The 71,656-nt window shown below is 43.3% G+C and overlaps 2 protein-coding genes and 1 pseudogene across 6 annotated transcripts; 2 read left to right on the plus strand and 1 right to left on the minus strand.

Moving 5' to 3' along the window:
• Positions 1 to 219: 219 nt before the first annotated feature.
• On the minus strand, positions 220 to 28,673 carry NSDHL (NAD(P) dependent steroid dehydrogenase-like). Of its 4 annotated transcripts, none has more exons than XM_005700494.3 (9): positions 28,501 to 28,673; positions 24,031 to 24,066; positions 21,532 to 21,596; positions 17,782 to 17,940; positions 9,664 to 9,810; positions 5,236 to 5,364; positions 3,611 to 3,753; positions 2,309 to 2,411; positions 220 to 1,535 (listed from the first exon to the last, which is right to left on the minus strand). In XM_005700494.3, the coding sequence occupies exons 3-9, from the start codon at positions 21,571 to 21,573 to the stop codon at positions 1,203 to 1,205; spliced, it is 1,056 nt and encodes a 351-aa protein (XP_005700551.2). In that variant the 5' UTR covers positions 21,574 to 21,596; positions 24,031 to 24,066; positions 28,501 to 28,673; the 3' UTR covers positions 220 to 1,202. The 4 variants fall into 4 exon arrangements, with proteins under 4 accessions (XP_005700551.2, XP_017900199.1, XP_005700550.2 ...); XM_018044710.1 differs by having other exon boundaries at positions 21,532 to 21,616; XM_005700493.3 differs by lacking the exon at positions 24,031 to 24,066.
• On the plus strand, positions 5,806 to 7,709 carry LOC102175562 (annotated as a pseudogene).
• Positions 28,674 to 28,780: 107 nt separating the features above from the next.
• On the plus strand, positions 28,781 to 33,117 carry CETN2 (centrin 2). 2 transcript variants are annotated; one of them, XM_005700491.3, is made up of 5 exons: positions 28,781 to 28,902; positions 29,946 to 30,104; positions 30,365 to 30,493; positions 31,946 to 32,083; positions 32,502 to 33,117. In XM_005700491.3, exons 1-5 carry the CDS (start codon positions 28,804 to 28,806, stop codon positions 32,589 to 32,591), a joined length of 615 nt encoding a protein of 204 aa, XP_005700548.2. In that variant the 5' UTR covers positions 28,781 to 28,803; the 3' UTR covers positions 32,592 to 33,117. The 2 variants fall into 2 exon arrangements, with proteins under 2 accessions (XP_005700548.2, XP_013831766.1); XM_013976312.2 differs by having other exon boundaries at positions 28,902 to 29,021; positions 32,502 to 32,965.
• Positions 33,118 to 71,656: the final 38,539 nt, after the last annotated feature.

A 71,656-nucleotide genomic window follows, 5' to 3' on the forward strand; every position in this document is an offset into this window, starting at 1 on the left:
CCTACACGGTCTTGGCTGGACGCCATGTATCCCTCCTCAGAACTTACACCACCTGGTTTTATTTCCTGCCTTGTATTACAGGGCCTTCTGAATGTATCTTAACTCCTCTATTCTAAGTGCCTTAGGCCAAAGATCTGTCTTATTTCTGTCTGTGTTCCCTCACCCAAGCAGTTCAGTTTCCCCCTAGGTTTGGATGAAGTTTGTATCACACACTGCACGGCATGTACAATACCTTCAGTTTATTCCAATCTCCCCAAGTGCCTCCCCACCCTTGGACAGAGGTAGAGGGAAAAACAAAACAAAACAAAACAGATGTCTTTAAGATTACATTTCAATGAGTCTAAGAAGAAACCGGGTTCTGTAAGAACAACAGAAAATAAAGAACGCTGATTATGTGCTGATTTTTGGGAACTGTCCTAAAGGGTTCTGTGAGCATGAGCTGTGAGGAAATAGCCCTTTCTGTATCATCTCCAAGCAGATAAAGGAGAGGCTCTTCTCTCTGACCTTTCCCATGGCTTCCTGTCCACCTGCCCTGTGTCCCACCTTGCCATTAAAAGGATAAGAAGGTTCTGTGGATGATAAGAAAGGTGTACACAAAAGAATGCTTTATGAAAAATAACGCAAGCAGGCACAGCAGCTGTACCTGAGAGAGAACTCGGGAGCATGCAAGGAGGTGAACAACCAGCAGTCTTTCCCCCATGGGGATTGGGGGTTTATAGTTGTTCTAGCTTTCTAAGCTTTTTCTCTCAACTCTGTGTCTCTTTGAAATGTACATTTGATGCCTCACATAACTTCTGCTTTTCTCTAGGGTATTTGTCATCTGTGGCTCCTTGAACAGTCTGCATGGAAATAAATCTAGGACCCCCTCCTCAATCAGCAAATGGCTGTTTCTTCCCTACAGCTTCTTTGGTTATGCACAGGGGACACTGGAATGATTAAGGAACCCAGGGGCGGAGAGAACACAAAACACTTCGAATAGGAAGCTGCTGCCCTGTTTTAAGAAATCGATATCCGGTCCCACGAAGATGTGTCTGCTAATTTAACTGTCCTCTTGGTCATGGAAGGCTGGATGTGCTGTCATCAAACTGGCTGGGGGAGACCTAAGCTAAGAAGAAAATCACTGGAAGGAGGTTAGTTTATTGGTCTCTGGGGAGAGAGTTATCAGCTAGGGAATGCATCGAAGGGCCAGGGCTGGGGGCACCTCACATGACCTTGCGCAGGTGATGAAAGCTCCGCACGGTCTTGTCCACAGCATCATCCATGGTGACCAGCGGCCGGTAGCCCATGAGTTTTTTGGCTTTCTCGCAGCTGTAGTAGTGGAACGTGCCAGCCAGTGCGACCCGCATGGGTGTGAAAGTGGGCTGAAGCTGGATGACAGGACTGATCACCATCACCAGGAGGGACACAAGGAGGGCTAGATAGTAGGCCAGCCAGTAGGGGATGTGGTACGTGGGGGCCTCGTAATTGAGGCCTGTCAGGATTCGGGACAGGAAAGTCCAGAAGGGGATGGGCTCGTCGTTGGTAATGTGAAAAGCCTGCAGAGAGAACAGAAATTAGGAACTGCTTCCCAGCAGTGTGGGTAGCGGGCCATGCTTGGAGCTCAGCTGCAGCCTGCTGGCTCAGCCAAGACCAATATTTTGAGAAGCCAGAGGCCGCTCCCTGCCTGCCCACCCCAGTTCCTTCGCAGGGAAGCTTAAAAGTAAGGTGGAGATTAAGCCCACACAGACTGCAGCATTTCTCATGGTCCTCAGGTCTGCATGGTCCTCAATGTCAGCCAGTGAGTGACAGGCCTTTTGGGTTTGCAGCTACAGGCAACTTTCCGGCGTAGTGGGGAAGGTAATGAAAGTTTAGCTGTGGGCTAGGATTTCAAGTGAAGCTTAGACTGTACTTGGGAAGGTACGCTGGTTGTTTTAATAACTGTGTTAATCATGGTAAAGGATCTTATCTTCAGATGCTATGAATGGGTCATATGACCTATCTCAAATGTGCTCTCTCCTCCCGCCATGTTGAGAGTTCTGAGTCAGAAAAGGGCCGAAACCCAGGAGAGAAAAATGAGACCCCAATGGGGAGGGGATTCCAAAAGTGGGAGTGAGAAACAAGGAAGGGGGACCAAGGAGTGTGCTCTCCCATCTCTGTGCAAGAGCTGACCATCCCTTGTCAGAGGGCTTGACCATGGCCCAGTGGGATCCTAAGGTAGGTCTGCCAGGAAGCAGGGTCAAAGAAGCAGTGTGCCAGCAGACGGCATCACAGGGACACACAGGAGCAGGAAGGCCAGCCACTGTTGAGCAGGTGGAAGCAGGTGAATTACCTTCCCACCCAAGGCGGTGTCCCGGGAGAGGTGCTCTGCAGCCAGGATGTGTCCGTGGACCACGTTCTCCACAAAGGTAAAGTCTACCAAGTTCTTCCCGTTCCTGCAGGTGCACAAGGAATGAGTCCCCTGTGCCTGGAGCACTCAGCTGCACACCTGGCAGAGCCCCTAGGTGTGGACTCAGGGCTGCGACCCACCTTAGCAATGCCAGCCCAGGTACACCTGGGCATCCATGAAGATGTGCTGGAGGCCAGGGCTCCTGGGCCTTCAGGGCCAGAGGGATATTTAGGGGCCAACCCATGAATCTGAAAGCCCCTAGCCCTGCCTGCCCCATCCTGGCATGGCCTATGCTAGTGGTGTCTTCTCTGGGCTCCAGTTTGGACAGCAGCTCTCAACTCCCTCCAGGGCACTGTGGGCTAATGCATTGCTCTGGCCTCAAGATTTCTCTACTAACTCTTTCTAGTCCTGTGGCAGGGTGGCTGAGCGAGAGGCAGGGAGGCAAGGTGGCAAAACAGAGGAATAAGGGGGGAAAGAAAGGAAGAAAAGAGAATGACGGAAGGATGGATGGATGGATGAATAGAAGGAAGGAGGGAAGGAAAGATGTACTTGGGACACAAACCACTCTCATCACCTGCAGAGGCCCAGAGGAGGAATGTTAACACCTCCTCTTGCCTTCCTAGATGCAAGGAAAGTGGAGGGCCTAGCCCTTGACCCTGGGACAATTGTTTCCCCTCTGAGCCAGTTTCCTGAATTTCCCAATACGGACACAAATATTTTTCCAGCCTGCCTGAGAGGGTTCATGGGGCAGAAATCCATGTCTCCCTGGAACCTGTGACTACCTTATCTGGAGATGAGGTCTTTGAATATATAATTAGTTAAGACAAGGTTGTGCTAGAGTAGGGTGGGCCTTAAACCTAATGACTGGTGTCCTTATAAGAGGAGGGATCTTTTGGGAAAGACATGCAGAGAAAAGCATGTCATGTGAAGATGGAGGCTGAGATTGAAGTGACATGTCTATGAGCCAAGGGTTGCTGGCAGCCATGTGAGGCTGGGAGCAAGGCCTGGAACAGACCCCCTCAGAGCCTCCACAGGGAGCCAACCCCACCAACATCTGGATTTTGGAGTCCTGGCCTCCAGCACAGGAAGTGAATCCATTTTTGTTATTCTCCATCTCATTTCCTGTGGCAGCCACAGGAAACGGACAACAGGCAGAAGACAAGGCCACAGGAGAAAAGGGCCGATGGTGACTGACCCTCGTTTCAGGGGCCGGTGGGCATGGAGGGCGGCATGGGGCCAACTTACCCAATCACGAACTTCATCTTGCCTTTCTTGGCTGCCTCGATGAGAATGGGGACCAACTGGGGGTCCCTTGGGCCAAAAATGCCATGAGGGCGGATGGCTGTGGTCAGGAAATTCTTCTCGGGATCATGGGCACCCAGGACTACCTGCAAGAGAGCAAAGGGAGTCTGTGGGTTGCAGACACTGAAGAATTCTAGACTATTTCTCTGTCCCTTTCTCTACCCCAACACCCACATCTGAAGACACAGGACAGAGAGCTGTGTCAAAGCCAGTAAGATCCAATAGAAAGGATTGGCCTTAAAGTAGAGAAACAGAGTTTGTCTCAAAAGGAACAAAAGTTCCCAAAGATCTGTTAGGTTGTTGCTAAAAATGGAGATCGTGATGAAATGAGATGGCTCATGTCAACTCATTCTACCGCCTCACTGAGGGTTTCTACTCTATGGTGGCAAAATCCTTGCTCATGTTTCGGTCCGAGCAAGTTCAAATTACTTGCCGACTGTTCACAATGATCGGAGTTACCCAAAGGGGTCTCACTTGTGTTGACTCGTTGGGTACTCTGCTGGAAATAAGGTAAGCCTCTAAATGCCTCTGGGAGGCTCTCTGTGCTCCAAGGAGCAAGGGGACAGACCCAGGACTGGAGCTTGCAAATGGCAAGGCCTCCACCTCTACACTGAAAGGCCCTTGGGTTTCCCAGCAGATGAGCTCTTCTGGGATGTTCCAAACTGGAGTAATAGTAAACAGATGGGGCGGGGGGTGGGGGGGCTGCAGCTGGTGCTCAGACCATGCAGGGAAACTCAGGCCAATTCAGTGTTAAGCTTTGCTTCCATATGTACTGGCTATGAAAGGAAACCTCAGTGGGTGTGGTCCACTACCAACACCTGGGAGAGTCACTCACAGCTGCCCAGCTAAGGTAAGCTGCCCGTGGCTGATGACACCCACGGTCCACAGTGTAGGGTGGTCACCTGGTAAAATTCTCCTGGATGTTAGTCCTGGAGCTGGTGAATGTCAAGAGTCCCCGTTATGTGGCCCAGACCACTGCTAAAATCAGGAGCTCCCTAGTGAAGCTGACTTGCCAAGTGGAAAACCACTTTCTCTTAAAATAAAGCAAGATCCTTCCATTGTTTGCTTTTTTTTTAAAGACGAGGGGGTGCAAGAGTACTAGGAAGGTGTATTCAAATGAAAACACACTTGAGTGTTTGGCTGAATTTTGCCTGCCACTTTGGATTATCGTAAAGTCTGATTTCTGGAGCAGAGGTTAAGTGCAGGCTCTAGAGCTGCATGGCCTCAGGAAGCTTCTGAATCTCTGTGTATCAGCTGTCCTCAACTGTCTTCTGTAACCTGGTGAAGATCACAGTACCTGCCTTAAGAGGTCATCATGAAGCTTAAATGAAGCAATTCCCCGTAAAACACACAGAGTAGCGTCTGGCCACATTAGCATATTCTGTTACTGTTTTTTCTGTTATCATCTTTAGAACTGAATTTCATCCACAAATTTTATTTCACAAGTTATGTAGTTAGGCTTCAGAATATTAACATTCTATGTTTATAAACATTTTTCTTAAGAATCTAAATCCTGCAGATGTTCATGGAACTCTTGTCACTGACTCAACCAATTGTCAGGTACGTACTCTCTCTTGTAAGATCTTTGTCTCTGTGTAGTAGTCAATGGGTTTCATGGCATAAGGGCGGTCTTCAGTTCCATTCTTGATGTCAACACCCTCAAAGGTGACACTGGCACTGCTGGTTAAAATGAGTTTCTAGTAGAGGAGAAAATTAGATGTAAAAAAATGAGTCAGGAATGATCACTATATAAACACCATGAAGGTCATGTAGGAAAGGAAATCAAACGGCACATATTCACTTTCTTTACTATGATGCCTTCCCTTTTCAGGCCTTCTTAAAACAATGCAAAGATCACTATCTTTTGCAGGTATGAGGATTTGAGACACATTATGGTATGACATTCTAAAACAGTAGATTTTACATTTTCCCTCATCTTATCACAACTGAGGGACAGAAGACACTTCTGCTCCCAACTTTGGCACATCAGTATACATGCACAGGCATGGTGAAATGCTGTTTGACAGGAAGGTGCTTTACTTATGAGGGTCCCCAGCTTTCAGCTATCTGGTTAAGGGCAGGCCATCCTAAATTGAACAACATTAGTACAAATCACATCTCTATTACTTTTATTCAACATGGTCCTGCAAGTCCTAGCCAGCATGGTAGGATAAGGCAAACAACAAACTATTAAATATACTGATTTGAAAAGAAGAAACAAAACTATCACTATTTGCAAGTGTTGGAAATGTCTATATACAAAACACTACAAACATACAGAAAATGTTAGACTTCAGCAAATTGCAGAGTACAAAATTGATACACAAAAATTAACTGTGTTTCTATGCAGTAGCAGTGGAAAATGAAAGATATTTCAATCACCAGAAGTGAGGTATATGGAATAAATTTAACAGAAGATGTACAGAACCTTTATGAAGTAAAGTCAAAGGTCTACTGAAAGGCATTAAAGAGAGAGAGAAATACATAGCAAGACTCCATATTGGAAAAGATGTCCATTCTTTCCCAAATTAGTTTTAGGTTTGATGCAATTACACTAACATTTCCAATAGGCTTTATCAAGAACTTGACAAGCTGGTTCTAAAATGTGTATGAATGAGCAAAGGGCTAGGAATAGTCAAGCAGAACAGAGTTGGGGAGTGACTTGTCCTACACTAGATACTGAGGTTCATCCTAGGGCAGGGCACAGGGGCCTGGGCACAGACAGGGCCACGAGGCACGAGAGCCGGGAACAGGCCCGCAGAGGCAAGCTGGATAGGGCTCTAACCATCAGGGAAGGAACGATGGTACAGTACATGCTGCTGAGCACCCAAACATCCTCTGCTTGCCTCAGAACATATACAGACAGAAATTTGTAGTGGATTAGAGATGTAAATGTGGGAAGTAAAACTTTAAGCCTTTGAGAAGAAAAGCAGTCAATGATCATTTCATCTCTGTTGAGAGGGATTCCCTAAATACCACCTAAAACCCCCACTTCCTACACGGCTACCCACCGAGCTATCCTGCCACTTCAGTGACTATACCAGACTGTACTGTATTTCAAGACAAAGAAATCTCAAAAACATAATGCTGCGGCAAGAACAAGTGCTTTATGAAAGAAGGCAAAAAAGGAATCAAGAAGAAAGTGGTTGACCCATTTTCTAAAAAAGACTGGTGTGACGTGAAAACATCAGCTATGTTCAATATAAGGAATATTGCGAAAACACTGGTCACAATGACTCAAGGAACCAAATCGCATCTGATGGCCTCAAAGGTCATGTTTTTGAAGTGAGTCTTGCTGATCTGCAGAATGACAAAGTAGCGTTTAAAAAATTCAAGCTAATTACTGAGGATGTTAAGGGCAAAAACTGCCTAATTTCCATGCTATGGATCTTACTTGTGACAAAACGTGCTCCATGGTCAAAAAATGGCAGACCATGACTGAAGCTCACGTTGATGTCAAGACTACTGATGGTTACTTGCTTCGTCTGTTTAGTGTGGGTTGTACTAAAAAATGCAACAATCAGATTCAGAAGACCTCTTAAGCCCAGCACCAGCAGGGTGCTTACCTTAGCTGGGCAGCTGTGAGTGACTCTCCCAGGTGTTGGTAGAGGACTGCACCCACTGAGGTTTCCTTTCATAGCCAGTACATATGGAAGCAAAGCTTAACACTGAATTGGCCTGAGTTTCCCTGCATGGCCTGAGCACTAGCTGCCCCCCATCTGTTTGCTATTACTCCATCTGGAAGAAAATGATAGAAATCATGACCTGAGAGGTGCAAGCAAATGACCTGAAAGAGGTGGTCAATAAGTTGATTCCAGATAGCATTGGAAAAGACATAGAAATGGCTTGCCAATCTATTTATCCACTCCATGATGTCTTTGTTAGAAAAGTAAAAATGCTGAAGAAGCCCAAATTTGAATTGGGAAAACTCATGGAGATACATGGTAAAGGTAGTAGTTCTGGAAAAGCTACTGGGGACAAGACAGGTGCTGAAGTTGAATAAGCTGATGGATACGAGCCACCAGTTCAAGAATCTGTTTAAAATGCAGATTTTTAATGGTGACATATAAAAGATCTAATTTGTGGTAAAAACAACAACAACATAATGTTGAGGGGGAGAAAAAGCAAGTTGCAGGAAGATATATTCAGTATATTATTTTTACCAAGTTTTAGAATTTCTGTTTTGGCTGTGCCACATAGCATGCAGAAGGACAGCAACGACATTGAGGATGGGTAAGGGCGGGACTGCAGCATCACTAGTAATACTGTCACCTCAATGTTGTGATGAGTGTATGGGCGCTATGTTATTCTCAGATCTTTTCTGCATGCCCAGGATGGTCGAATGAAAAACAGCAGAGTGTAATTCACAGAGCTCCAGTTAATACAGGCACAGCAGAAAGCAGTAAGGAGTGAGATTCACAACTGTCACTTGATTCACAACTGTCACTTGATTCACAACTCCTCTACAAGTAACCAGGGGCTACTAATGTTGCTTAATAGGTGAGGAACCAGATTTGGAGAACTAAGTGATGCCTCTCTGCTAGTACCTCAGACCAGAGAAGGTACAATTTCCACCATAATGTAGCTTGCTGCATTGTTATAAACCCTGGTTCTCTGGATCATCATAATGGGGTACCAGCCACTAGCAAAACAGCGCCCCTATCAGCCAAGCCCCTGATGCTTGGGGCAGTGACAGTGACATATGCCACAGATGCCTTGCGAACAAGAGAAGAAAGCTGTTGACTAGCTTCTGGTGTCATCAGTTGGCACAATAAGAACAGGCAACGTCTGGAAAAATATATGACAGTTCCTTAAGTCATATATGTAACGATGATCCTGTATGCGAGGCAGCAAAAGAGACACAGATGTAAAGAACAGACTTTTGGACTCTGTGCGAAAAGGCGAGGGGGATGATTTGAGAGAATAACATTGAAACACGTATATTAACATAAGTAACATATGACCAATAAAGGTCGATGCATGAAGCAGGGCACTCAAAGCCGCTGTTCTGGGACAACTCAGAAGGATGAAGTGAGGAGGGAGGTGGGAGGGGGGTTCAGGATGGGAGACACATGTGCACCCATGGCTGATTCATGTCGATGTATGGCAAAAACCATCACACTATTGTAAAATAACTATCCTCCAATTAAAATAAATAAATTTATTTTTTTAAAAAAATCTTAAACACAGAATTACTATATGATCCAGGAATTTCACTCCTGGATATTTACCCCAAAGAAGTGAAAGCAGAAAGTGGAGCAGATTACTTGCATACACATGTTCACAGCAGCATGATTCACAATAGTCAAAACAGCCCAGGAATCTACCAAGGGATGAATGAAGAAACAAAATGCAGCATAGCCCTCCAATAGGCTGTTATTCAGGCTTAAAAAAGAAGGAAATTTTGATCCCATTACAGCATGAATGAACCTGGAAGGTGTTATGCCAAGTAAAGTAAGTCAGACACAAAAGGGCACGTGTTGTATGATTGCACTTGTGTGGGGTCCTTAGGAGTCAAATTCATAGAGACAGACAGCAGGATGATGGGTGCCAGGAGCAGGGAGAGGGGGAGTTAGTATTTAATTGGTATAAATTTCAGCTTCCTTAGGAAGATGAAAAGGTTCTGCAGATGGATGATGGTGGTGGTTGACAGCAGTGTGAATGTGCTTAATGCCACTGAACTGTACACTTAAAAATGGTTAAAATGGTAAATTTTATGTTTTATATATGTTATTTATATTAAAAACATGTTTTTTAAAGCATAACAAAAAACACAGCAATTTCTAAATTTTGTCACCCTTTAACCAAAGACTAATACGGCTTAGGGTCTTCATATGGTTTGCTCAGCAGCTCTCAGGTCGAAATTTCAGGCTCTTTGCAACACTTCAGGAAGCAGGCTTGGTTAGCCCAGGAAGTGAACAAAAGCCCTGGCCCCCATGCACTTGGGAAAAGCCATCACACGTTCTTGACAGCACTCATTCCAGCTTTCCCCTTACCTGAACCCCAGCCTCTTTGCAAGTTTCAATGACATTCTTGGTGCCAATGTAATTCACTCTATAAAAGAGTTCCCTGTTGTTACTGGATGGTGGGGGCGATGCGCAGTGGAAAACTGTGCTTACACCTTTCAGAGCTGGGTACAGGTCCTAGAAAGCAAACAAAGACAAAAAAAAAAAAATCACTCCTGCTTTATACAAGTAAACAGCCTCCTTACATTCCCAGTGTCCAATCTGGGGCATGAAGGTGTCTTGCCCTTTTATAAATCTCCAATCAACACAGAAATACATTCTCACTGTAAAAGATTCAAAGACACAGAAGTATATTAGGTAGAAACCATACTGTCCCTTTAACCACCTCCCTCCCCACTACCATTGCCCCAATAAAAATTGGTTTGGGGCATGAGAAGCCTGTGGGATCCAGAAAAAGTCAACATCTGTGCCTTTGTGCCTCATGGGTGGTGGATGGTGGGTGCCAGGTGGGTGGGAAAATCCAGGGCACCTGGAGTTAAAACTCTTGGGGAAGATGAGCCCATAGATACAGATTCTGCACCATATGAAGGTCCCATACTTCAACAGACAGTGTAAATATCCTATACACAGGAGTAATCCTTTCTGTGAAATAAGACATACAACAAAGAGTAACTGGAGATGGATTGCTACAGGGAAGCAGAGCTCCTGAGAAAAATGGTTGATTGCAGATCTGGGGCTGGAAACAGACAAGAATGAAAAGGACTCCAGAGCCAACTTGAAGACATGTCCACTGACAAAAGAAAGATGGGACAATCTGATCAGCAGTAGTCATGGACGGATGTGAGAGTTGGAGTATAAAGTAAGCTGAGCACCAAAGAATTGATGCTTTTGAACTGTGGTGTTGGAGAAGACTCTTGAGAGTCCCTTGGACTGCAAGGAGATCCAACCAGTCCATCCTAAAGGAAATCAGTCCTGAACATTCATTGGAAGGACTGAGGCTGAAGCTGAAACTCCAATACTTTGGCCACCTGATGCAAAGAGCTGACTCATTTGAAAAGACCTTGATGCTAGGTAAGACTGAAGGCAGGGGGAAAAGGGGATGACAGAGGATGAGATGGTTGGATGGCATCACCCATCAGTGGACATGCTGCTGCTGCTGCTAAGTTGCTTCAGTCGTGTCTGACTCTGTATGACCCCATAGACGGCAGCCCACCAGGCTCCACCATCCCTGGGATTCTCCAGGCAAGAACACTGGAGTGGGTTGCCATTTCCTTCTCCAATGCTTGAAAGTGAAAAGTGAAAGTGAAGTCACTCAGTCATGTCCGACTCTTTGCAACCCCATGGACTGCAGCCTACCAGGCTCCTCCGTCCATGGGATTTTTCAGGCAACAATGGACATGAGTTTGAGTAAACTCCAGGAGTTGGTGACAGACAGGGAGGCCTGGCATGCTGCAGTCCATGGGGTTGCAAAGAGTCAGACATGACTGAGCGACTGAACTGAACTGTACTGAAGAATAAGAATTCCTTTTGCAAAGTGGCAAACAGAGTCAAGCATTGAAAAAAGGTGCTGGAGTGGCAGCTGCATAGTGGTGGAGCAGCTGTGAGGAGATACCCCACGTCCAAGGGCAAAGGAGAAGCCCTAGCAAAACGGTAGGAGAGGAAAAACTGCATTTAGAATCAAACACTGTACCTGCCAGAGATACTCAGAGGGCTCAAACAAACCTTGTGCACACCAGGAACCAGAGACCCCACAGAGACTGAGACAGAACTGTGTTTGAACGTCTCCTGTGGAGGTATGGGTCAGCAGTGGACTGCCACAGAACAGGTGTCTCTGGGTGCAGCAGACCTGAGTATGGCATAAGCCCTCTTGGAGGAGGTCGCCATTAACCCACCATAGAGCTGCCAGAACTTACACAGGATTGGGGAAACTGACTCTGGGAGGCCACAAATAGAACCTTGTGCACCAGGACCCAGGATAAAGGAGCAGTGATCCCACAAGAGACTGGCCCAGACATTCCTGTGAGTGTCCAGGAGTCTCTGGTGGAAGCAAGGATCAGCAGTGGCCTGCTGCAGGTTTGGAGGCACTGAGTGTAGCAGTGCTTGCATGGGACCTTTTGAAGGAGGTCACCATTATCTTCATTACCTCCACCACAGTTTTAGTTCAGTTCAGTTCAGTCGCTCAGTTGTGTCCAACTCCTTGTGACCCCATGAACTGCAGCACGCCAGGCCTCCCTGTCCATCACCAACTCCAGGACTTTACTCAAACTCATGTCCATTGAATAGGTGATGCCATCCAACCATCTCATCCTCTGTTGTCCCCTTCTCCTCCTGCCCTCAATCTTGCCCAGCATCAGGGTCTTTTCAAAGGAGTCAGCTCTTCGCATCAGGTGGCCAAAGTACTGGACTTTCAGCTTCAACATCAGTCCTTCCAATGAACACCCAGGACTGATCTCCTTTAGGATGGACTGATTGGATCTCCTTGCAGTCCTAGGGACTCTCAAGAGTCTTCTCCAACACCACAGTTCAAAAGCATCAATTCTTCAGTGCTCAGTTTTCTTTATAGTCCAACTCTCACATGCGTCCATAACTACTGTTCATTTCCAAGGCAAACCATTCAATATCACAGTAATCCAAGTCTATGCCCCAACTAGTAATGCTGAAGTTGAACTGTTCTATGAAGACCTCCACAGCAGGCTACAGTTCTTGGGGTTGCAAAAGAGTTGGACATAGCTTAGTGACTAAATAAGAATGGTGAACTTTTAATCTTAGCTTTCATTTTTACTTCTTTACTTGGCATTCCTCTGTATCTTTTTTCAGTAATTCTATGAATGCAAGGATTCTTGTTCAATTCATTACAATCCACTAATATCTTTTGTGAGGCTCAAAATGTCCCAAATTTGGCCAGCAGAAGCTCTTCAAATTGGTTCCTGTGGCCTTTTAACATGTTCATTGGCTTGCCAATGGTTGGTCAGCATCACAGTGGTTGCCCACCCCTTCCTCATCCTCTGTATAAAAGGACTGAGGAAAGCTGGTTTTTTGAGGCATTAGTCCCCTGACCTCTCAGGCTGATGGCTTTCTGATTAAAGCCGTTATTCCTGCCCCAGGAACTTGCCTCCCGATGTACTGGTCTTTCGTGTGGTGAGCAGAAGTCCTTATCAACTCTGTCAGAAGTGACCCAACATCTCTCCTGTGGAGTGGAATCTCAGGACTTTGCCCAGCACTTAGTGAAAACGCCTCTTTGAAGGGCTCTCACCACCTCCAGTGGCCAGGAGGAGCTACCCCATGCCCGAGGTCAGGGGCAGTGGCCGAGAGGAGTGACTCCACATCCAAGGAGCGGTGGCTACACGGGTGCAGGAAGGCCTAGAGGAGCTACTCCACATTCAAGGTCAGGAGGCGCGGTGGTGAGGAAGATACCCCTCGTCCAAGGTAAGGAACAGTGGCTGTGCTTTGCTGGAGCAACCATGAAGAGATACCCCATGTCCAAGGTAAGAGAAACCCAAGTAAGATGGTAGGTGTTACGAGAGGGCTTCAGAGGGCAGACACACTGAAAACATAATCACAGAAAACTAGTCAACCTAATCACACTAGGACCATAGCCTTGTCTAACTCAATGAAACTAAGCCATGCCCTGTAGGGCCACCCAAGACAGGTGGGTCATGGTGGAGAGGTCTGACAGAATGTAGTCCACTGGAGAAGGGAATGGCAAACCACTTCAGTATTCTTGCCTTGAGAACCCCATGAACAGTATGAAAAGGCAAAATGACAGGATACTGAAAGGAGAACTCCCCAGGTCAGTAGATGCCCAATACGCTACTGGAGATCAGTGGAGAAATAACTCCAGAAAGAATGAAGGGATGGAGCCAAAGCAAAAACAATACCCAGCTGTGGATGTGACTGGTGATAGAAGCAAGGTCCGATGCTGTAAAGAGCAATATTGCAAAGGAACCTGGAATGTTAGGTCCATGAATCAAGGCAAATTGGAAGTGGTCAAACAGGAGATGGCAAGAGTGAACGTAGACATTCTAGGAATCAGCGAACTAAAATGGACGGGAATGGGTGAATTTAACTCAGATGACCATTATATCTATTACTGCAGGCAAGAATCCCTCAGAAGAAATGGAGTAGCCATCATAGTCAACAAAAGAGTCCGAAATGCAGTACTTGGATGCAATCTAAAAAACGACAGAATGATCTCTGTTCATTTCCAAGGCAAAGAATCAATATCACAGTAATCCAAGTCTATGCCCCAACCAGTAACGCTGAAGAAGCTGAAGTTGACTGGTTCTATGAAGATCTACAAGACCTTTTAGAACTAACACCCCAAAAAAGATGTTCTTTTCATTATAGGGGACTGGAATGCAAAAGTAGGAAGTCAAGAAACACCTGGAGTAACAGGCAAATTTGGCCTTGAAATATGGAATGAAGCAGGGCAAATGCTAACAGAATTTTGCCAAGAGAATGCACTGGTCATAGAAAACACCCTCTTCCAACAACACAAGAGAAGACTCTATATATGGACATCACCAGATGGTCAACACCGAAATCAGAGTGATTATATTCTTTGCAGCCCAAGATGGAGAAGCTCTATACAGTCAGCAAAAACAAGACAGGGAGCTGACTGGCTCAGATTATGAGCTCCTTATGCCAAATTCAGACTTAAATTGAAGAAAGTAGGGAAAACCACTAGACCATTCAGGTATGACCTAAATCAAAACCCTTATGATTATACAGTGGAAGTGAGAAATAGATTTAAGGGACTAGATCTGATAGAGTGCCTGATGAACTATGGACTCTTGAGGTTCGTGACATTGTACAGGAGACAGAGATCAAGACCATCCCCATGGAATATAAATGCAAGAAAGCAAAATGGCTGTCTGGAGAGGCCTTACAAATAGCTGTGAAAAGAAGAGAAGTGAAAAGCAAAGGAGAAAAGGAAAGATATAAGCATCTGAATGCAGAGTTCCAAAGAATAGCAAGAAGAGATAAGAAAGCCTTCCTCAGTGATCAATGCAAAGAAATAGAGGAAAACAACAGAATGGGAAAGACTAGAGATCTCTCCAAGAAAATTAGAGATACCAGGAACATTTCATGCAAAGATGGGCTCGATAAAGGACAGAAATGGTATGGACCTAACAGAAGCAGAAGATATTAAGAAGAGGTGGCAAGAATACACAGGAGAACTGTACAAAAAAGATCTTCATGACCAAGATAATCATGATGGTGTGATCACTCACCTACAGCCAGACATCCTGGAATGTGAAGTCAAGTGGGCCTTAGAAAGCATCACTATGAACAAAGCTAGTGGAGTTGATGGAATTCCAGTTGAGCTATTTCAAATCCTGAAAGATGATGCTCAATATGCCAGCAAATTTGGAAAACTCAGCAGTGGCCACAGGACTGGAAAAGGTCAGTTTTCATTCCAATCCCAAAGAAAGGCAATGTCAAAGAATGCTCAAACTACCACACAATTGCACTCATCTCACACGCTAGTAAAGTAATGTTCAAAATTCTCCAAGCGAGGCTTCAGCAGTACATGAACCGTGAACTTCCAGATATTCAAGCTGGTTTTAGAAAAGGCAGAGGAACCAGAGATCAAATTGCCAACATCCGCTGGATCATGCAAAAAGCAAGAGAGTTCCAGAAAAACATCTATTTCTGCTTTATTGACTATGACAAAGCCTTTGACTGTGTGGATCCCAATAAACTGTGGAAAATTCTGAAAGAGATGGGAATACCAGAGCACCTGACCTGCCACTTGAGAAACCTATATGCAGGTCAGGAAGCAACAGTTTGAACTGGACATGGAACAAAAGACTGGTTCCAAATAGGAAAAGGAGTACGGCAAGGCTGTATATTGTCACCCTGCTTATTTAACTTCTATGCAGAGTACATCATGAGAAACACTGGGCTGGAAGAAGCACAAGCAGGAATCAAGATTGCCAGGAGAAATATCAATAACCTCATATATGCAGATGACACCACCCTTATGGCAGAAAGTGAAGAAGAACTAAAAAGCCTCTTGATGAAAGAGGAGAGTGAAAAAGTTGGCTTAAAGCTCAACATTCAGAAAACGGAAGATCATGGCATCTGGTCCCATCACTTCATGGGAAATAAATGGGGAAACAGTGGAAACAATGTCAGACTTTATTTTTTGGGGCTCCAAAATCACTGCATATGGTGACTGCAGCCATGAAATTAAAAGATGCTTACTCCTTGGAAGAAAAGTTATGACCAACCTAGACAGCATATTGAAAAGCAGAGACATTACTTTGCCATCATTGGTCCGTCTAGTCAAGGCTATAGGGTTTTTCCAGTGGTCATGTATGGATCTGAGAGTTGGACTCTGAAGAAAGCTGAGCGCCGAAGAATTGATGCTTTTGAACTGTGGTGTTGGAGAAGACTCTTGAGAGTTCTTGGACTGCAAGGAGATCCAACCAGTTCATTCTGAAGGAGATTAGCCCTGGGTGTTCTTTGGAAGGAATGATGCTAAAGCTGAAACTCCATTACTTTGGCCACCTCATGCAAAGAGTGGATCATTGGAAAAGACTCTGATGCTGGGAGGGATTGGGGGCAGGAGGAGAAGGGGACGACAGAGAATGAGATGGCTAGATGGCATCACCGACTCGATGGACATGAGTTTGAGTGAACTCTGGGAGATGGTGATGGACAGGGAGGCTTGGCGTGCTGTGATTCATGGGGTCACAAAGAGTGGGACACGACTGAGCGACTGAATTGAACTGAACTGAACTGAAATTAGTTTTTGAGTACTTTGTTAGTTTCTTCGTAAGAAAAATGTCCCAGGCTCACCTTGTACTACCTACCTCTGCCCCAGATTCCTGAATAGGATATTTTCCTAAGGACCCCTCGTTCGTTTTATGGGCAATGGTGTATAGAAAGTAAAACCTGAGTACTACAAGTGCTTATTGCTATTGGGGTATTAATCCATGATGCCCCAAAGGAAAAAAACCAAACCAGAATTAGATCTAGCCTTTACCCCTTTATTTCACTAGAAATATGATACAAAGCACAGACATGAGTTTTAAGTTTGTAGTATACACATTAAAAAAGTAAAAAGAGGCAATTCCCTGCTGGTCTAGTGGTTGGGACTGTGTGCTTCCAGGGCAGGGAGCCTGGGTTCAATTCCTGGCCTAAGAATGAGGATTCTGTGACCCTTGCAGAGCAACCAAAAAAAAAAAAAAAATCCTCAGATTGAGCAATGGGGGAGGAGGTAGGGGAGGAGGACTGTAACCCTAGAATGCCACCCAGAGCAAAACTAACATTTGTGAGTGAGGGGAAAACAGCAACAATAGCATGGGATTTGGGGGGAGTGGTTTGAAGGGGAGCTGCCTTCATGGAGCGCATGTTCTCTGGGTGGGGGCACAGATACCTAAGTTGACACAGAATATATCAGCTATGCCAAGTATTATGCAGAAAGACAAAGTCCAGGGAGTACCTGGTGGCTCAATGGCAAAGAATCCACCTGCCTATGTAGGAGATACAGGTTCAATCCCTGGTTGGGGGAATATTCCACATGTCTGTGGAGCAACTAAGCCTGTGGGCCTCAACTACTGAGCCTGCACTCTAGAGCCCCGAAACTGCAACTCCTGAAGCCTGCACCCTAGAGCCCCTGTTCCACAAGCCAGTGCAATGAGAAGCATGTGCATCACAATGAGGAGTAATTCCTGCTCACCAAAACTAGAGAAAAGCCCAAGCAGCAGTGAAGACCCAGCACAGTCATAAATAACTAACCACACGAACAAATAAAAATTATTTAAAATAAAAAGAAACACAAAGCCCAGCAGTTTCACTTTTGGATACATACTCTGGAGAAGCAGTTGGCACACTACAGCCTGTGGACCTTTTGTCAATAAAGTTTTATTGGTACGCAGCTGCCACCACTCACTTATGTATTGGCCACGGTTGCTTTTGAACTATCTGTGTAGAGTGCAGTAGTAGTGACTGAAATAACAGTTACTGATTCTCACTAGTAACAATAGGTGTGTGTGTTAAATTCTTTCATATAACTTCACAATTTTTCAAAAAAAAATTATCCTTTGGAAACAACTTGGCTGGCCTCTGAGCAGGGGAAGTCTGGCAGTCTCCCTTCAAGGGGCCTGGCGTAATCGGCAAGGCTAAATGGTCTGTTACCTGTTGGCTGCAAAGGTCACCCAGGAAAAACTGCACACGAGGATTGTCAAACCCTTGCCGAATATCAAATACATTGACAGCATAGCCTCTTGCTAGCAACTGCTCCACCATGTGCTGACCCAGGAACCCACAGCCTCCAATCACCGTGCACCTCTTGGCCTGCAGGAAGAGAAGAATGGCAAGGGGTAAGGGTGTGCTGAGAATTGGAAGCTCTAAGAACCTGGATCCACATACCATGAGCCACTGAAATAGCAGGTCCATCTCTTAGTTTGAAACTTTTCTTGAATCAAGTTGGAAGTTTCAAATAATTCTGGTGTTTTATCACCCATGGCAACCTTCTCTCCTGGGATTAGTAAGGAGGGAAGAGATAGCAAATTATACTGAGGCAGACTTTGATCACACTGGATGACCTGAGGCAAGTTCTCTGGCTGTCCAGTGGTTAGGACTTGATACTTTCACTGTGGTGGCCTGAGTTCAATCCCTGACCAGGGAACTAGGATTTTACAAGCCGCATGGTGTGCCCAGCCCCCCACCTCCACCAAAGTGATACCTTCTTGCTCCTGATAGCTGATCATTGGGCACTTTTAAAGAAAAAAACAAACTACACACACACACACAATCCAAACATGCCATCCGCTCAATTGACAGTGTGCACTTAGAACATCAGAAAAAAGAAAGTAATTTCCATACTTGCAGGGGAAAGTAAGGCCCCTTTGCTCTCCAACCACTACAGGGCTGGGCTCTGTGGCTTTGGGTTCATCACCTAAACCCTTCTCCCCTTAGCACATCCATCTAAGAATATGCTGTTGCCTGATGGGATCTCCTGGTGGGGATGCAGGGAGGATCAGTGAGCTGTTCATCAGCCAGGCCCAGGGCTTTGCTTTCCCTTCTCTGAGCTCTGAGGAAGTTGACACATCAGGTGAAAGCTACGATGCTTGCATTTCAGCTCTGCAACACAGGTACATCATGCAAAATGTCTTCAGACTGTGGTGCTGGAGAAGACTCTTGAGAGTCCCTTGGACTGCAAGAAGATCCAACCAGTCCATCCTAAAGGAAATCCGTCCTGAATTTTCATTGGAAGGACTGATGTTGAAGCTGAAACTCCAATACTTTGGCCACCTGATGTGAAGAATTGACTCATTTGAAAAGACCCTGATGCTGGGAAAAATTGAAGGTGGGAGGAGAAGGAGACGACAGAGGATGAGATGGCTGGATGGCCTCAGTGACTCAGTACACATGAGTTTGAGCAAACTCCAGGTGATAGTGAAGGACAGGGAAGCCTAGCATGCTGCAGTCCGTGGGGTCACAAAGAGTCGGGCATGACTGAGAGACTGAACAACAACAACCCATGTACTCTTTTGGCTAAATTCCAACTGTGTTAACTGGTGATAATGGAAGGACAGAGCACCACATACAGGACTTAAATATTTTGACTCCAGGGAGCTGATGCAAAACTGTAGCTGGTGCACGCTGATAAAGCTGGGTACAAGGGGCCCTGGAGGAGGACTTGTTATACCTCTCCTCCTTGGGGTCTTTCTAAAACCATATCTGGGCTTCCTTAAGATGACAAACCCCCATTTTCTCTGAACTTATGTAGAGTAAATCAAAGTTGGGGATAGAAAGCAGAGATTTTAAAGAAATTCTGCTGATTAAAAAACCAACCAACCAACCTGCTATGTATTCCTTAAATACCTATATAATTGAGACATGCAGGAGACTGTAGGGGAGCCAGAGCCTCTTCGATAAATCTGCCCCTCTCAACCTGGCATCCCACCTGCAATGGAGATGGCTCTGAAGCTTCAGCATCATCTCTTCAGGTATTCATAATCTCCTGACAGTCAGCCTCACTATGCTACCTTCCCCACCAAAGTATCTTTTAAGCCCACTGTTGTCTATGCTTAGATGACTGCCATATATCATAGCATGCTACATTATTTATACCTTTACTAAAATTTCTAACACATGCCCAGCGCATAGGCAAATGAAATCCACAAATTCCACTCAATCTCCCTTTTGGCAATTCCTTCCCTTCTTGCTCTCCCTAAGTCAGCTGCATAGGGAATGGCGGCTTTTTAGAATAACTCCAAAGGAGTTCAGAGTCTCTTGTTTATAGTATTTGGAGTCAAAAGTTACAAATTGCTTCAAAATGTTGACAGTCTACTTTAAGAAAAATCAAATAACCTTGCTATCATATCTAGTGTAATTTCTTTTTTAAAAACATTTATTGGAGTACAGTTGCTTTACAATGCTGTGTTTGTCCAGTACAATTTCATTTCATGATTTTAAAGTAATTCTCTCTTTGACAGAGTGATGTGGATTCTTATATTGAAATGTTGCACCCATACTGCCTGGAAAGCATGGGTCAGTGGCTATGCCAGAGAGAGTTTTATAACGATGAGAACAGAGCTGGCATTTACTCCAGAGAAGTCATATTGTGATGGGGCCATGGTCCTCGGTTACAGGAGATTATGTGAAATTATCATTTACTTTTCATGGCCATGAAAGATGATGCAGTTCAAGTGGGTCCAACAGACAAGAAGGAATATGTACTAATAAATAAAAATGAAATTCCAGATTGGAAACAGGTAGTGAGACTCAAGAATGGGTTATTGCGGGGAGTTAAACAATCAACACCTTGGAGACAGTTTTAAGAATAGGGAAGAAAGCCATCTAGAAAAACTATTTCATTGCAAAATGATCTGGAGATAACAGAATATTGTAGGTCCCTGGGTTTCTTCCAATCTTTCCTGATTTCCCTTTTCATTAGCAGTGGGCCCTTTTCTCAGAGAAGTCTTACACAGAATGTATGTGTAAGTTAGGATGAAACTGTTCTTTTTATTATAGTAGTTTAAATGTGTAACTTTTACTTTATTCTATAAAGTCAATTGATGAGAAAAAAACCATCATCCTAATCCAGACTGTTTTTAGTTGCTGAGTATCAGTAAAACCCTGATGCACACAAATGAATTACAGACAGCAAGGACCTCTGGTGGTTTGTCTGAGCAGTAGAATCTCAGATTAATCCTCAATTACAGAGGCACAGAGAAGGCCTTACTCTGAGCTGAACTAAAACCAATGTGATCTGGTGACCTGTGGCAACCTCTTGGGAAGCTTTGATTAAGTAACATCTGATATGAACACATTTTACCTCAGTGTGATTTCATGTCTGAAGTGTTAGTTCATTGAAAGTGTAATGAACCCTCCCTTCATAGATCTTTGTAAAGCGTCTCCAGGAGGCCTGACAATTCCCTCAAGTCCCTTCTGACACTGGCGAGGTTAGAGTTTAAGAGGCCTTGCTAGTGCCCTTGCTGGCCCTGGGAAGGCTTCTGCAATTATACCTAGAAGCAGTCTAACCTGCTGGAGGCCACATGAGGACACCTAGGTGACAGGCAGTAGTTACTGCCACTTGTGTGAGTGAGGCTGCCTGGCACTGCAACTGTGTGTGCGAGCCCAGGGCAGACCAGTGAAGGAACCCCCACTCCTCACCACAAGCTGGACCCAGCCCAACCTGTAGAATTGTGAACAAAGAAACGGGTGTTGTTTTAAACTGCTAAGTTCTGATAGGGTTTGTTACAGAGCAGTAATTGATACCTTAAATAAGGACATATCTTCTATAAAGAAACACTTACTCGATACTAATTAATTTAATATGGGTAACCCAGAGCTATGTTTCAATGGCACGCTGTTATGTATGTGCTAGACTTTCCCCTTATCTGGTTTTGGTTAACCTTTTTTTGTGTCAATACTCACTTTTGGAATGTCTTCTGTTGGCTCACCAGCTGCTTGTTCCATTTTCGCTCCAAATGTGGCCCTGTCTGCAATCAACGTTTATCTCCTTAAAAACATATTTAGAGGCAGACATTTATGTTGTATAAACTGAAACATCTTTTAGCTGTTAGCGTGTTGTGTGGATAACATCCCCCCCAACCCTGAGTTTTCAGAGTGCTCAACTGTAGCTGCAGCTGCTGGAAGAAGCACTCAGGGAACATTCCTGGGATTCAGACTGTCCTCTGAGATGGGCCTGGGTGGGCTCATAATTCACTACCATATACTTGGACTAGAGGCAGAATGGGAAGCCACTTAAATAACCCCATTCATCAGTTACAATGAAAAGACTATCTCTGGCATCACAGCTTTTCCCACGGCACTCATGCGCTTCAATTTCACTCTCTATTTCTCTAGTGTCGATCAGTAGAGAAATGCACAAAATGGAGGCTCGGATTTCAGTCCCGGCACTGCCAGAAAGCGTATCAATCTGATCAAGCCATTTTTCTTTGTTGCAGCTCAATAAAACAGGCTCATCTCCATGATGCCAGGGCGTGGGATGCTGGGAAGAAGAAGAATAAGAGGAGATAGAGCTCTCCTCCTTGGTGGAATTAAAGCTATCCTGACCACATATAGAAAGAACTCAGAGTGGGGCCATCAGAAACCCCCTGGGAATTGGTCAGAGTATGGTGATGACCCTCCAGTTACAAAATGAGCTAAGGACTTGAAAAGACACCTCTCCAAAGAAGACATATAGATGGCCAACAGGTACATGAAAAAAATGCTCCATGGCCTTAATCATCAGGAAAATGTAAATCAAAACTACAGTGAGATACCGCTTCACCACTGTCAGGATGACTATTATCAAAAAGTCGAAAGATAAGTGTTGGCACGGATGTGAAGAAATTGGAACTTCTGTACACTGAATGCAAAAACAATGCAGCTGCTGTGGGAAACAGTATGGAGGTTCCTTAAAAAATTAAAATAGAACCACCGAAGTACATATGATCTAGCAACTCCAATTCTGGGTATATATTCAAAAGAACTGAAGCTAGAATCTTGAAGAGATATGAGTACTCTTAAACTCTTTGCAGCACTATTCACAATAGCCAGGATGGAAACTAAGTCTTCATTGATGGCTGAATGGATAAAGAAAATGTGGTATATAAATACAACAGAATACTATGAAGCCTTAACCAAGGAGGAAATTCCACAATATGAGACGCAGATGAACTTTGAGAACATTATACCAAGTGAAATAAGCCAGTAACAGAAAGACAAATACTGTGATTCCACTCATATGAAGTATCTAAAATAGTCAAATTCACAAAATCTAAGAGTAGAATGGTGGTTGCCAGGGGCTGGCTGTAGGAGGGGAAGAGGGGTAGCTACTGATCAGTGGATAGAAAGTTTCAGTTAAGCAAGATGAGTAAGCTCTAGTCTGCTGTACATTGTACCTACAATCAACAATCTATTGTACATTCAAACATTTGTTAATATGGTAGATCTCATCTTACCTGTTCTTGTAAGTAAAAGTCACTCAGTTGTGTCTGATTCTTTGCGACCCCATGGACTGAGTCCATGGAATTCTCCAGGTCAGAATACTGGAGTGGGTAGCCTTTCCCTTCTCCAGGGGGTCTTCCCAACCCAAGGATCGAACCCAGATCTCCTGCACTGCAGGCAGGTTCTTTACCAGCTGAGCCACAAGGGAAGCCCAAGAATACTGGAGTGGGTAGCCTATCCCTTCTCCAGTGGATCTTCCCGACCCAGGAATTAAACCAGGGTCTCCTGCATTGCAGGCAGATTCTTTACCAACTGAACCATCAAGGAAGCCCTGTTCTTACAACAATAAAATAACAATTAAAAAAGAGACATTCTGATATAAGCTACAACACAGATGAATTTATGCTAAGTGAAATAAGAACTTTGGACACATTATACTAAGTGAAAGCCAGACACAAAAGGACAACTACAATAGGAGTCTACTTGTATGATGTCCCTAAAGTAGTCAAATTCTTAGACACAGAAAGTACAGTGGTGGGTGTCAAGGCCTGGAAGGAAGCAGGGAATTGGGGAGTGATGCTAAGTCAGTATAGAGTTTCAGTTCTACAAGATGAAAAGAGGTCTGGAGAAGAATGGCTGGGATGGTTGCATGACAGTGTGAACCTACTTAATGCCACTCAACTGTATACTCAAAAATGTTTAAAATGGCAAATTTTCAGTTCTGTCTACTTTATTATAAATATATTCACAAGAATACTGTGAATGGGAAAATAACCTAAAGAGCAACATTCTAGGGGCTGGGATTGTTACAGATCACACAAAAGCCTCAAGTCTTTTTCTTTTAAAATTGCAGGTCTCTGAATTAAAACCATCCTTTAAAATTGCAGATCTCAGAATTAAAACCAGTATGTATGCCTTTATTCCTCTAGACACACTGGGACAAGGTCTTAGGCTAAAAGGCATCTACGAAAAGAGACTCACCTTTTAAGAGTGAAATCCAAGCACCTGGCTCTACTTCTAGGAATAAATACAGAGAGAAGGGAGTAAGCCCATGGCTGCCTTCCTGCCGGGGCCAGTCCCCAGCCACCGAGTCCTGGAGACAAAAGGACAGGAGAGTCTGTCCATTTCCAACCAGGAAGAGAGAGAGACAAGTGCTCTTTCCTTCACAAACATGAGAGACCAGGCTCTTTGTAAAGGGGAAACCCAGAGCAGCTCAGAGGAGAGCGCTGGGGTAGTCAGGGCCTGGCCTGCTCCTGTGCTTGGTCAGTGCAGGAGGCTCCAATGTGGCTGCCATAAGCTCGATACCCTCCTCTGTGGCAAGAAGACGTCTGTCTGCACAAAAAAAAGGCCAAAAGGATTGAAAGCTTCCCCTTACTTCTCCAAAGGACTCAATCAGCTCCATCTTGCCCTTTTTGTCACTCATTCATCTCTCCACTAGTCTGTTGACTTTTAGGACAGAAAGGCCCTGGCTTTGAATCTGCTGACAAAATCAGCAGCCTGTCTGAGAGCTTCAGCTTATGCTGTTCCTCTACCTGGAGGTGCTGCTCCCTGTCCTCTCCATGGTGAGCAGCTCTGCAGCCTTCAAGGCCTTGCTCAGTTGTCACCTCTGGGAAACTTCCTCCCCCTCTCCAGGCAAGACTAGCAGCTTCCTCAGCACCTCAGCATTGGTTTCTGCTTTCATTCTAACACTGTACACAGCTGTAGGCTCCTCATTCCCCCCAGCCCCTGCCCCATGTCCGTCTTGGCTTGGTGGAGGTGAGCCCCTGGAGGGCCAGCAAGGAGTCCAGAATGGAATATGGGTGGAATTGTGCTGCAGCAGCTGGTCTGAGAGGCCTCAACCATAGAGCAGGAATCCTGCTGACCTCAGTGGCTGTAGGTACATGCCCCAAGGATTAAAAAGGGAGCTGCAACTTGTAAAAAAAAATGTTGTAGAAAAGCACTCTGGTGCCAGCTCACTCCTCCACCTTTACAAGGCCACTGCCAAATACAACCTGCAGAAGGCACAGCACCAACCTTCAGGGAGCCCAGCATCTGGGGTGGGACACAGGCTTAGCAGAACACTGCAGAAGTGCCTGTGAGTTCTGATGAGAGTAAGCCCAGGCAGGGAGGCAATCCCTGAGTCAAGTTCTAAAACCCTGGAGGCGTGAGTCAAAGAAGAGGTGGGTGTCCTGATATTCCAAGGCCAGGGGTGGGAAGCATGAGGCGTTGGCACGGCCAGCCTGTTCTGCGACAAGTTGTGACAAAGTGAGATTGAAGTCAGATTGGGGGCAAAGTTCAGAACCTGCAGGTGCTGTGTGTCTAAGGAGTCATCCTATGGGAGATGCGGGAGGCTTTGGAAGTTGAAATCAAGGGTGAGTGTCCGATCACTCTGGCTACAGTGTGGAGAAGACTTAACACAGAGTCTGAGGCTCTGCATGTGTCATATAAGGAGAATGACAAGAGTGAATCAGATAAAAGAATTAACAATGCCTGAAAACTGGCTAAATTTCAGAAGCTTTTACAGATGAGCACAGCAGTTCCTCAGTATCCATGGGGCATTGGTTCCAGGAGCCCCCGCAGACACCGAAATCCAAGGAGACTTAATGTCTCTTAAATAAAGTGACACAGTATTTGCATATAACCGATGCACATTCTCTCATATAGTTCAAACAATCTCTAGATTACTCCTAATACAATGTCAATGCTATGTAAATAGCTGTAAATACTATGTTAATGCCATATAAATTGTTGCCTATGAAGCAAATTTGATTTTTGCTTTTGAAACTTTCTGGAATTTTTTTCCCCAATATTTTCAACCCATGGATGGTTGTGAAGGAGGAAACAGAACAGGCTCCATCTTGAAAGCAGGACTCCATCTTGGGCCGAACTATGGACTTTGAGCTATATGCCCAGTATCTATGGAAGGATGGAAGAGTCCCAGGGCTCATACCCAGACTCTCCATCACCTAAAAGAATACCCTAATTGTCTGTGTAACCGAATATAATCATAAATTCTATTATGCTTATTGGGGTATGACCACAGGCTTACTGATAATTGTCCACTGTTAACTACCTAGGCTTAAGGCATACGAATCACGGGTTTAAGGCACAGGCATAGAATCACGGGTTAACTTTGATTGTATATTTCTTTTCCTTTGTTCAGACTAGTTTCAGAGAATTTGGGGAGGTGGGTTTGAGCACGTACAATCAGGGTATATAAGGTTTTCACAAAAACTGGTGGGGGTCCTTGGCTAAGAGGAGACTCTGCCTTGGGCCCACTGGTGTAATAAACTGCACTCCACTAGCTACATTGTCCTTCTGAGTGAGTTTGTTTCCTGGAATGCATGGTTACAACAATTGAATCCATGGATATGGAACCTGCAGATATGAAGGACTAACTGTATATTATACCACTAAGATCCCAAAAGCAACCAGTTGGCAACACAGTACTGGTCTCATTCAACAGGTAAGAAACAGAGGCTTGGAGAGGTCAAGTGACTTGCCCAAAGTCACACTGCTGGTACAAGGCCAAGGCAGAAGTTGTGATTGCTCCTACACTGCCAGGCTGTCACCCTGCAGACCCACTGGGAAACAGGCTGTGGAATGACACAGAGTTGGAAGGTCCAACGGGGCAAAACTGGGCAGGAGGCTCAGATGCCAGGCTGAGTCTGGACTTCAGTCTGCAGTCATGAGAAACCTCTGAGGGTTTAAGAGCATGGGGGTGACCTGACCAGAACTGTTCAGTCAGATTAACCTGGTGAAGCAGGGTGGACTAGACAGGTGAGAAGCAGGAAACAGGGGGACCACTCACCACTTGTTCAACCAAGATTTACTGAGTACCTAATGTGTGTCCCCTCACTGTTCCATGTCCTGGAGTGTCAGCAGTGAATAAAACAGAGATGCCTGCACTCACAGATTCTCTTCTAGTGGATGGGCAGTAAAGAGCAAAATAAACAAGTAAAATACACAGTGACAAGCAGTATGGGATTGTGGACTCAAAAAATACTCACAATCTAAAAGCTGAGAGTTATGTTTTATTTGGTGGGAATATTTAGGACTTCAAGCCTCAGGACAGCATCTCAAGTAACGCTGAGAGAACTGGTCCTAGGAGGCGAGAAGGGTAGCCAGGTTATATAAAAGTTCTGCAACAAACAGCAGGTAGTCTGAATAACAAAAGATTATTGTTAATGAAAGAAAACTAGACATCTCAAGTTAAGGAATTTAGTGCCTTTCTGTGTATGGGAATATGCAAGACATGAAAGAGTCTGGGCTCACTGAAATCATTCTTTCGATTTGCATCTCAACATATCTGGGGCTGGTTTCCTGTTTCCTTAAGGCTCACCATAGGGTGGCTGCAGTCTGATGGCTGCTAGATGGCAGGTATTCTTTCTTTCCTAAATTCCCTCACTGTTCACCAACCCATGACATCCTTTGTTTATTGACATGGCAGGAAATATTTCATTTTTCAGGATAAATGTAGAGCAAGGTGCGGAGTTTGGGTGTCCTGGGGGCTGCAATGCTAAACAGGGTGCTCAGTGGGGGTTTACTGAGAAAGGTGATAGTAGAACAAAGACCTACAGGAGGAAAAGAAGTGGAGGAAGCATGCATAAGGGGCAGGTAGAGCAAAAGTTTGAAGGCAGGCGTGAGTCTGCACATCTGAATCCATTCAGGGGCTGAAGGGAGCCAGGGAAGAGGAAGCCCATAAGGAAGGGCCTTGCAGATGACGGTCAGAACTCTGCCCTGCACTCAGAGTGGTTGCTGCTGAAGGCCTTAAGTGGGAGAGGAGCAGCAGAGGTGGAAAAAAGGGATAGAACTTGAAGGCTGGTAAATGGGAAAGGGGCACGAAGAGTCAAATATGACCTAAAGGTTGTGAACCTGGTTTATGCTCCAAGAGGGTAAAGGGCAGGTCAGAGAACACTTTCGTTTAATAAATGTCAATAAACCTCAGGCTTTTTTTCAGCCTGAGAAACATCTGCTCTGGTTCGCTGTCTCCCTAAATATTGTGCCAACGCCCAGACGGGATGCAGGTAAGCGCTGAGAGACCTGCCCTCTCACGAGCACTCATGCTTCCTTCACTCCCTTCAAAGTCCGTTCTCAGGCCCCCAGGTCACCTTCCCGGGCTGCTTTTAGTCAGGTAAGAACTAAAACGATCCTGTCTTGGAACCTACTTTGGGGATGGGGAGTGCTCTTGAACGCACACGCTCAGAGAAAGAGCCTCGGCTGGATTAGGCTTCAAGCCCCAGACGTTCGAACCTCTGCAACAAGGCTCGGCACGTCCCTTCCATTTTTTGGATCTCAGATGCCCCGTGGGTACAGCGTCTGCTCCAACACGAAAGCTTAGGTCTTTTCTGGCCCCTCGGACCCTAACTCAAGTCTCAGGTCAGACCAGGAAGTCCCCGTCCCGGATCGTCCCACCCAACCCCTTGCCTTCTAGTCCTGTCGCCGACACAAGGGTGAGGTCGCAACCCTTACCGGTCCGTAGGCGCCCCGCTGCTTAGCCCCAGCGTGTCCACAGCCTGCACCCTTAGAGCTGGAGCTGCCGGTAGCCACCTTTTTCTCCCCGCCCGCGTGAGGCGACGATCTGCCGAGGCTCCTCCACCAAGCGGATTGGCTTGGTTCGGTGCTGGCTCCGCTAATCTGCGCTCGCGGTATAGTCCTGCCCAATGAGGCCGGGCCGCGAGGGTACTGCGCCCCGCCCTGGGCCGAGTGTTCGTCGGGTTAGCCCCACCCACCCCAGCCCTGGGCCAATGGGGAGCGGCGGCTAGCGGTCCGCCAATGGGGAGCGAGGCCACGCGCGCGGGGCGGTGGGAACTGCGCAGAGTCGGTGTGTACGTCGGTTGCCGTAACAACGGGAAGTGGAATCCATCCGGGATGGTGAGTGCTTGCTTCGGTCTCGAGCCCCGCGTTCAGAGGCTGAGCCCTTCTCAGGCCTTGCAGGGCCCCGCCGCCTCTCCTGCGCGGTTCTTGGCTTCTCTGAGAGCTTTTGCCGAAGGGTAGGGTAGGGATGCCTGCCGTCCTGCTGGGCCTGTGATTCGCCACCGTCTCCCCTTCAGCCACAGCTGCCCTCCCCCGCCCCCACGGGTTCCCCTGGCCTTTTCCAGCCCCTCCGGAGACCGTCCCTGGGCAAAAAAGACTCGGAGTCTCACAGTGTGGCCTCCTGGCCGCCTCTGCCAAAAGTTTACGCACGGAGATGGGGCGGGGGGGAGGGAGAGTTTATAATGTTTGGTTGTTAATGTGTATTTAAAACGTTAAATATAGGGACTTAGGGAAACACTTTGAGCTTCTTGGAGAAGGCTCAGGTGTACTACGGAGAAGGCAATGGCCCCCCACTCCAGTACTCTTGCCTGGAAAATCCCATGGACGGAGGAGCCTGATAGGCCTGCAGTCCATGGAGTCTCACAGAGTCTGACACGACTGAAGCGACTTAGCAGCAGCAGCAGCAGGTGTACTAAGAGAATTGAATTTTATTATTCTATATTGACAGAATATACATCTTACCTTAGTAATATTTGGCCAAATCTAGAAGTAATCAGAAAATTGGAGAAATTAGAGCAAAGCAGAGCAGCGTTCTAGGACCTTTTTAAAATTAAGGATCCTCAAATTGGGAGAACTGATTATCCGTATGCAGTTGTCCCCAGTCAGCTCCTTGACTAGCTCTCTTTGGGGATGATTTTCAATAAGAGGTCCAAAAGAACAAGGGATCTCCTTGCTTATACAAACAATAGTAAAGAAGGAGGGACAGACCGTGCATAGAAAGATTCATTGCTCTTTCCAGTAAACCCTGATATCTCTCCTGTTAAGTTTTGAAATCTGTTGGTATACACTATTTTAAATGATGTGGTTGTAGCTGTTTTTTTTGGTAAAATGTGGACTCTATTACATAATATTTTGCTTCTGTGTTTGTAAAACTTATAAAGGCCTCTAACTTTAAGAAGGCAAACATGGCATCAACTACCCAGCGAAAAAGGATGAGTCCTAAACCTGAGCTTACCGAAGAGCAGAAACAGGAAATTCGAGAAGCCTTCGATCTCTTTGATGCTGACGGAACTGGGACAATTGATGTTAAGGAACTTAAGGCAAGCTCTGTATATTCCTGCTCTGCTGCCTCGAATTTCCTCTGCCTCTTTGTCTTCTGTGCTGTGTTTTCCTGTCTTTATTTACCTCAAGAATTATTAAATAAAATTAAGTTGCACATATCAATTTGCTTAATGTTATAGTGATTCCTGTTCATTTTAACAGGATTGTAGCAGAGGCTGGCTTACTGCTGTCAGCACTGTCATTGGTTCTGCTCCCGGGTTTAGATGTGCATGTTAAGATGATCCTATTTTCATTGTAGGTGGCAATGAGGGCCCTGGGCTTTGAACCGAAAAAAGAAGAGATCAAGAAAATGATAAGCGAAATTGATAAGGAAGGGACAGGAAAAATGAACTTTAGTGACTTTTTAACTGTGATGACTCAGAAAATGGTAAGTTAGCTAAGATGATCAGCATATTTTCCACCAATAATGGTGGACAAATTTGAATCTAGATATGAAAATGTCTTCACTGAAAAAATGTTAATGCAGACTGGAGAGTTCAGCTGATAAAAGAGAGTAGCTGTGACTGAGAACTAGGATGTTTAGGGTCTACTTGACTTTTTTTCAAGGCCACAAAGTCAAAGTCATTTTACCCTCTGCAAAGAAGTAAAAGTGGGATCTTCTGTGACCCAGTACCTGTAGTCATGGAGGCTGTCACCGAGACCATGTGACATCCTGGCAGAGAAGAGGGGATGGGCTGTCACTTTTTTTACTCTTTCTCCAACAAGTATGTCAGTGTGATAAGCACAAGCAGTAAAACCTTTAATAGTACCAGTAATATTACGCATTTTGACAAGGCAAAGTCCCTGAACTTTATAAAGTTTGAAATTCTTTCCTCTCCCATTTGTTAGTATTCTGGATAGCCTCAGCCTGAGGCTATGTTTTTTACCGCAGTGAGGATTTGGTCTTTCACCACTTCCAAGGTTGAATTCACCCATTCTCTAGTCTCCAAATGGTCCAGAGAGATGCTAAGATGTCACCTCACCTGTCACCCTCAGTCCCCTGAGTGTCTCACATAAGAAAGGTGTTCCCTTTGGTCCATTTCTCTTTGGCCTCCTGGCTCCTCCTTAGTTTGGCTCATCTACATTCTACTGACCTGTGGAAAAGTAGCTCCATCAATGTGTCAGGTGAGCCTCCCAATGCACAGGCGTGTTCCTCCTTTAATAATCCTGTTGCTTTGAAATCATCTAATCACATCTATATTTTTCTTCAGGGACTGATTTAAGAGTTCAGGAAGTTTAACATTCTGTAATAACCTAGTAAAGCTGTCCTGCATTCAGAGTTGGTTCCCAGATTGCTCTTATTAGGAGCTCTCACTATCTTTAGCTACCTTTCAGGAATATTTGAAGTTGGAGCTCGAAGAAATTTTACTCTTTTCTTCTGTTAGAGTACTGGGGATCCCAATAACACTTTGTGATCTCATAACAAGTGAAATAGCCTTTTATTTCCTTCCTTCCCCTCCATCACCACCAAGAAGATTCCTCTTCTAGCAGCTTAAACAGTATATTTCCCCTGAGTCTAACTCCACCTTCTGTTCCCATAATTTAAAAACAAATCTACTTTCTCTTTGGTTTGTACAGAAAATGTTCTAAATGCAAACCTTTACATTTCCGTTTTAGCCTCTGGGTTTGTAATAATTTCATTGTTTATTTTCTTTTTCTGCTCTGGTTGCTGTGTGATCTTCTGTGACCCAGCACGTGTAGTCATGGAGGCTGTCACCAAGATCCATGTGACATCCAGGCAGGGCAGAGGGGATGGGCAGTGGTGGGGCTGCAGGGCACAAGTCAATATGAATCACGAGTATCTCCCTGTTGTCATGTGTTTTATGTTCTGCTGCTTAAGTCTGAGAAGGATACCAAAGAAGAAATCTTGAAAGCCTTCAAGCTCTTTGATGATGATGAGACTGGGAAGATATCATTCAAAAACCTCAAACGTGTGGCCAAGGAGTTGGGTGAGAACCTCTCTGACGAGGAGCTGCAGGTTTGTGATACTCAGCCTGGAGCCCCATGTGACTTTTTTGAGTTCCATTTTCTCTGGTTATATTTGAAGAAAAATGAGTGTTCTCTTGTCACTCTGCTGACTACTTAATTTCTCTTTTCCTAGTGAGACAAACCTATGGATGCTGCTCCCAGAAAAATATACCCATGGATAGTTTTAGGTTTTAGGAATTTCCCTAGTCAGGGCAGCTTTTGAGCTGCTTTCTAGGCGATGCACATGTGGCAAAGTATGACTTGGTTTTCAAATGACTTTTCAGGAACCAAGCTTAATATAAAAGTCAGCCCATTTGCAGCAGGTGGACCACATTGTCTATTCGTGCATCATTATGAAAGCTAATTACTTAGTCACACTTTCGTTACATTTATGAATTGCTCTAAATGAAATCCTTCCTGTCCTGCAGGAAATGATTGATGAAGCTGATCGAGATGGAGACGGAGAAGTCAATGAGCAGGAGTTCCTGCGCATTATGAAGAAGACGAGCCTTTATTAAAATCAGTCTCAGCTTTTCTACCATGAGCACAGGGAACTCGGTTTAGTGCCTGCCGTTGTGTGAAGCCTGGTTTTTGAAAATGTAAATTATTTTTTTTTCCCCACTGACGTCTCGATATAACTTTAGTAACAACTCTAAATCTATTTTCAACTTTTGAAAGTGTTCTTTGAAATTGAGGTTGTTTGTAAGGTTACTGGGTGACTGCTTTAATTCCCCAGGGCAGAACAAAAGCATGTTAGAATGGAGAAAAGGGTCTTTGAGCTTTCACCCACCTGCCATTCTGCCTTGTATTGCTTAACTCTTGTCCTGCATTCCCACATTTATGCCACTGCCAAACAACTTCTCAAGCACACATTGTACCCATGTCACCACAAGCAGAGAGCATCTCTTCAATGGTTCCAATTTTAATTGACACCTGAGTACAGCTTTCTCTTTTATAAAACCCAGTGAACTCTTCCTTGCATTTGGATGTGTGTGTATGTATGGGCTATTTGTTTTATCTTCAAATAAAGCCTTTCTTATTTGAGCTCTTATTCTCTAAGGATGAGTTCTTTAGCCTTGATTATGAGTTCAGCTTCTAAATCATTTTGTCGAAGGTAGCCTGGTAGATCCCAAACTCCTTGCCAGCCCGAGAACAGAAAACAAAATAACCCTTTCCTACTGACATGAATTGGTTTTTGCCTTGGGAACCTGTCAGTTTGTGAAATTAGTTGATCATTTTTCATCAGCCTAAATGATGTCCTAAAAATAGTTTTGGCCAAGTGTACAGCTGGAAAAGGGTCTTACTGGTAATTTGTGCTTAGGGCAAATTGGTGAGAGCCAGGTGATTATGACAGTAGGTAGAGCTTAGCCAGCCTCTTGTCAGTTGATTTGCTGGATGGTGTCTCAGAATCTCGGTGTGGATTGGGTCCAGTGACCTTGTCCAGCTCCTTCTTGGCCCTATTGGGATGAACTACAAGAGAAATCCTGGCAGATGCCATTAAAGTCTCTGCCCCAGACAGAAGGTGGGGAGCAAGAAGGGATGAGGAGGAATGAAAAATGACCAACATTCACCCGTACATGGGTTTCAGACTTTTGGTAGGGCATCCTTAATCCTGGAGAGGGTTGCCTGATTTAGCCAATAAAAAGACACCTAGGTCAGTTTGAATTTCTAATCCTAGAGAGGGTTGCCTGATTTAGCCAATAAAAAGAGGACACCTAGGTCAGTTTGAATTTCTGATCAATTTTTTTTTTAGTATAAGTATATCCCATTTGGCCATTTTGTTGTTTATTCATCATTGATCTGAAATTAGATCAATTTACCTGGATGTCCTATATTTGAACTAGCAACCCTATGTGTGCTGTGTGTTAAAGAGTGACCCCAAAAAAAAAAAAAAAAAAAAGAGTGACCCCAGGCCTTGTCTCTGCACAGTAGCATCCCGGAGGGACTACTCCTTGAGAAACACTGAGGTGGGGGAGCCTTGAAGCAGGGTTCTCACGTGGGCTTCACCTCTTCCTGGCTGTGTAATTTGCTGTAGGCTACTTCTCTGGGCACCCCAGGCTTCTTGTCTGTAGGGAGAAGAGTTCTGCTTAACTCAAAATCACTGGGGGGTTCAATGAAAACTTAACAACAAAGGCCTGGATTTACAGTGTCTGGGAAGGAGGCATTTCAGAAGTATTCATTCTCACTCATTCTTTTGTTGTGTTTGTCACAAGCTTTTTGTTAAATGTGGGTCCGTGAAGCTTTTTAATTACTGTCCCCACAGTTGAGTTGACAACATTTCCTGTGAGGATTTGACCTTCGTCATATTGATGTTTTTTAATAACAGGCATATGATCTGATAAAAGACATACAGTATTGGAAAGGAGTGAAAAAAGTAGGCCCCACTTGCCATTTCACTGTTAACTGTCACCCTGGAAACATTCTTATCTCCTGTCTAATGTTATCCTAAATGAAATAAAGTCAGAATTTCTTGGAGGAAGGGAGAGTGGCAAGTAACATGTTATCCCAAAGGATACTGAAAGTGAAGTTGCTCAGTCATGTCTGACTCTTTGCGACTCCATGGATTGTAGCCCACAGAATTTTCCAGGCAAGAGTACTAGAATGGCTTGCCATTTCCTTCTCCAGGGGATCTTCCTGATCCAGGGATCAAACCCGGGTCTCCTGCATTGCAGGCAGAGGCTTTACCTCTGAGCCACCAGAGAAGCCCTAAGGATAAGGACACACATAATGTTCTTACCAAATCTGTGCAGTTGCTCAGTGGAGGGTCAGAAAGATGGGGACAGAGAAGGATCTGAGGCCAGTTCATGGCAGAAGAGAGCTGCAAGGGGGTAGGGAGCTGTGAACAGAGAGGAGCCTGGGGTCAGTTAGCTGGAGGGGATGGTAGGTGAGGCCAGTGAAAAGAGAAGGGAGTAGAGGTTAGTTGATACGAGGCTGGCCCAAGAGGTGTAGGGGGAGTGGTTGGGTAAACTCTGGGCAGTATGGGGGTGGATAGGAAGGGAGGGACAAGGTGGCTCAGTTCCTGAGGATGATCTGCAGAGCTGGAGGGGGATAGTGGGGATGGGCAGAGAAAGAGAGGGAACAGGGGTCTGTCCTGTGAGTGGACCAGAGAGACGTAGGGGCACTAGGACAGAGTAGACTGGGAGGGGTAGCAGAGGTCAAGTCAACTGGGGATGGGTCACGAAGATATTGGGGACTCCAGGGAGACTGGGAAGTAAGGGACTGAGGTCCATCCATGTGAGTAGGATAAAGTGATGGGAGGTGAAAGGAGAGGGAGAGGGAGCAAGGGTTGGTTTCTGTGCACATGGATCAGGGCTGTAGGAGCTTGGAGGTGCTGAGGGGAAGGTATGAAATCATGTTCAGCTGGAACAGAGAACTAGAGTGCGATCAGAGGTGATGGGGAGGGATAGGGCACAGAGCTCAGTTCGTGTTGGACCAGAGAGCTGTGGGAGAGTGGGTGTGGAATTTTCATGATACAAGATTTTGACAGAGACCAGTTCACAGGAGGATGGACTAGAGAGCTGTTTAAGAGCTGCAGGGAGGGGAAAGAGGGAAGAGGAGGGAGCAGGGGTTCCTACATTGGTGCTTTGGAACTGTGGTGTTGAAGAAGACTCTTGAGAGTCTTTTGGACTGCAAGGAGATCCAACCAGTCAATCATAAAGGAAATCAGCCCTGAATATTCATTGGAAGGACAGATGCTGAAGCTCCAATACTCTGGCCACCTAATGCGAAGAGCTGACTCATTGGAAGAGACCCTGATGCTGGGAAAGATTGAAGGCAGGAGAAGGGGGTGAAAGGAAATCCTGGTGTGCTGCAGTCCATGGGGTCGCAAAGAGTGGGGACACAACTGAGTGACTGAACTGAACTGAATTTAGGAGGACTTGTGGGCTGCTTCCTAGATAAAACTCTTAGACAACAGCCTTGCAGATATGTCCCTTGCCACTAGGTGGAGTCCCAGGACAGAGAGGCTCCAAGGAACGTTATGTGGAGCCCAGTGATTTAAGCTAGATGTTCTCAGGTGCCTTGAGAGGGCTGTGGTTCCACCCAGCCTTGGAGTGTGATGGAGAGGATGCCACAGTGTCTAGAATCCTGGCAGGGCTGTGGACCCCTCAGAAAAGCTACCAGATGTGAACACTGATGGAATGATAGCTTGTCTGGTTGGATACTTGAGTAAATTTAATTAAAAGAGAATAAAATGACATGTTTGCATTTCTGAGTGTTTGCAGGGGAAAATTGTTTATCTACTACATGGCCTTATTGAGATCCCAGCTACACTGAACATTTCTCAAGGGAAGGGTACAAATGTGCTTTTGACTTCTTCGTAGCCATGCTTTGTGCCCAGTAAGATGCTCTATTCACGATCAGTCCTCCTCATTTGCCAGTGTTGTTGATCCTGTAGCAAGGGTTTATTAACTGATTGAGGATTCCAACATTCTGTGGCTTTTTTCTATTCATTGTGCCTTCTTATGGCCTGAATTGTCTTTCCTTAAAAGATATGTTGCAGTCGTAGCCCTCAGGACCTCAGAATGTGACTATATTTGGAGATATCTCTAAGGTGGGCCCCCATCCAATCTGACTGGAAAGGGGAAATTTGGAAATTTGTATGCAGGCATGCATAGAGGGAAGCCAATGAGACAGAGACAATTATCTGTAAGCTAATGAGAAGCATGGACTAGATCCTTTCCTCACAGCCTTAGACAGAAGCAGTTCTGCCAAAGCTTTGATTTTACACTTCTAGGTTCCAGAACTGGGAGACAATAAACATCTATTGTTTAAGGCCCAGAATCTGTGGGACTTTGTTGTTTCAGCCCCAGCAAACTCATATGTGTCTCTCTCACTGAAAAACTTCCTTTATTCCTCCGAGTATCTTTACCAGAAGTGCACATGGTGGTGTCAAGGAAACAGAAATTGGACATAGAGGTATGCAGCCTCACCCCCCACCTGCAGAAATGCACCCCCCCCCTTTAATTTAGAGTGTAAGCTTGTTGGGAGATGTTGTACATGGATGAATATTTGTGTAATCCCTCATAGAAATAGGTCGAATGATTACAAACAGCCTGAAAAGCATTGGAAAAATGAATGACCAGAGACAGTGTGACAGAATTTCAGATGTTGTTGGGGTTGTTGATTCTCACCTGGTATCTAGAGTTTAAGAGCAATGCTTTCAGGATGAATCTGGCTCTCTGGAGAACAGACACAAACCTCATGATGGGTACTGTGAAGTAGTGGGGAAATGTCTCTGGAGCTGGACAAGTGAAATTCCATTATGTGACCTCTGGCAAGTTATCTAGAGCATCAGTACTTCACTGGTTTCATCTGTCAAAGGTTTTTATTTTATTGGAGTATAGTTGATTTACAATGTTGTTTCAGGTGTTTCAGTTTCAGGTGTAGAGCAAGGTGATTCAGTTATACATATACATGTATTCATTCTTTTTCATATTCTTTTCCTACATAGATTCTTACAGAATATTGAGTAGAGTTCTCTGTGCTTAACACAAGTCCTTGTTGGTGATCTGTTTTATATGTAGTAGTGTGTATATGTCAATCTCAAATTCCTGATTTACCCTTTGCTCCATGTTTCCCCTTTGGTAACCATAAGTTTATTTTCAAAATCTGTGAGTCTGTTTCTGTTTTGTAAATAAGTTCATTTATATTATTTTTTAAAAATTTGAATCCCTGTGTGAGTGATATTGTATGATGTTTATCTTTCTCTTTCTGACTTACTTCAGTCTGTATGACAGTCTCTAGCTCCATCCATGTCTCTACAAATGACACAATTTTGTTCCTTTTTATTGGCTGAGTAATACTCCATATATGTATACCATATCTTCTTTATTCATTCCTCTGTTGATGGGCATTTAGGTTGCTTCCATGTCCTGGCTGTTGTAAATAGTGCTGCCATGAACATTGGGGTGCAAGTACCTTTTCAAATTATACTTTTCTCCAGATATATACCCAGGATTGAGATTACTGAATCACATGGTAGTTCCATTTTTAATTCTTTAATGGACCTCTATACTATTTTCCATAGTGGCTGCACCAATTTACACTCCCAACAACAGTTTAGGAAGGCTCAGAGAGGGTTTATTAATAGAATCTACCTCAAGGGCACTTGTAAGGATTAAATAATCCAATAGATCTAAAGAGCTTAGAACAATACATTGCACATAGTAGACATTCAAAAAACATTTGGTGAACAAGGAAATTCAGAATTTGGCTAAAATCCTCAACTATAGGGTTTGATAGTTACAGCATTTATGGTACAATTTATGGAGATACCTTTAGAACAAGAATTCCTAACCTGGGACACTTTTGCTTCAGAGGTCCATGAATTACCCCAAGGAGGTTCTTAAACCTCTTAAATAGCATTCATGATTTGTAGGTACAGGCAGATGGGCAACTTTCATCAGAACTAAAGAGTTTCTGACACACTGCCTCAAAATTGGGCATTGCCATTTGTTGTGTGGAGGGAAATACATAAACCTGTAACATTATGTTGAATTTCTTCATTCACCAAATGTTTTTTGACTCCATACCATGTGCTATACACTGTTCTAAGCTCTTTATATATATTGGAATATTTAATCCTTAATTGTGTAGTAGTAGTAATAGTTATAGTGTGTGAGACCTGATTTGTGGTCCTCTGTCCACACAGGTATTCCCTGAAATCTGCCTCTTCCCTGGCTCTGCCCGGTATTTACATGGATGAGCCCCAGCATCATTTCCATGCAGAGCCTGAGACTGATGCTTTCTTGCCACCCTGGGGTCTGGGAATCTCTTACATGTGGTCTCTGTCCCTGTCTAGACCTCCTCTCCCAACCCTTTTAGCCTTTATTAGCTTGAAAGTCAATCTTCTTGAAGGAAAATACTAACAAAAGATGATTTATTTTCTTTAAGAAGTTTTTCTTTTGCCGTGCTGATTAAAAGGCCTTTTACTTATTTATCTTCAGCAATTTTTGAAACCTTCAATCCATTTTCAGGTTTAGCCTTCCTGAAATGGTTCTTTGGGATTCATACCATTGCTTTTATTTAAAAAAATCAAGCAGTATCTCTTTTCTTTCATTCTGTCTTTTCAAATTATTTATCATTTTTCACTTCCCTGGTAGCTGCTGGAGAAGGGATAGGCTACCCACTCCAGTGTTCTTGGGCTTTCCTGGTGGCTCAGTTGGTAAAGAATGTGCATGCAGTGTGGGAGACCTGGGTTTGATCTCTGGGTGGAAAGGTCCTGGAGGAGGGCATGGCAACCCACTCCAGTATTCTTGCCTGGAGAATCCCCATGAACAGAGGAGCCTGGTGGGCTTTAGTCCATGGGGGTTGCAAAGAGTCGGACACAACTGAGTGACTAAGCACAGCACAGCACAGCATGTCATTTATTCAGCAATAATGAGCATCTATTTTGACTCAGGCCCTTAAGTAAACAAAATACAGACGCATGGGATTTACATTCTGATGAAGGAGACAGAAAAACAATCTCAATAAAATAAAGCGAGAAAAGATAGAAAAGGATGGAAGGCTGCTATTTTAGACAGGATGGTTAGGGAAGGACTCTGTGCAGATGTTGTTGTTCAGTTGCTCAATTGTGTCTGACTCTTTGCAACCTCATGGACTGCAGCACACCAGGCTACCCTGTCCTTCACCATCTCCCTGAGCTTGCTCAAACTCAGGTCCATCGAGTGGGTGATGCCATCCAAGCATCTCATCCTCTGTCATCCCCTTCTCCTCCTGCCTTCAGTCTTTCCCAGCATCAGGGTCTTTTCCAATGAGTCAGCTCCTTGCATCAGGTAGCCAAATGTATTGGATCTTCAGCTTCAGCATCAGTCCCTCCAATAAATATTCAGGGTGATTTCCTGTAGGATTGACTGTGGAGATGACATTCAAGCAAAAACCTGAAGCCATGAGATCTGGGGAAAGAGTACTGCAGCAGAGAGAATGACAAGTACAAAGACCCGTGGAACAGTGAGGAGGTCCATGTGGCTGCAGCAAAATGAACAAAGCGAAAAATGTCAGGTTGCAGAAGGCAGGGGTTGGGTAAGGAAAGGCCTCATAAACCCCATAAGTGCGGGGGGCACTCCGCAGAAAGAGAGAGGCAGTGGAAATTCCCTCAGCAAAGCCGAGGGGTCCCGAGGAGGCTGTCCGCCAACCCAGTCCCTCGGCGAGCGAGAGACAATCAGACACGACAGGGATTCCGTCTAAGCAGTTCCGCTTTATTGCCACAAACTCTTGGTTTATATAGGCAAGCAAGGGGGTTTTGCGAGGGTTGGACCAATCACATTAAAGGTCAAATTGTAATATGCCATAGTTGCACCAATCACGTTAAAGGTCAAATCTTAATATACCATAGTTGCACCAATCACATTAAAGGTCAAGTCGTCATGCGCTTCATGTAGCAAGAGTCTATGGTGATCACCCGCTGTCCATGTGCACGGAAATCAAGAGAGCCAATGAAAAGTTTTGGCAAACAACTTAGGCCACGCCCTCATGTCTTCGGCCAGGCGCCATCTTAGCTCTAAACCACAAAGCTAGCCCTTCTTTTTTCAAGGTTTCCCATTTAGGGCCCCACAAGTAAGGGTTATATTTTGCAGACGGTGGACTGTCATCACTGAGAACTGAGCAGGAAGATAACCTGCATTGTACTGAGAAGTATCACACTGGTAGCTGTGTTGAGAATTGCGTATAGGAGCAAGGGTGGAAGTATATATCTTTCTGTAATATGAGCTCATTTCCCTGCATAGCCACGTGGCTGACTTTTAAAAGTCTCATTTGGATTATCTGAGATTGGGAAATTTCTGGGATAGTATTTGCTGTGGAATTTGAAGTAATGAAGGCAGATTTCCTCTTTTTACAATCCTCCTTTTTCAGAGTCATCTTCCCTTCTAGAGTCTTTAGCAGTAGTGCTGCAAATTGTGTTGTGTGCTATTTTGCTTCCTGCCTTTTTCTTTCTGGAGTCTGTTTTCTCAGTTCCTCTAATCTAAGTTCATGTTTGATGTCCACCCACGCTTGACTGTCATTGTTATAAACCTCAAAATGTCATTATTATTTTTCTCCCAAATTCTGGTCATTTCCTCATCCATAGTCAGGTTTAATCAATCATTCTACAGACAGTGGTCTATAATTCCCAGACCCACGATTTCCCAAACTCTTAGTCCTTTCTAATCCATAAAGAATTGGGGGCAATCTTGATCTTTGAATCATCAGCATTGGGCAGGAACTATTATTACCCCATATTACAGATAAAATACCTGAGGCTCAGAAAGGTTAAGCACTGCAGCCAAGACTCAAGCTCAGAGTTTCTGGGACTCTGCTGTCTAAGACAACATGCTCCTTGTTTCAATTAGCTTAAATACTTTTAAGTGAAAACTAGATGGTTGAGCCTATTCTTTTTCTCTCTGGGTTGATTAACATGTTTTTCTATTCTTAATTTCTTACTTAAAATTTTGATTTTTTATAACACCTATCAAGGAAATCGCTTAAATACACCACAGCTTTCTGCTATGGGTTTGGTCTCCAAAGCAGTTCATATGACCAGTCCAACTATTAATTTTTTGTGTCAACTTGACTGAATCATAGGGTGTCAAACATTATTTTGGGTGTTTCTATGATGATGTTTTTGGATGAGATTAACATTTACATCTATGGACTAAGAAAAGCAGATTGCTCTCCTTAATGTGGTTGGGTCTCATTCAATCAGTGGAAGGCATGAGTAGAGCAAAAAAGGCTGACAATTCCACTGAGTCACAGAGAAAGAATCTCTTCTTTGAACTGGAACTCTGGCTCTTCCTGGGTCTTGAGTCTGCCAGCTTTCATACTGGAACCACACCACTGGCTGTCCTCATTTCTAGATCTTCACACTCAGACTGAAACTTATGCCATCAGCTCTCCTGAGTCTCCAGCTTGCTAACTCACCCTGCAGATCTTGAGACAAGTCAGCCTCTGTAATCCTGCCAGCTAATCTGTCCCTGTCTGTCTTTTTATCTTTCTTTCTCTCTATATATATATACATGCATATGTATATTCATGTAAAACGAAACCAATAAGAGATGATTTATATATATAAAACCTTCTATTCTGGAGAACCTCAACTAATACAGCCAGCAGAGGGCAATGTCTTCTCAAACACTACCTGTTACCCATTTGAAACTGTTGGACATTTGTTTTCTTTAAGAGGGAGAAATTCTTTCTGATTCTTCTTCCCTCCTCCCCCAGACAAAGGAAGCAATTTCAAAGAGGGAAAAGAGCATAAAGAATTGTTAGTATATGTGATAGGGTAAGGTCATTCCAAAACAGACCCAAGACTTCCTAGGTGATATGTTCTGCATGAAAGTGAAAATGAAGTCACTCAGTCTTTGCGACCCCAAGGACTGTAGCCTACCAGGCTTCTCCATCCATGGGATTTTCCAGGCAAGAATATTGGAATGGGTTGCCATTTCCTTCTCCATGAGAAAAATACTAAAATTCTGCTGCTAGTGATAAAACTAGTCAATATAGCTTATTCTTCCAAGACATCAATGACCACATTATAACCAGTGGGGTAAACTATAAGGTAAGATTTCAGGGGTGGAATTTCTCTAACAGAAAGAACAGTGGAAGGGGTGGAAATTGATATTAATTACATAATGTGTATATTCATTATATATAATTTTACATTCATGCCTATATAAGAATATAAATACAGAGAACAAGTTTTGAAAGGATGCACACCAAACTTTTAACACTGGTTTTCTCTGGGGAGAAGAAGGAGGGGGCTATAGTGAAATGGACTTCTTCCTTTTAACGTGCTTTGGGCTTGAATTTCTTAAAACAAGATTGTATAAATCTTATATGACTTTTCTATTTAAAAATATTAGTAAATAACACTTCACACATACTAGGATGGCCAGAAAAAATGGAAAATAAATGTTGGGGAGGATGTGAAAACATTGGAACCCTGGTTCATTGCTGGTAGGAGTATAAAATGGTGCAGATATTTTGGAAAACAGTTTGGTGATTTATCAGAAGATTAGACATTAAACTGCTGTATGACCCAACAATTCCACTCTTAAATGTATCACAAAAAGAACTGAAAGTACAGACCTAAAAAGAGTTTGCACATTCATGTTCATAGCAACATTATTTATAATAACCAAAAGGTGGAAACTCAAGTGTCCATCAACAGATGAATGGATAAACAAAACATGGTTTATATAATACAATGGAATATTGTTCAGCTGTAAAAAGGAATGAAAATTTGATATATGCTATAATATGGATGGACTCTGAAAACATTTTGTTTAGGGAGAAAAATCAGATACAGAAAGACAAATACTGTGTTTGCCCACTTGTATCATGTACCTAGAATAGACAAATACATAGAGATAGAAAGTAGAATGGGCTTCCTTGGTGGCTCAGTGGTAAAGAATCCACCTGCAATACAGGAGATGCAGCTTTGATCCCTGTGTCAGAAAGATTCCCTGGAGGAGGGCGTGGCAACTCACTCTAGTATTCTTGCCTGGAGAATCTCACGGACAGAGGAGGCTGCCACACCACAGTCCATATGGTTGCAAAGAGTCAGACATGACTGACGTGACTGAGCACAAGCATGAAAAAATAGAATACAAGTTACCAGGGGCTGAGGGGAGAGGAGGGAGAGAGATTATTTAACGGGGACAGAGTTTTCATTTGCGATGATGAAGTTTTTGAGTATAGGTAGTTGCAATGGTAACTATTTATGTCATGAAATTGTACACTTATTAACAGTTTAAATGACAAATGTTATGTTATGTATATTTCACTGCAGTAAAGCAACCTGAACAGTTCTTAAGTGAGGCCTGGACCTGTGTTTGTTCATCATTGCAAATGTAGAGCCTAGTACAGTGCCTTGTGCACAGTAGGTACTCAATAGATACTTGTTGCATGAAAAATAAATGACTAATAAACTTAAAAAATTGTCTTCTCATTTGGGCAACCACTGTCAATTGTCAATTATTTGATGCACAATAAGAAGTATCAATACAAGCCTGAAATTCATATATTTTGTTGTGGTTAATGGCATCCCACTCCAGTACTCTTGCCTGGAAAATCCCATGGGCAGAGGAGCCTGGTGGGCTGCAGTCCATGGGGTCGCGAAGAGTCGGACACGACTGAGCGACTTTACTTTCACTTTTCACTTTCATGCATTGGAGAAGGAAATGGCAACCCACTCCAGTGTTCTTGCCTGGAGAATCCCAGGGATGGGGAGCCTGGTGGGCTGCCGTCTATGGGGTCGCACAGAGTCAGACACGACTGAAGTGACTTAGCAGCATCAGCATAAAGATGGTATATCAGTTAATGAGAGTTAACTGTTGTATCAAGCAATCTCTGTGTCTCAGTGAGCTAGCTCAAGAAAGGATTATTTTTCACTCATGTCATAGTTCAAATCACTGGAAATGGCTTGGATGCTGCCTAGGCTTGACTCCATACAGGATATCAGGGACCAAGCTTCCTTCTGTCCAGTAGCTCCAAAGGCCCCTAGGCACTTCAAAATCTCCACTGACTTCTTTGTACATGGCTGGAAGATGAGTAAAGAGACAGATCTTGGAGGACCACATGTGAGATTTGAGTGGCCAGACCTGCAAGTTTCATAGTCTCTTTCCCCTACATTCATTTGGTGAGAAATCAGTCACGTGTCTACACTGAATCAGAAGGGATTCTGGGAAATGTATCCCAGCCACAAGTAAAGTAGGAAAAAGAAATGGTTTTTGATGAACATGTAGAATCGCCTCACATTTATTCTGAATGTTGCTGTGAGAATCCTGCAGTCCCTGCTCTTTGCCCTGTGTATTGTGCAACAGCCTTTGACCACAGCAATAAAATAGATAATATAGATGTAGGGAGCCCTCCTAGGGTGACTGTGTAGTGTGCATGCTAAGAGAAGGCTGCCCAGGACCAAAGTCCTGAGAGCTTCGGTGTTTAAGAAATGGAAAGAGGAGGAGAGGCAAAGTAAAGAGACTGAAAATAAGGAAAGTGACTGCAGAAAATTTAAGGGAATGAAATGTCATAAAAGCAAGGGGAGGGTGTGTCAGGAGACAGACCTTAGCAAGATTTCTGGAAACCAAAATGTGGGGGCCTAGGATGAAATGTGGTAAGTAGAGAAATGTATGTAGAACATTTTTGAGAAAGTTGACTATAAAAGGATAAGAAGAGAAGGATAGTACCTAGTGGTCATGTGGAAGTGTCACGGGAATGAACTTTAATTATTTTGTTTTTAATGGGAGAGAGTTAAGAATGTTTGAACATTTAAAGGGAAATAACCATAGTAAATAAAACCAGTGTGGTATAAGACCAGGGAAAAAAATGATTATTGGAACAGAAGAAATGGTCTTGAAACAGACTTGAGTGTATATAACAGTTTGGTTTGTGTCAGAGATGCTGGGAAAGGATGGACCGTTTTTGATGTACATATGTATGTGGCTATCTAGGTGTTTATATTTCTTTTTTTCGGAAAGGATTTAAGGACACTTGAAAAGATATGTTCTGGTGACAACATAAAACAAATGATTAAAGAAGGAGAAAATGATATGCTGGGACAATGAGGTGAAACATGCATTTGGGTTTGTTGAGTTTAAACATCTTTGACCATTTTAAACATCAGTGCTGAGCTGATTTTAGATACCTTGATCAATTTGTCTGTGATCGATTAGATGAGTAATTCCATTTATATAACTTGCTCTACAATATCACTTGTCAGGCAGAGACTCACATTTATTCTGAATGTTGCTGTGAGAATCCTGCAGTCCCTCCTCTTTGCCCTGTGTATTGTGTAACAGCCTTTGACCACAGCAATAAAATCTGACATGAACATTAGGCACTAACTGTTCTGACTTCAGAAACAGCTTCTAAGTCACACAAGAACCTTGCTTTCATTTCTGTATAATTATATCTTGCTTCTGACCCCAAGTCAGCCATCCTATGCTGTATTTACCCTGAAGTCTTTCTCCTAAACTGCTTGATACCCTTAAGCCTCCACATACTCTTATGTCTACAATGTCCACTTATTTCTTCTCTTCCCCAGCAGACTCATTGTCATTCTACATGATCCAGCTTATCTGTCACATACTCAAAGGGAATCTTTCATGATGGCTTGATTTGGATCTATGCTCCTTTCTGTGTTTCCCTAGCCCCTGATCTCTTGTCATCACTCTGGTTCTACTAGGTTAGCAAGGTCATCTACTCCACTGACCTTCAACTCTGCATCCTTGGGGCCCAATACCTGGCACAATCAGAGTTGTCACACTATGCATGGAAATTTTGTTGTAGAGAGATAGGGATTTCCACTTAATAGCCACAACTATCATTTTGACCTGCATGATGATCACAGATTTCTCAAGTGTTACGTTTCTGATGTGTGCAATTTTTTGATTCTCTTTATTTTTAAAAACTTTTTTATTTTATATTGGGGTATAGGCGATTAACAATGTTCTGATAGTTTCAGGTAAACAGGTATGGACTCAACCATGCATATACATGTATCTGTTCTCCCCCAAACTCTCCTCCCATCCAGGCTGCCATATCTGTGCAATTTTTTTCCTGTGGTTTTGTATGTATATTGTACCTTGACGAAGCACTGTTAACAAAAAAATCCATCCTTTTAACCAACTGCAGTTGTTTTTACCTTCCAGGGGAGAGCCATGGTTTTCTCTGGGTAGGTAGTTCTTTGCTTAGGGAGATACTTGGCCGTCTTGGGGATGAAAGGGGAGAGTCACAGAGACGAGAATTTCACTCCACCCCCACCCCCGCATGAAGGCAACAGAATTTGCATTTTCCTGGTACAGTCACTTTAATGCTAAAGGAAAGTATCTTCTAGTGTTGAAGGGCTTAGGGACCCCATGTGACTGCTACTTTGCTACTGACACTTTTCAAAGGCCTTTCATGTCCACTCTTTTGTTTGGTATTCTGGACAGAAAATGTCAATATGGCCTCATTGTTCTTCTGTGAAAGGATCTATCCAGGGTGATCATCTCAACCTGGAGCACAGGTGCCAATGACCAGGAAGCTTTGAGAAACTGGAATCTTGGGCAGAAATGTACTGGTCATGGGCCCTGGGACAGGAGATGTCCCTTAGCCTATGGGACAGCAGAGAGAAACAGATCCAGATGTTCTGAATTGGATAAGCTTCAGCGCAACCCACTCAGGCTGCCTGAGATATCAGCACAGCCTTGAGTGTCAGACTAAGCTGAATCCGAGTCCTGGCTTGGGCTGCTTGGTAGCTTGCATGACCCCAAGCAAGGTACTTAATCCCTCCGAATTGCAGGTACCTGCTCTGTGAGATACTTGTGGTCTGTACCTCACACAAGTGGGAGCACTGAAGGACACATTAGTCTGTTGTGTGTGTGTTAGTCACTCAGTCGTGTCTGACTCATTGTGACTCCATGGACAGTCCATGGAATTCTCCAGGCAAGAATACTGGAGTGGGTTGCCATTTCCTTCTCCGGGGGATCTTCCTGACCCAGGGGTCAAATCTGGGTCTCCTGCATTGCTGGCAGATTCTTTACCATCTGAGCTACCAGGGAAGCTCCCTATTATCTGCTGGGGCTGCCATAATGAAATACCAATGATTGAGGGGCTTAAACCTATTGTCTCCCACTTCTGAAGGCTGGAAGTCTGAGAGGGGTGAGTATATCTGTTCCTTCTGAGGCCTCTCTCCTTGGCATGTAGATGGCAACCTTTTCCCTGTGTCCTCATGTGGTCTTCCCTCTGCCTGTCTGTGTCCTAATCTCTTCTTCTCATAAGGACACCAGTCATATTGAGTTAGGGCCCATCCTAATGACCTCCTTTAACTTAAGGGGTCCTTAACCCCTTTAAGGATCTTATCTGAAAATCCAGTCACATTCTGAGGTACTAGTGTTGGGACTTCAACATAGGAATTTTGGGGGACTGAAATTCAGCCTTGAGCATATATCATCCCAGGGTCTGACAAACACGTTGTTGTTGTTATTCAGTTGCTCACTCATGTCCAACTCTTTACAACCCCATGGACTGCAGCATTCCAGGCTTCCCTGTCCTTCACTATTTCCCTGAGTTTTCTCAAATGTATGCTGCTGCTGCTAAGTCGCTTCAGTCGTGTCTGACTCTTGGCGACCCCATGGACTGCAGCCTACCGGGCTCCTCTGCCCATGGGATTTTCCAGGCAAGAGTACTGGAGTGGGTTGCCATTGCCGTCTCTGGCTCAAATGTATAGTGTACAATAAAAGAAACGAGCAAGTATGTTATAATCATATTCAATGTGTGTATGTGTGTGTGCATAAAAAAGAGTTAAATAAACTTACTCTGTAATCTTGAATATGAATGGAAATTATCATGATGAACTATGAGATATTTTATTTTTAACCTTTGTGTGTATATAATTCCTAGCACCAAACATTGACATGATCTAGAAATCAGCCCAGCAGCAATGAGCCTTCTTGAAATTCCATTTCCCACTTAAAATAAAACAACAGCAAAAACAAAAATGGAGGTCTTTGAGAATATAGCTTGTTCCAAGTGTGGGGCAAGGAACATAACAGATAAGCATGGAACATCTTGTCATACTGCAAAATGAAGATTAGTAGGGTGGTGTTCAAAAGTCTTAGGATCCCAACTACCTGCAAGGGACTCATACTGGCCATAGAGGAGACCACTTCATGATCAGTAAGAATGAAACTGTAATTGATTAAGACAGATAAAATTTGTCTAAATATACAAGCTCAAAACGATATTTTAAAATGACAATTTTGGGAGGATGCTAGAAGGTTAATACTTTCTTTTGGAAATTGGGAAATAAAGGGAAAGATTCAAGCATTTGTCAGTCCTTTCTTGTACAAACTGTAGATGAGGGAAAGAGTATCTTTATAGAAGTATTCCAACAAAGAAATGAAGGAGTAAGATAGCCTTGTATTATTACCATTTACAACCTCTAATAAATCAAAAATCTAAGCATTAAGAATCAGTGGGTACTGACAATACAAAAACAGACAAAAAGATACAATGTGCCTCTTGATGAAGAATGCTGTCCCACCTACAATGTAGTCTTCCCCACAAAATATCAAACTTGAGTCTGATTGTACCTCTAAATCCAACTGCCAATGTGCAACACATGTTGAGGATACTTGGGCCTGTTAAACTATGATATGAGTATGCAATTGATGGAATGCTGCTAAGGGAAACTCCTCAGGGCAAAGAATTTGGTTCCTTTGACAAACAAATTATGGAAGGGAATAAAAGAGAGAGGGAACACCTGTAGATTAAAAGACTCTGAAAATATGTTTATGTATGTGTGTGTATGTGAGGGGCTTCTCAGGTGGTGCTAGTGGTAAAGAAAACCTGCCTGCTGATGCAGGAGATGCAAGAAACTTGGGTTTGACCCCTGGGTCAGGAAGATTCCCTGGAGGAGGGAATGGCAACCCACTAAAGTATTCTTGTGCAGAGAATCCCATGGACAGAGGAGCCCGGTGGGCTGCTGTCCATGGGATCACACAGAGTCGGACATGACTAAAGTGACTTAGCATGCACACACACATTGCAAAATAAAAATTCAGGGCTGCTCGTTTAAAAATTAAATTTCAAAATGGTGAGAACAGAGCATTATACCAAGCATGCAGAGCACTTCTAAGCGTAGGGCCCTTTGGGACTCCCTACATTGTACACTCTCATCCATGAGACTAGCTTAGTTCTAACCTTGGGCCTGCTCCTTAACCCAAGCAGGTGTGTACTATGTGATCATCTTGGGGAAACTGCTTTACAAACTGCCAAGTTCTGGGCTTGAAGATTGAAGAGCTTCCTGAAGCCCATTATGATCTAGTTCTTGGTATCTTTGGGGCTCATTTTGGACTTTTCTCATTAGTTTGTGTACTCTACTGCACTCTTTACTCATCATCCTCTCAAGATCTCTTGCCCAGTATGCAGCCCTCTTTCACTTGGCTATTGGCCAGGTCCTTCAAACTGAAAGGATCAGAGTGAAGGGGTACGTATCATCCATTCCTGGGGCTCAGATTCACAGCTGTGCTCATGCCTCTGCCCTTGGGCTAGAGCAGTCTTGTTCTTGTGGCAGCCTGGGAAATCCCAGTGTTCCCTAGCAACAAGGCTGAACCAGAGCTGTTGCTAGGGAAACCCTGGGATTTCCATAGTTACCGAGAGCTCTGTGAGCATCTCCATTTCCATAGCTGAATATATTTGGTGTCAGCAGAAGAGGAGAAAGGAGAGCTGATGTTCTGTTGCCAAGGGGGGCTGGGCTGGTTCTTCTGAATCTCATTACCTGCACAAAGAGGAGCGAAAACATCATCAGCAGGGACAGGATCACTCCTCAAGACTGACAAATGGCTGATCTCTCTTTTTACACAGACCTCCAAAAAATGATGCTCAACTTGGTGTTAAGTAGTCTGCTGGGATCCCACCATAATATGTTGCATCTACACATCTGTGTGCCCTCCCACTCCTAGTGGCTGGATCTTACTGAGACTGTGTCCCCAGGGCCCTACATAGGGCAGGGCATCTTAACCTCTTTGCTCATCTAGGGAAGCCTGTAGCGCCTGTCTCAGAATAATGTTTCTGAATGTATTAAACAAAATAAGAAGGGTTACAAAGGAAAGCAATTGTATTGAAATACAGTTATCAAAATATTAAAAAACACAATTGTGATATTGTAAAATATAAGTGCATTTTCATTGATGCATTAAATAATATGATTGAATGATAGGTCTAGTAATTATTGTAATTAGGAAGTAGTGACAAGTGTAAAGAATGTTTGGAGAGAGCTGCTGCCATGGAGACATGATATGAAAATACCAGGTATTTCTCTTGGTGACAAAGTTGCTAATCTTCCTGTAGTTGGTTGCCTGCACTAGTGAAAGTAAAGAATATTCTTTCCCCCATCTAATACCACAGAACTTCCTACATTTTACTAGGCTGTGGGCTTTAATTTTTGATACTACATGCTGTATGAATGAATGAATGCATGAACAGGTGATAAAAAAATAACTGAGTAAATTTTCCAGGTTCCTTGAGCAAGTGACTAGCACAGTGACCCACTTACCTTCAGATACCCTGCTTCCTTTAAGAGCTAAGGAATTTCAACAAATGGCTTGGAATAAAACAATGGGGTAACTACATGCAAAAGAATGTTGGACCCTCATCTTAACCATATAAAAGATTAACTCAAGATTGATCAAAAACCCTAACATAAGTGCTAAAACTAAAACTCTTAGAAAACATAGAGGAGAAAGTTCATGAAATCAGATATGGTAGTGGTTTTCTGGATATGACACTAAAAGCACAGACAACAAAAGGACAAATAGATAAATTGGACTATATAAAAAATTAAAACTTCTGTGTGACAAAGGAAGCAACCAACAGAGTGAAAAGGCAACCCATGGAATGGGAGAAAATACTTGCAAATCATATATGTGGTACAGGGTTACTCTCCAGAATATATAAAGAACTTTTACAACTGAATATTAACAAAACAAACAACCCAATTTGAAAATAGGCAAAGGACTTGAATAGAAATTTCTCCAAAAAAGATATACAAAGGGCAAATAAATGCATGAAAAGATGTTGAACATCAATAGTCATTCAGTTCAGTTCAGTTCAGTTGCTCAGTCGTGTCCGACTCTTTGTGACCCCATGAATTGCAGCACGCCAGGCCTCCCTGTCCATCACCATCTCCCGGAGTTCACTCAGACTCACGTCCATCAAGTCCGTGATGCCATCCAGCCATCTCATCCTCGGTCGTCCCCTTCTCCTCCTGTCCCCAATCCCTCCCAGCATCAGAGTCTTTTCCAATGAGTCAACTCTTCATATGAGGTGGCCAAAGTACTGGAGTTGCAGCTTTAGCATCATTCCTTCCAAAGAAATCCCAGAGTTGACTTGCTTCAGAATGGACTCGTTGGATCTCCTTGCAGTCCAAGGGACTCTCAAGAGTCTTCTCCGACACCACAGTTCAAAAGCATCAATTCTTCGGTGCTCAGCCTTCTTCACAGTCCAACTCTCACATCCATACATGACCACAGGGAAAACTATAGCCTTGACTAGACGGACCTTAGTCGGCAAAGTAATGTCTCTGCTTTTGAATATGCTATCTAGGTTGGTCATAACTTTTCTTCCAAGGAGTAAGCGTCTTTTAATTTCATGGCTGCAGTCACCATCTGCAATGATTTTGGAGCCCCCCAAAATAAAGTCTGACACTGTTTCCACTGTTTCCTCATCTATTTCCCATGAAGTGATGGGACCGGATGCCATGATCTTCGTTTTCTGAATGTTGAGCTTTAAGCCAACTTTTTCACTCTCCTCTTTCACTTTCATCAAGAGGCTTTTTAGCTCCTCTTCACTTTCTGCCATAAGGGTGGTGTCATCTGCATATATGAGGTTATTGATATTTCTCCCAGCAATCTTGATTCCAGCTTGTGTTTCTTCCAGTCCAGCGTTTCTCATGATGTACTCTGCATATAAGTTAAATAAGCAGGGTGACAATATACAGCCTTGCCGTACTCTTTTTCCTATTTGGAACCAGTCTGTTGTTCCATGTCCAGTTCTAACTGTTGCTTCCTGACCTGCATATAGGTTTCTCAAGAGGCAGGTCAGGTGGTCTGGTATTCCCATCTCTTTCAGAATTTTCCACAGTTTATTGTGTCCACACAGTCAAAGGTTTTGGCATAGTCAATAAAGCAGAAATAGATGTTTTTCTGGAACTCTCTTGCTTTTTTGATGATCCAGAGGATGTTGGCAATTTGATCTCTGGTTCCTCTGCCTTTTCTAAAACCAGCTTGAACATCAGGGAGTTCACGGTTCCCGTATTGCTGAAGCCTGGCTTGGAGAATTTTGAGCATTACTTTACTAGCATGTGAGATGAGTGCAATTGTGCGGTAGTTTGAGCATTCTTTTGCATTACCTTTCTTTGGAATTTGAATGAAAACTGACCTTTTCCAATCCTGTGGCCACTGCTGAGTTTTCCAAATTTGCTGGCATATTAAGTGCAGCACTTTCACAGCATCATCTTTCAGGATTTGAAGCAGCTCAACTGAAATTCCATTACCTACACTAGCTTTGTTCGTAGTGATGCTTTCTAAGGCCCACTTGACTTCACATTCCAAGATGTCTGGCTCTAGATTAGTGATCACATCATCATGATTATCTGGGTCGTGAAGATCTTTTTTGTATAGTTCTTCTGTGTATTCTTCCACCTCTTCTTAATATCTTCTGCTTCTGTTAGGTCCATACCATTTCTGTCCTTTATTGAGCCCATCTTTGCATGAAATGTTCTTTGGTATCTCTAATTTTCTTGAAGAGATCACTAGTCTTTCCCATTCTGTTGTTTTCCTCTATTTCTTTGCATTGATCGCTGAAGAAGGCTTTCTTATCTCTTCTTGCTATTCTTTGGAACTCTGCATTCAGATGCTTATATCTTTCCTTTTCTCCTTTGCTTTTCACTTCTCTTCTTTTCACAGCTATTTGTAAGGCTTCCCCAGACAGCCATTTTGCTTTTTTGCATTTCTTTTCCACGGGGATCGTCTTGATCCCTGTCTCCTGTACAATGTCATGAACCTCATTCCATAGTTCATCAGGCACTCTGTCTATCAGATCTAGTCCCTTAAATCTATTTCTCACTTCCACTGTATAATCATAAGGGATTTGATTTAGGTCAAAGCTGAATGGTCTAGCGGTTTTCCCTACTTTCTTCAATTTGAGTCTGAATTTGGTAATAAGGAGTTCATGATCTGAGCCACAGTCAGCTCCTGGTCTTGTTTTTTGTTGACTGTATAGAGCTTCTCCGTCTTTGGCTGCAAAGAATATAATCAATCTGATTTCGGTTTTGACCATCTGGTGATGTCCATGTGTAGAGGTGTTGTTGGAAGAGGGTGTTTGCTCTGACCAGTGCATTTTCTTGGGAAAACTCTTAGTCTTTGCCCTGCTTCATTCCACATTCCAAGGCCAAATTTGCCTGTTACTCCAGGTGTTTCTTGACTTCCTACTTTTGCATTCCAGTCCCCTATAATGAAAGGGACATCTTTTTAAGGTGTTAGTTCTAAAAGGTCTTGTAGGTCTTCATAAAACCATTCAACTTCAGCTTCTTCAGCATTACTGGTTGGGGCATAGACTTGGATAACTGTGATATTGAATGGTTTTCCTTGGAGATGAACAGAGATCATTCTGTCGTTTTTGAGATTGCATCCAAGTACTGCATTTCGGACTCTCTTGTTGACCATGATGGCTACTTCATTCCTTTTGAGGGATTCCTGCCCACAGTAGTAGATATAATGGTCATCTGAGTTAAATTCACCCATTCCAGTCCATTTTAGTTCGTTGATTCCTAGAATGTCGACATTCACCCTTGCCATCTCTTGTTTAAGCACTTCCAATTTGCCTTGATTCATGGAACTGACATTCCAGGTTCCTATGCAATGTTGCTCTTTACAGCATTGAATCTTGCTTCTATCACCAGTCACATCCACAGCTGGGTATTGTTTTTACTTTGACTCCATCCCTTCATTCTTTCTGCAGTTATTTCTCCACTGATCTCCAGTAGCATATTGGGCACCTAATGACCTGGGAAGTTCCTCTTTTGGTATCCTATCATTTTGCCTTTTCATACTGTTCATGGGGTTCTCAAGGCAAGAACACTGAAGTGGCTTGCCATTCCCTTCTCCAGTGGACCACATTCTGTCAGACCTCTCCACCATGACCCACCCATCTTGGGTTGCCCCGTAGGCATGGCTTAGTTTCATTGAATTAGACAAGGCTGTGGTCCTAATGTGATTAGACTGACTAGTTTTCTGTGAGTATGGTTTCAGTGTGTCTGCCCTCTGATGCCCTCTTGCAACACCTACCATTTTACTTGGGTTTCTGTTTCCTTGGGGGTGGGGTATCTCTTCACAGCTGCTCCAGCAAAGCACAGCCGCTGCTCCTTACCTTGGATGAGGTGTATCTCCTTACCGCTGGTGTTCCTGACCTTCAACGTGGGATAGCTCCTCTAGACCCTCCTGTGCCTGCGCAGCCACCGCTCCTCAGGTTGCTCCTCCTGGCCGCCAGCCCTGGCCTCGGGCATGGGTGGCTCCTCCCAGCTGCCGCCTCTGGCCTCGGGCCCGGGGTGGCTCCTCAGGGTCACTGCCCCTGGCCTCGGATGTGGGGTATCTCCTCCCGGCCTCCACTGGTCTCAGACGCGGGGTAGCTTACTAGTCATCAGAGAAATGCAAATCAAAACCACAATGAGATTCCACCTCATATCCATTAGGATGGCTACTATTTAAAAAAAACAACAGAAAATAACAAGTGTTGGCAAGAATGTGGAGAAATATCATACTGATCCAGCAATTTCTCTTTGGGTACATATCCCAAAGAATTGGAAGCAGGGTCTTAAAGAGATATTTGCACACTCATGTTCTTAGCAGAACTATTCATAATTAACCAATAGGTGAAAGTAACTCAAGTGTCTATCAATGGATAACTGGATAAACAAAATGTGATATATAAATTCAATGAAATAGTACTCAGTCTTAAAGGGAAGGAAATTCTAACATCTGCTACAACATGGATGAACTTTGAGGACTTTATACTCATTGAAAGAAGCCAAGCCCCAAAAGACAAATGCAATATAATTTTACTTCTATGAGGTCCCTACAGTAGTCAAGTTCATTGAGACAGAAAAGTAGAATGGTGTTTTCAGGGGATGGGGGAGGGTGTGGGGAATTAGTGTTTAATGGGAACAGACTTTCAATTTTGCAAGATGAAAAGAGTTCTAGAAGTGGATGGTGGTAATGGCTGAACAATAATGTGAATGTGCTTAATGCCACTAAACTGGACACTTAACAACAGTCATGATAGCAAATTTTATGTTATGTATATTTTACCACAATTGTAAACATTGGAGGGAAAGGAGGAGGCACCTTCTTGATTTGAGAATACCCTGTCAGGGAAAAAGGTGCCCATGAATCCTGGCAGTGGACCAACAGGAAATCAACAGCGTCTCTTCATTGTCCTGCAACCTGATGAGCGAGCCAGTATTTGGGACAGATGAACTGTACAACACAACTGCCTCATGGGACATTAGAGAAGGATGCCTGCTACAAGGAAGTCTTTGGAGGTCCCTGAGGGATCTGTCAATAGCTTGCAGCTCTCAGGTTCTCTACACTTCTCATTCTCAGCTCCTCAAGTCCTGCAGACTGGGCTGAGACCCACACAGCCTTATCGGCTTCTTAGCCAAACACCAGGAGAAGTGAAGCTACAGGAGGCATTGCCCCCAAATTCCACAACTGAGTCATCAGAAGGGTGGAGTGCCTGCACCAGGTTGCTCTCACAAGCCACAGAAGCTCAAGGACACAAAGGTTGTGTCCCTAGAGGCCCCCAGCATGGCAGGTAAGAGCCTTGCTTGAGGGGTGAGAGGACCCTTGGCCTCAGATTGTAAACAAGTGGGGAGAGTGGCAAGATGCAAGGCTGGCTATGGGGCCAACATCCTCAGTGTGCAGGACCCTGTGAGTCAGGGAAAGGGATTTGGAATTTAGTCTGAGGAAAGCAGGGAGCCACTGGAAGGTTTAAGCAGGAGAGAAATCTTATCTAATTTATTTTTTAGTTAAGATCTGTCTAATGACTGTATAGAGAGCAAAAATGATACAGGCTATGGATGTGAGGCTCTTGAACAGCCCTTCCCACTAGGGACAGCTCAGATAACTGAGGTCCCAGCCCCATGGGCTTACTTGGCACCAGCTGAGACACAGTGGGCAGAGATCCTAGCCTGCCATCCTCTTCCGGGTGGGCTTGTGTTCCTGACATGGAAGTGGGAGTCAGGGTTCAGGCATCAGTTGCAAACTAGTAACTGTAGGGAGGGCAGGGGGCTTCTGGTGGGCTTGGATATGTAGGGGCTGCTGAGAGGGCCAGCTGGGAAAGCAGAGGAGTCCCTCCTTGGACAGACTGCTGTAGGGCAGGGGTGCTGGCCGGCAAGAGCCTTAGTGGCAGAGGCAATCAGGTGACTAAAAGTGAGGAGGTGCCGGGGAGATATAAATGTTGCCACTTCTCTCCCCTAAGGTGGCCTTACCCTCAGGAAGAGGCTCCCTCTTATAGAGAAGGTTGCCTCATGTGTCTCCCCAGGATCTCCTGCAGAAACTTTGCTTCCTATCTCCAGCACTGTGGGCTCAGTTTACAGTGCAAGTTATGCATTTCTAGGGACATCATCTGCCAAGTTTTGTGATTTCGATTTCTGGCCATCACCGTCATATTCTGCAGAATTATGCAATGAAGAAAGGATTGCAAGCTCTCCACTTTATTTGGCAAAATAGACACAGTGGAGGCTGAAGTTACATTCATTCATCCATTTGTTTAACTAAAATGTATTGAAAATCTGCTACTTGACACAGGAAGAATCATAAGAACAGTTAAGGAGCCAGGCTTCAAATAAAGTATAAAGTCCATGACTAAACCTGTGTCCCTTCTGCCCTCTAAATTCTAGAAAGGTGCCCTGACAGCCATGAGGCATACCTGCGGGCCTATATAACCCAGTTCATCGGCCTTCTCATGAGCAGGCTTTCCAAGGCGGCAGGACCCTGGGAGATCATGGGCTCAAGTAGGCTGAGCCCAGAGCAGGGAAGAGAGATGTTCTTCTACCCCTTCTGCTTGTGGAAGTCAGAATAAGGTATGAGGCAAGTTTCGGGGATCAGGTCCCACAGCCTGGCCTTCATAGATCTATCGCAGGCACCTGCAAGCATGCAGCAGTGTCCAGGGACATTGATTTAGGACTTAGCACACTACAGAATGACAGACCAGGGCTGGAGTGGCACGGCTTTTGCCGAGGGAGAAACTGCTGCTCTCTGCCTTTCTTCTGTTTCCATTTATTGTAATTATTGGTATATCTGGATTTCTTACTACCATCCTATTTATTTTGGGCTTGCTCTTTCTATGCATCTTTGTCCTTCTTTCTTGTCGTCTATTCGAAGTTCTTTTAATTTTTTTTTTTTAAATTTCTTCCCCCTCCTACTAGTTTGGAAGCTAGACATTCTATTTTTTTTTTTAGTGGTTTATTCTAAATATTTGGAAATTGAAATAAACAACAATGCAATTTAAAATAGCTTTAGAAAATATGAAATGTTTAGAGATAAATCCAAAAAATATGTAGATCTATACCCTGAATACTGCAAAACGTTGCAGACGATGCAGACATAAGTTAATTAAACTAATATACAATTTAAATTAATAAACTAAATATCCCTTTTTTTTTTTGGCTGCACCAGGAATCCCACCCACACCCATTGCAATGGAAGTATGGAGTCTTAACAACTGGACCACCAGGGAACGCCAGGTAGATGTCTTATACAAGGATTAGAATATTAAATATTGTTAATATATAAATTCTTTCCAAATTCATTGCTAGCTTAATGCAATTCCCAACTAAAAACCAATAAACTTATAAGTATAAATTGGCAGCTTGATTCTAACTTTCATATGGAAATAAATAGAACCTCCATAGCTAAAAAACTAAAAGAGGGAAGAAATATGGATGAAATTATACTACCTGATTTTGAGGCTTATTATGAAGTGAGGCTTATTATGAGTTTTAGAACAGGAAGAGGAACCAGAGATCAAATTGCCAACATCCATTGAATTATTGAAAAAGCAAATAGAGTTCCAGAAAAACATCTACTTCTGCTTTATTGACTATGCCAAGGCCTTTGACTGTGTGAATCACAATAAACTGTGGAAAATTCTTAAAGAGATGAGAATACCAGACCACTTGACCTGCCTCTTGAGAAATATGTATGCAGGTCAGGAAACAACAGTTAGAACTGGACATGGAACAACACAGTGGTTACAAATCGGCAAAGGAGTACGTCAAGGCTGTATATTGTCACCCTGCTTATTTAACTTATATGAAGAGTACATCATGAGAAACGCTGGGCTGGAAGAAGCACAAGCTGGAATCAAGATTGCCGGAAGAACTATCAATAACCTCAGATATGCTGATGATACCACCCTTAGGGCAGAAAGCAAAGAACTAAAGAGCCTCTTGATGAAAGTGAAAGAGGAGAGTGGAAAATGTTGGCTTAAAGCTCAACATTCAGAAAACTAAGATCATGGCATCCAGTCACATCACTTCATGGGAAATAGATGGGGAAACAGAGGAAACAGTAGCAGACTTTACTTTGGGGGTCTCTAAAATCACTGCAGATGGTGACTGCAGCCATGAAATTAAAAGACACTTACTCCTTGGAAGGAATGTTATGACCAACCTAGATAGCATAATAAAAAGCAGAGACATTACTTTGTCATAAAACAAAGGTCTGTCTAGTCAAAGCTATGGTTTTTCCAGTAGTCATGTATGGATGTGAGAGTTGGACTGTGAAGAAAGCTGAGCACCGAAGAATTGATGCTTTTGAACTGTGGTGTTGGAGAAGACTCTTGAGAGTCCCTTGGACTGCAAGGAGATCCAACCAGTCCATCCTAAAGGAGATCAGTCCTGAGTGTTTATTGGAAGGACTGATGTTGAAGCTGAAAGTCCAATACTTTGGCCACCTGATGTGAAGAGCTGAGTCATTGGAAAAGACCCTCATGCTGGGAAAGATTGAAGGCAGGAGAAGGGGGCGACAGAGGATAAGATGGTTGGATGGCATCACCGACTCAATGGACATGGGTTTGGGTGGTCTCCGGGAGTTGGTGATGGACAGGGAGGCCTGGCGTGCTGTGGTTCATGGGGTCGCAATAGAGTTGGACATGACTGAGTGACTGAACTAAACTGATTCTGACTGGTGTGAGATGATACCTCATTGTAGTTTTGATTTGCATTTCTCTAATAATGAGCGATGTTGAGCATCTTTTCATGTGTTTATTAGCCATCTGTATATCTTCTTTGGAGAAATGTCTTTTCAGTTCTTTTGCCCATTTTTTTTGATTGGGTTTTTGGTTTTTCTGATATTGAGCTACATGAGCTGCATTAATTCTTTGTCGCTAAGCCTTCTTTATGGTCCAGCTCTCACATCTGTACATGTTCAGTTCAGTTCAGTCCCTCAGTCGTGTCCGACTCTTTGCGACCCCATGAATCGCAGCATGCCAGGCCTCCCTGTTCATCACCATCTCCCAGAGTTCACTCAGACTCACGTCCATCTGGAAAAATCATAGCTTTGACTAGATGGACTTTTGTTGGCAAAGTCAAGTTTCTGCTTTTTAATATGCTGTCTAGGTTTGTCATGGGCTTCCCTGGTGGCTCAGATGGTAAAAAACCTGCCTGCAATATGATAGACCTGGGTTCAATCCCTGGGTTGGGAAGATCTCTTGGAGATGGGAATGGCAAGCCACTCCAGTAGTCTCACCTGGAGAATCCCATGGAGAGAGGAGCCTGGTGGGCTACAGTCTGTGGGGTTGCCAAGAGGCAGACACAACTGAGTGACTAACACTTTCACAGGTTTGTCATAGCTTTTTTTCCAAGGGACAGGTGTCTTTTAATTTCCTGACTGCAGTCACTGTCCTCAGTGATTTTGGAGCCCAAGAAAATAAAGTTTGTCACTGTTTGCATTGTTTCCCTATCTATTTGCCATGAAGTGATGGGACTGGATGCCATGATCTTTGTTTTTAGAATGTTGAGTTTTAAGCCAACCTTTTCACTCTCCTCTTTTGCCTTCATCAAGAGGCTCTTTAGTTCCTCTTTGCTTTTTGCCATAAGGGTGGTTTCATCTGCATATCTGAGGTCACTGATACTTCTCTCAGAAATCTTGATTCCAGCTTGTGAATCATCCAGCCTGGCATTTTGCATTATGTACTCTGCATATGAGTTAAATAAATGGGGTGACAATATACAGCCTTAACATACACCTTTCCAAATATTTGGAGGTTCCTTAAAGACCTAAAAATAGAGCTACCACATGATTGAGCAATCCCATTACTGCAAATATGCAGAAAAAATCATAATTCAAAAAGTTATGTGCACCTAATGTTTATAGCAGCACTATTTGCAATAGCCAGGATATCTAAGTAACATAATTATTCATCAACAGATGAATAGATAAAGAATATGTGGTGCATTTTTCCAATGGAATATTACTCAGCCATAAAAAGAATAAAATAAATCCATTTGCATTGACATGAATGGGCTTAGAAATTGTTATACTGAATGAAGTTAAAGAAAGACAAATATCATATTATATCACTTAGATGGAGGGATTCCCAGTGGTTCCATTGGTAAAGAACCCACCTGCCAATGCAGGAGACATAAGAGATGTGAGTTTGATACCTGGGTCAGGAAGTCCCCTTGGAATAGGAAATAGCAACCCACTCTAATATGCTTGCCTAGAAAATTCCATGGACAGGGGAGACTGGTAGCCTGGCAGCCTGTGACAGTCCATGGGTCACAAAGAGTGGGACACAACTGAGCGCGCATGCACACACACACATACACACATCACCTAGATGTACAATCTAAAGAAATGGTACAAATGAACTTATTTACAGAACAGGAATAAAGTCACAGATACAGAAAACAAACTTATGGTTGCAAAGAAGAAGGTAGGGGGAGGGATAAATTGAAAGATTGGGATTGACATATAATAACACTACTATATATAAAATAGATAATTAATAAGAACCTCCTGTATAGTACAGGGAACTCTACTCAATACTGTGTAGTGATCTATATGGGCAAAGAATCTAAAAAAGAGTGGATATATGAATATATATGACTGATTCACTTTGCTATACAGCAGAAAATAACACAACATTGTAAATCAACTATACTCCAATAAAAATTAATTTTAAAAAAGGAAAAGAAAGAAAAAGGAAAAGTACTGTAAATTAACTACACTTCAATAAAAAATTGAGAGCACCCCGCTACAAAAGATAAAAATCTTCTGCATAATGAAGGAAATCATTAAAGTGAAAAGCCAACCTACCTAGTGGGAGAAGGTTTTTGCAAAAGATATATCAGATAAAGGTTAATATCTAAAATATATGAAGAACTCATGTAACTCAACAGCAACAAAAGACAAGCTACCTGATTTTAAAATGGGCAGAGGATCTGAATAGACATTTTTCCAAAGATGACAAACATGCAGATGGTGACAGGCACATGAAAATATGTTCAACATCACTAATTATCCAAACATCACTAATTATCAAAACTACAATGAGACATCACCTCACACCTGTTAGAATGGTTAGAATACAGCATTCTTGGGGCTGGTGCACGGGGATGACCCAGAGAGATGTTAGGGGGAGGGAGGTGGGAGGGGGGTTCATGTTTGGGAACGCATGTACACCCGTGGTGGATTCATGTCAATGTATGGCAAAAGCAATACAGTATTGTAATTAAAATAAAGTAAAAATAAAAATTAAAAAAAAGATAAGGAATAACAAATGTTGGAGAGGAATTAAAGAAAAGGAAACATTTTCACACTGTTGGTGGGAATGTAAATTGGTGCAACCACTTTGGAAAACAGTACAGAAATTCCTTTAAAAATTAAGACTAGAATTACCATATAACTCAGCTTTCACTTCTGGATATTTATCCAAAGAAAGTGCTAAGTCACTTCAGTCATGCCTGACTCTTTGCGACCATTTGGATTGTAGCCTACCAGGCCCCTCTGTCCATGGAATTCTCCAGGCAAGAATACTAGAGTGGATTGCCACGCTCTCCTCCAGGGTCTTTTCCTAACCCAGGGATGGAACCTGTGTCTCTTATGTCTCCTGCATTGGCAGGTGGGTTCTTACCACTAGCGCCACTTGGGAAGCCCATCCGAAGAACATGAAAACACTAACTTGAAAATATATATGGAATCATATGTTCATCATAGCATTATTTACAAGAGTCAAGACATGAAAACAACCTAAGTTTTCATCAATGGATGGCTGGATAAAAAAGATGTGGAGACAACATGGCTGGACCTTGAGGATATTATGCTTAGTGAAATAAGTCAGAAAGAGAAAGAGAAATACTGTATGATGTTACTCATATGTAAAATCTAAACAAAACAAAACCAAGGAACAAACAAAACAAAAACAAATGCATGGATACACAGAACAAATTACCAGAGGGGAAGGGAATTGGAGGTGGGTGAAATAGATGAAGGTCAATTGTACAGAGAGATGGTAATTAGACTTGTGTTGATTACTCTATACCATATATAGATGTTGAACTATAATGTTGTGCATCTGAAATTTATAAAATAAAAATTATTTTCTCTGTAGGAAAAATCCTAACTTTTGAAAAGAATAAATATAAAAGATTTGATGAGAGAGGAAATATTTAATCACTGGAATTACTCAGAAATGAGGATTATGATGTTGATAAAATAAGAGTTGCTTTTAAAAATAAACTATTTTTAGAACAGTTTTTGGTTCACAGCAAGGCTGAATGGAAAGTTCGGTGAGTTCCCACATACCCTTTGCCCCACATGCACAAGCTCCGACACAATCCATATCCCACACTACATAGTACATTTGTTACAATTAACTAAAAACTGTTCCAAACAGAAATCACCAGACCCAGATGGAGTTAGAAATTTAAAACACAGTGCCATTTAATGACCCAGATAACCATGATGGTGTGATCACTCACCTAGAACAAGGAATCCTGGAGTGTGAAGTTAAGTGGGCCTTAGGAAGCATCACTACAAACAAAGCTGGGAGAGGTGATGGAACTCCAGCTGAGCTATTTCAAATCCTAAAAGATGAAGCTGTGAAGGTGCTGCACTCAATATGCCAGCAAATTTGGAAAACTCAGCAGTGACCACAGGACTGGAAAAGGTCAGTTTTCATTCCAATCCCAAAGGCAGTGCCAAAGAATGTTCAGACTACCAGACAATTGTGCTTATTTCACATGCTAGCAAGGTAATGCTCAAAATCCTTTGCTGGTGTCCAGCCCTGGTGGATCCAGGGAATTCGAAGGGGGGATAGAGTCGGCATCTTAGGAAATAATTATTTAATCAGAAATATAAAGAGAGATTAGGAAAGAATAGTGTAGTAGGAAAATTAGTGGAGAAAAGAGGCTGGATAACTTGGTTTACGTGGAAAACCAATAAAGTTCCAAGACAAGGAACTTGCACCACCTACGTAGGCCACCGGCGCCTGCTTGAATAGCGGAGGGTGCTCTACCTTGGGCTTCCTCTCCTGTGGGTCTTAGAAGCCAGGGCAAATAAGTAGACGTGGTGAGCTTCCACACTCCAGATGGGAATTCAGCCTGAAAAAGAGAGGGAGGGAGAGGGAGAAAAAGAGAGAGAGAGTTGACACGGGGGAGGCCAAGCTTGTGCAAAAACCCCATAACTTTATTTTTAAAAGGTGTTTATATACCCTAAGTTTTACATAATGGAAGATACAGAGTCATTCATGCAGGGGCAGCAGTCCTGACCCTTTCTGTATATCTTTTTGCATACAAAAGGTATCAGGTGATTTACATTATCTTCTGTCCAAGAGGCCTGTTAACACTTTATGGATCTCTTCCTTAATGAATGTTAATCTCATTTCCCCTGAAGTGTTTTTCTTTAATCTGCATCACCCTCGAAGCACTAACGTTACATCCCTATAGAACAAAGGTGCAGTGGGTTATAACAAAGAAGGTACTTAACTCAAAGATCTATATTGCTACTTGTTTTTTTTTTCTATATACCAACTATATCAACAAATAAAATATATGAAAATTTGGCAGCAAGTATTGGCTCATCAATGAAAACCTTAATCAGTTTTATTCTAATGATTTTGACTCCTCGGAAGCCCCTACATTCCTAGGATGTTTTGAGCTTCCTGTGCCTCTTGTGGTTGGGAGGCCGCAAACAATCACATGTGCAAGCTGTAAGAGTCCTGTAGGCAGGCTAGAAAGCCATCAGAGGGGTTTTTGGATTGAAATACTCTTATTATGCCCAGGAGACTTATCTAAAAGCTCTAAATTAACTTTTTCCAGAAAAAGGTGGTGGGGGGACAGCCCCCTGTTAATGTCAGAAGTGTAAGCGAAAAGCATAATGCAGTATGGGAGGCAGACTCTGGTTTTGGGGGTAGATGCTTGAGAAAATTCAGCAAGGCTCCCTTAAGGCCGGACTCGCCTTTGCCTGTTGGACCCCTTAACCTCATGACCTTTGCCATGGGTGGGACTCCTCTTGCTGGCTCCCAGCAATCCTTCAAGCTAGGCCTCAATAGTGCATGAACCAAGAACTTCCAGGTATACAAGCTGGATTTAGAAAAGGCAGAGGAAACAGAGATTAAATTGCTAACATCCACTGGATCATAGATAAAGCAAGAGAGTTTCAGAAAAACATCTATATCTGCTTCATTGACTGCTGAAGCCTTTGACTGTGTTCAGTTCAGTTCAGTCACTCAGTCGTGTCCAACTCTTTGCGACCCCATGAATCGCAGCACGCCAGGCCTCCCTGTCCATCACCATCTCCTGGAGTTCACTCAGACTCACGTCCATTGAGTCAGTGATGCCATCCAGCCAGCTCATCCTCGGTCGTTCCCTTCTCCTCCCACCCCCAATCCCTCCCAGCATCAGAGTCTTTTCCAATGAGTCAACTCTTCATATGAGGTGGCCAAAGTACTGGAGCTTCAGCTTTTGCATCATTCCTTCCAAAGAAATCCCAGGGTTGATCTCCTTCAGAATGGACTGGTTGGATCTCCGTGCAGTCCAAGGGACTCTCAAGAGTCTTCTCCAGCATCGCAGTTCAAAAGCATCAATTCTTTAGCACTCAGCCTTCTTCACAGTCCAACTCTCACATCCATACATGACCGCAGGAAAAACCATAGCCTTGACTAGACGGACCTTAGTCGGCAAAGTAATGTCTCTGCTTTTGAATATGCTATCTAGGTTGGTCATAACTTTTCTTCCAAGGAGTAAGCGTCTTTTAATTTCATGGCTGCAGTCACCATCTGCAGTGATTTTGGAGCCAAAAAAAATAAAGTATGACACTGTTTCTACTGTTTCCCCATCTATTTCCTATGAAGTGATGGGACCAGATGCCATGATCTTCATGTTCTGAATGTTGAGCTTTAAGCCAACTTTTTCACTCTCCACTTTTGCTTTCATCAAGAGGCTTTTTAGTTCCTGTTCACTTTCTGCCATAAGGGTGGTGTCATCTGCATATCTGAGGTTATTGATATCTCTCCCGGCAATCTTGATTCCAGCTTGTGCTTCTTCCAGTCCAGCATTTCTCATGATGTACTCTTCATATAAGGTAAATAAATAGGGTGACAATATACAGCCTTGACGTACTCCTTTGACTGTGTGGGTCACAACAAACTGTAGAAAATTCTTAAAGAGATGGGAATACAAGACCACTTTAGCTGCCTCCTGAGAAACCTGTTTGCAGGTCAAGAAACAACAGTTAGAACTGGACATGGAACCACAGACTGGTTCCAAATTGGGAAAGGAGAACATTAAAGCTATGTATTGTCACCCTTATATGCAGAGTACATTATGCAAAATGCCAGGCTAGAAGACTCACAAGCTAGAATCAAGACTGCCAGGAGAAATATCAACAACGTCAGACATGTGGATGACACCACTCTAATGGCAGAAAGTGAAGAAGACCTAAAGAGCTTATCGATGAAGGTGAAGGAGGAGAGTGAAAAAGTTGGCTTAAAACTCAACATTCAGAAAACTATGATGATGGCATCTGATCCCATCACTTCGTGGCAAATAGATGGGGAAATAATGGAAACATGACAGACTTTATTTTCTTGGGCTCCAAAATCACTGTGGACAGTGACTGCAGCCATGAAATTAAAAGATGCTTGTTCCTTGGAAGAAAAGCTATGACAAACGTAGACAGAGTATTAAAAAGCAGAGACATTGCTGACAAAGGGCTGGATAGTCAAAGCTATGGTTTTTCCAATAGTTCATAACTGATGAAGAATTGTTATCTAAAATATACAAAGAACTCTTAAAATTCAGCAGCAAGAAAATTCACAACTTGATTAAGAAATGGTTTAAAGATCTGAACAGATACCTCAGCAATAAAGAGTTACAGATGGAAATAAGCATATGAAAAGATGCTCTACCTCATATGTCACCAGAGAAATATAAATGAAAGCAATAATTAGATATCACTGCATATCATTAGAATTGATAAATTCTGAAACACCGATAACATCAGCTGCTGGTGAGAATATGGAGCAACAGAAACTCTTATTCATTGCCAGTGGGAATGCAAGATGGTACAACCACTTTGGAAGACATTTTGGAGGTTTCTTACAAAACTATACTCCTAATCACACAATCCAGCAATCATACTCATTGGTGTTTACTCAAAGTAATCGAAAACTTCTGTCCACAAAAATCTGCACATAGATGTTTACTCTTAATCGTCAAAACTTGAATGCAACCAAGGTATACTTCAGTAGGTAAATGAATACATAAACTATGGCTTATCCAGACAACGGGTTCATGGGGAATCACTTCAGTCATGTCCAGCTCTTTGCAACCCTTTGAACTGTTCATGGGATTCTCCAAGCAAGAATACTGGAGTGGGTTGCATGCCCTCCTCCCAGGGATCTTCCTGACCCACGGATCGAACCTGGGTTCGATTGTGACTCCTGCATTGTTAGGGGGGTTCTTTACCACTAATGCCACCTGGGAAGCCCATCCAAAGAACATGAAAATACTAATTTGAAAATATATGTGGACTCATATGTTCATCACAGCATTATTTACAAGAGCCAAGACATGAAAACAACCTAAATGTTCATCAGTGGATGACTGGATTAAAAAAATGTGGAGACAACATGGATGGACCTTGAGGATATTCTGCTAAGTGAAATAAGTCAGAAAGGGAAATACTGTATGCTTTTACTCATACATAAAAAAATCTCTGTACCTCCCTCTACGTTTTGCTGTGAATCTGAAACTGCTCTGAAAAGCAAATTATGTTTTAAAAAATTGTCAGACTCAAGTTCCAACATTTACATAATCACATTAAACCACATGGTCTAAATACATCAAATAGATGACAGAAAGTGGAAGAGTGAATTAAAAAAAATGACTCAATTGTATCACATGCTTGATACACTTCAAATATAATGATTTAAGTATATTGAAAGCAAACAGGAATATCATTGAAGCTTTATTTGTAATAGTAAAAAAGTTGTAAACAGTCAAATTGTCCTTTACTAAAGGAATGATTAAAGAAACTGCTTCTTGCATACCATGGATTACTTGTTGCTCACTCGCTCAGTCTTGTCTGACTATTTGCGACCCCATGGACTGAAGCAAGCCAGGCTTCCCTGTCCATCATCAACTCCCAAAGCTTACTCAAACTCATGTCCATTGACTTAGTGATGCCATCCAACCATCTTGTCCTCTGTCATCCGCATCTCCTCCTGCCTTCAATCTTTACCAGCATCATTCCTATAAGGTGGCCAAAATATTGGAGCTTCAGCTTCAGCATTATTCCTTCCAATGAATATTCAGGACTAATTTCCTTTAGGATTTAAGATGGTAGGCACTGAGAGAGGGCATCAGAGGGCATACAGACTGAAACCACAATCACAGACAACAGGATAATCTGATCACATGAACCACAGCTTTGTCTAATTCAATGAAACTAAGCCATGCTGTGTGGGGCCACCCAAGATGGATGGGTCATGGTGGAGAGGTCTGACAGAATGTAGTCCACTGGAGAAGGGAATGGCAAACCACTTCAGTGTTCTTGCCTTGAGAACCCCATGAACAGTATGGAAAGGCAAAAAGATAGGACACTGAAAGATGAACTCCCCAGGTTGGTAGGTACCCAATATGCTATTGGAGATCAGTGGAGAAACAACTCCAGAAAGAATGAAGGGATGGAGCCAAAGCAAAAACAACACCCAGTTGTGGATGGGACTGGTGATGGAAGCTAGGTTTGATACTGTAAAAAGCAATATTGCCTAGGAACCTGGAATGTTAGGTCCATGAATCAAGACAAGTTGGAAGTGGTCAAACAGGAGATGACAAGAGTGAACATCAACATTCTAAGAATCAGCGGACTAAGATGGACTGGAATGGGTGAATTTAACTCAGATGACCATTATATCTACTACTGTGAGCAGGAATCCCTTAGAAGAAATGGAGTAGCCATCATAGTCAACAAAAGAGTCCAAAATGTGGTACTTGGATATAATCTCAAAAATGACAGAATGATCTCTGTTTATTTCCAAGGGAAACCATTCAATATCATGGTAATCCAAGTCTATGCCCCAACCAGTAATGCTGAAGAAATCAAAGATGAACAGTTCTATGAAGACCTACAAGAGCTTCTAGAGCTAACACCCCCAAAAGATGCCCTTTTCATTATAGGGGACTGGAATGCAAAAGTAGGAAGTCAAGAAATACCTGGAATAACAGACAAATTTGGCCTTGGAGTAACTGAACGAAGCAGGGCAAAGGCTAATAGAATTCTGCTAAGAGAATGCATTGGTCATAGCAAACACCCTCTTCCAGCAACACAAGAGAAGACTCTACACATGGACAGCACCAGATAGTCGACACCAACATCAGATTGATTATATTCTTTGCAGCCAAAGATGGAGAAGCTCTATACAGTCAGCAAAAACAAGACCAGGAGCTGACTGTAACTCAGATCATGAACTCCTTATTGCTGAATTCAGACTGAAATTGAAGAAAGTGGAGAAAACCACTAGACCATTCAGTTATGACCTAAATCATATCCCTTATGATTATACAGTGGAAGTGAGAAATAGATTTAAGGGACTAGATCTGACAGACAGAGTGCCTGATGAACTATGGACAGAGGTTCATGACATTGTACAGGAGAGAGGGATCAAGACCATCCCCAAGAAAAATAAATGCAAGAAAGCAAAATGGATGTCTGGAGAGGCCTTAAAAATAGCTATGAAAAGAAAGGAAGTGAAAAGCAAAGGAGAAAAGGAAAGATATACCCATTTGAATGCAGAGTTCCAAAGAATGGAAAGGCAGATAAGAAAGCCTTCCTCAGAGATCAATGCAAAGAAATAGAGGAAAACAACAGAATGGGAAAGACTAGTGATCTCTTCAAGAAAATTAGAGATACCATGGGAACATTTCATGCAAAGATGGGCTCAATGAAGGACAGAAGTGATATGTACCTAACAGAAACAAAAGATATTAAGAAGAGGTGGCAAGAAAACACAGAAGAACTGTACAAAAAAGATCTTCACAACCCAGATAATTATGATGGTGTGATCACTCACCTAGAGCCAGACATCCTGGAATGTGGAGTCAAGTGGGCCTTAGAAAGCATCACTACGAACAAAGCTAGTGGAGGTGATGGAATTCCAGTTGAGCTATGTCAAATCCTGAAAGATGATGCTGTGACACTCAATATGCCAGCAAATTTGGAAAACTCAGCAGTGGCCACAGGACGGGAAAAGGTCAGTTTTCATTGCAATCCTAAAGGAAGGCAATGCGAAAGAATGCTCAAACTACCACACAATTGCACTCAGCTCACATGAAATGGCAACCTACTCCAGTACTCTTGCCTGGAAAATTCCATGGACAGAGGAGCCTGGTAGGGTCCATGGGGTCGTGAAGAGTCAGACACGACTGAGTGACTTCACTTTCACTTTCACACGTTAGTAAAGTGATGCTTAAAATTCTCCAAGCCAGGCTTCAGGAATACGTGAACCATGAACTTCCAGATGTTCTAGTTCGTTTCAGAAAAGGCAGAGGAACCAGCGAACAAAATGCCAACATCCGCTGGATCATCGAAGAAGCAAGAGAGTTCAGAAAAACATCTATTTCTGCTTTATTGACTATGCCAAAGCCTTTGACTGTGTGGATCACAGGAAACTCTGGAAAATTCTGACAGAGACGGGAATACCAGACCACCTGACCTGCCTCTTGAGAAATCTGTATGCAGGTCAGGAAGCAACAGTTAGAACTGGACATGGAACAACAGACTGGTTCCAAATAGGAAAAGGAGTACGTCAAGGCCGTATATTGTCACCCTACTTATTTAACTTATATGCAGGGTACAGCATGAGAAACACTGGGCTGGAAGAAGCACAAGCTGGAATCAAGATTGCCGGGAGTATCAATAACCTCAGATATGCAGATGACACCACCCTTATGGCAGAAAGTGAAGAAAAACTAAAGAGCCTCTTGATGAAAGTAAAAGAGGAGAGTAAATGTTGGCTTAAAACTCAACATTCAGAAAACGAAGATCATGGCATCCAGTCCCATCACTTCATGGCAAATAGATGGGGAAATAATGGAAACAGTGACAAACTATTTTTCTGGGCTCCAAAATCACTGCAGATGGGACTGCAGCCATAAAATTGAAAGATGCTTACTCCTTGAAAGGAAAATTATGACCAACCTAGATAGAATATTCAAAAGCAGAGACATTACCTTGCCAACAAAGGTCTGTCTAGTCAAACCTATGGTTTTTCCAGTGGTCATGTATGGATGTGAGAGTTGGACTATAAAGAAAGCTGAGTGATGAAGAATTGATGCTTTTGAACTGTGGTGTTGGATAAGACTCTTGAGAGTCCCTTGGACTGCAAAGAGATCCAACCAGTCCATCCTAAAGGAGATCAGTCCTGGGTGCTCATTGGAAGGACTGATGTGAAGCTGAAAGTCTAATACTTTGGCCAACTGAAGTGAAGAGCTGAATCACTGGAAAAGACCCTGATGCTAGGAAAGATTGAGGGCAGAAGGAGAAAGGGACGACAG

The sequence above is a fragment of the Capra hircus genome, unplaced genomic scaffold (genome assembly GCF_001704415.2).
Source record: "Capra hircus breed San Clemente unplaced genomic scaffold, ASM170441v1, whole genome shotgun sequence".
Taxonomy (NCBI): Eukaryota; Metazoa; Chordata; class Mammalia; order Artiodactyla; family Bovidae; genus Capra; species Capra hircus.

Bases quoted from the DNA above. Each gene is read 5' to 3' on its own strand.
- NSDHL (XM_005700493.3), bottom strand. From the start codon at position 21,573: ATGGAACAAGCAGCTGGTGAGCCAACAGAAGACATTCCAAAA. The intron at 9,811-17,781 runs GTAACAGACCAT...TTTGCTTTCTAG, and splicing joins GTGACCTTTGCAGCCAACAG to GACCTGTACCCAGCTCTGAA. The intron at 1,536-2,308 runs GTAATTCACCTG...TTCTCTCTGCAG, and splicing joins ACACCGCCTTGGGTGGGAAG to GCTTTTCACATTACCAACGA.
- CETN2 (XM_005700491.3), top strand. From the start codon at position 28,804: ATGGGGAGCGAGGCCACGCGCGCGGGGCGGTGGGAACTGCGCAGAGTC. The intron at 30,105-30,364 runs GCAAGCTCTGTA...TTTTCATTGTAG, and splicing joins TTGATGTTAAGGAACTTAAG to GTGGCAATGAGGGCCCTGGG. The intron at 30,494-31,945 runs GTAAGTTAGCTA...CTGCTGCTTAAG, and splicing joins CTGTGATGACTCAGAAAATG to TCTGAGAAGGATACCAAAGA.